Raw genomic sequence first — 72,089 nt, forward strand, 5'->3', positions numbered from 1 at the left:
TTATGTGAAGACATTGATTGAGTATACTTGGACACACAATAAAAATACATCCTGTTAAACCATTAACATCATTTTAAATCATCTAATTTCATTTATTTATTTATTCATTGTTAATATCTCTCTCTCTCTCTCTCACACACAAATATATATATTCATTAATCATATTATCATCATACAAAAAAAAAATCATGAAAATATAGGATCGTAATCAAAATGCTTATAGAACATGGTAGAGGTATCCACATAGGACATCATGCATCAATAAAATTTCATATCCATTCTATTTATAAGTTTATTTCATATGTATATTAAACCATTGTAATATTACCATCATCACATGAACATATAAGGAATCTAGTACACATAGGATTATTGCACATCATAAGCATCAAAGGAATGAATAAAATATAATCATAAACATGTAACCTTAGAAATAATGAACATCATCACACATCATAGATCATCATATAAATTTATATAAGCATGATAGAACAAAATTCATCATCTAGATCCTCTAAATAGTAATAATTTAACTCATACAATAAATCATATGCATAAATCAAATCAACTGATAACACATATGTAGAGTCCATCAAAGTTCATCTACATATCATAATAAAAGAATAAAATTTCCAGGTATACAGTGACATCAATATAAATATATCGAGTAAAAAATGGTACATTAAAGATGAAACAAATCAAGTCTCATCCTATGAGGAGCTGCCTCTAGAAGTCGCTAGTCTCTAATGACCTAGTCCACTTGCTCCTTCGACACTGGATGAACCTATTCCTAGATCTCCTCATGAAGAACATGGTGGCTCCATCACTCCTGCACTACCACTCCTTGTATGTAACCATCTAGATACTCATCATGAGGTTGGGACATAGATACCTACTCTCTAATTAGGAGGCATAACCTACTCATATAGAGCACACTAGTAAGAAACCTACTTGCCATCATGAATCATGGCCATCAGACTATCCCCATGTGGACCCTAGGATATAAACTATTGATCATTCTCCAGTAGACTCTCATCCCTACCATACTTCTTAATTGTTGTGTCTTACTCTAGAGTCAATGCTCGAATCTATGCCTATAACTATGCTATATGTGCTCTCAAGGCTGCAGTCTTTCCATCATCCTCCCTATGAGGTGCCTATTTCAGTGCCTACATCTGATTCATGACATATTCCTGGATGTCTTCTTGTCAATGTACTTGGGGTGGGGCTTTGGCTACCCTCCTTTTTTAGACCAACTATAGCCCCTCATCCTCATCCTCCTCCTCATCTCCTCCAATATCCTCAATGGATCCTCCAACATCCTCACCAACTCCTCTAGTTCCTCTACCTCAACCTCCATCTTTGCTTGCTTCTCAGCCTCCATCTCTACTTCCACCTCTGCCTCCACCCCTCCTCCCTCCATCTCTCCCTCTACCATCTCTCCCACCCCCATCACCTCCTCCATCCCCACCTCATGGCTATGCTACACTACGTCTCCTCCTCCTGTGTGGTTTATACTCATCATCATCATCAAATCTAAATGAAATCTCACCAGTACCTATAAGTTTTGGGAACAGATGCTCTGTAAAATACTGGGCATACTCTGGAATCATCCCTGGATCTAATATGTGGCTATAAATCCCATGTCTCATATGGTAAAGTAAAAAACTTGGCCTATGCTATCTCAAATGATGTAGAAGGACCCCAATCTGGTATGTCCTTATATGTTTAAGTATACTCTATTGTGTTAGGTCTCAGAGACAACTGAGAGGGGGGGGGGTGAATTAGTTGTCCAATAAATTCAAACCAGAATCAACTTAACCAAAACTTAATGGTTAATACCTATAAACCAAACTTTATGTTGGTAGACACTTTTATCAGTTAATTGCAGTACCGGTAAACATTAATGCATGAAATAGAAAGGCAATAACATCCACAACACATAACACAGATATTTGTACGTGGAAACCCTATAAGGGGAAAAACCACAGTGGGAAGCCTTACCCACAATTATATGATACCAGTGCAGATAGTATGTGTGTACAATATGGAGTTTGCACATGCAGAAAGGCCAGCTGCTTAGAGCTCATTGCTCAATCACAAAATGGGAGTCACACTGACTACAATTGGATGGTTAAATCCAATGATAATGTACTGCTCAAAATAGCATCTTCATATGCTAGATTTAGTATCGGTTTATCTTTGATATGCCTTCTTCAAACCTTCCTTCAATCTTGAATGATGTATGTGTGTATAGCTCTACTTATATTCGCATATACCTTATTACAATCCTTTTTCCAAACCCATATCAATCTCACAAATGAGATCTTACATTTATACCATAACCTAAGACCAATTGAGTAGGTCAGCTCACTAAAGATATTACAATAAAATCATTTACAAGTGAACCAATATCCGATGCATCATGTTGGCTCAATGCATTTACAATAATAACAAGTCATCTTCATAACATTTTGTGCTGATCTGGAATAGATATTCTTGCTAGTGCATATCCTAGACCTATTTGCCGGTAACAGCAAATATGCAAACTTGATTAGATCAATAACCAAATTGCCAAAACCAAGTGATCAAATAGTGTCTTTGACATAACCAAGTAGTCTCCAAGTCATTCCAAGTGCCAGTGAACAATATAACCTACCGGTGAACCAGATACCGATGACTATGCATAAGTCACTGAACATGCCAGTGAACATAACCAAAGATCTTCCAGTGCTGATAAGTGTTGACATCAATGACAAAACCAATGCAACACATCTAAAATACCAGCATGTTGTGCCTTATGGGATCCCTTGTGTCCAACCAAACTATTTATAATCTTGATAAATTAGATGTCTATATATATATATATATATATATGGTATCTCTATAACATCATCCATCCAAGGCTCACAATCTACATAAGGTCTCCATGTCACTATATCAATAGTATCTATGGCATACCTCCAATACTCAAGCTTTCCCAACTTTGGCTGGGAAACTAATCCATGATAAGCATAAATGTAAGGATGACCTAGACCCCTAACCTATTGGCAAACTAGTCATATCACAATGATGTACACCCATGACCAGATCTGTAGCAATGTGACCTTGGATAACAAACTGGTGGTTCCATCATATATGAACTAATGCAAGTCATGATACAAATTTTCTAACATATAGAGACCCCAAGCATATTGGGTCCCATCAATCACCATTCGCTCTAAACTGCATCCCCATCTAATAGGTAACATGTGTGACCTCCTCCTTGGACATACGAATCCACCAATCAATCCTGCTAATACTGATGGCAAGGCCTCATAGTATTCAACCATATCATCCCATATGACCTTTGGGTCATCTATATCATCATTCTCCAAAACTCTAGGTAAAGTTGTTGTCCCACCTTTCTCATGGGGATTGTATTGTACAAGCTCACTAGATATCAATATCCTTAAAATCCTATATACATCCTCCAATGTAACACTCATCTCACCAGTGGGAAAATGGAAGGTGTTATGATCGTTGTGCCATCTCTTAACAAGTGTTGTCAATAATCCCTTGTTTGTCCTAATCTCTGGCATATACAATAGATGTGTAAGTTTGCATGACCCAAGGCACTGTCTCGCTCCAAGATCTAGATCTGGTCACACACACATTGCATTTTGGAATAGCTCCTGAGACATCAAAATATCCAAATCCTCCTAAAGTCATTCAAATGCTACAAATGTTAATCATCAAAATAAGTTGCATCTATCCTAATCATTTTGTCTGGTACATAGTTACCTATCCTATCATCTCTTTGGAGATTAAATCCATCTCCCTGAGCACCTACTAGTTGGCCACCATTGATCACAATGTCAACTTATCAACTTCAACAATAAAACTATGCATCTATCTTAAATGCACTAATTAATCATGCAAAGGCATTAAAAAAATCTATATATGCACTAAAACAACATATGCACTAAACCCCCTAGCAAAAGAAAAAGTATATAGCAAAAACGTTAAAAAGTGGTTCAAAAGAGCTAAAACTCTAAAAGTGCCAAACAACATGACAAGAATGCTAAATCTCACTAAATACATTAAAACATCATTCAAGTGCACCAAAAACCAAATGTGTTAAAAGAAACCTTAAATGTGCTATTGTGCAACAAAAGCGCTAAAATAATTAACAAATGTGCTAAAAGACATTCTTGCACATTCACATCAAAAACTTTTGACCTAACAATAAGTGCATTAAATGTTCAACAAAGGCCAAAGTATTGATGTACATATCGAGGGACCATACTCCTTAGGCCACTCGAATCGATGGGCGCACTTCAACTGATTTTTGTGGTACAAAATCACCATCTTCGTTGACAACACTTTGCTCTACTCAATCTCCTCTCAACAAATCACTCTCCAAGCTCCACATGTATAAATGCCTTGGATGTGGACCCAAAATTGCTATATATAGCCATTTTGAACCTAATTGGAGGTGTAATGACCATGTGATGTTGGGGCAACATTTCACAACACTTCTTCATTTTATTTCTTCTATTTTCTCATTTGTGAGATTTCTCAACCTTTTCAAGCTTTATCCTAAATTATTCAAAATTTTCATTGACCAATCTCTCGAGGGGGCATACCATCAATATCATATTGACACCAAGGGTAAATTGAGACTTGATTTATTTTTCTTTGAAAAAAAATGATAAAACTCATTGTCTCAAAGAGGGGAAAAATATATAAACCTAAAAATGACTGGAGATAATTAAATAAATATTAATTAATTATTTAATGACTTAATTATTCTATTAATAAATAAATTGAATAATTTATTTTTCTAATTCATTTGCCTTATTCTTCTAAACCAATACATTTATTAAATATTAATTATTTAATTAAAATTCATCATAATACTTTTAAAGTCTATCCTAATTAAATAATCCTAAATTATTTAATTATTCATCTAGCCTAAGTCTTCAATTTTTAAATGTGCATCATTTCCTCCATCTCACCTCCTACATAATCATGCCACCTCATCACCATGTGGCTAAACAAATTAAATATTTTTAATATTTAATTCCTCAATTATCTTCAAACATCATCCTTAGTCAATAGGATGAGGAGACTTATGTGTCCTATTTCCTATATTCCCTCTCACATCCCTATATCTTTGTAGGTGGTTTTGTCCATGTCAACTTGGTCAAAGTGACTCATTGTCCACCTATCTAAGGAAACCTAAATCTTCTCCAACCTCCCTAGATTGGTGACTCCTTCATGCCTTAGGAAACCTTTATTCTCTTCATCCTTGGTAAAGGTGAGCATGTTTCCATTTGTGATTTCTTTCCACCTTATCCTCCATCTTTTCATTGAAGGAGGAACATCTTCCTCCTTTATCTCTCACATCTCAACCAATTTCTTCTCAACCATTCATGATCTCAAGATTCACTCTCAACCATTGATCTTTTTCACCTTGGATTTTAACCATGAAAAATCTATAAAAGGAATCCTTCATCAAGCATTTGGGGCTAGTTACTAGTAAGCATTCAAGTAATCAAGCATCCAAGTATCCAAGAAATTTAGCATTGAAACATCTTAGTCCATTATGGCATATCCATCTTAGAATTTCAATCATTTTCAATCATAGGATTATAATCCATTTTGCATTTCGTATTCCACATAGTTCATTCTTGTTTAGTCATCTTGAAACCGTAATTGCAATATTCTGAGAGCAACCATAACAATATCACACAAGATAGAGAAAAATGGGACTTCATGGGAGTATCTAATAATATGTAGGTATAAACTTTGTATTTATCAGTTCTTCTTTGATTCATTTTAGTGTGTTTAAAATTAGATAATTTTCTAGAGTAGATATGTGGCTATTTATGTATGAGCTGAATGGGTTGATATTTCTCAATCCAAAGTTTACCAAGAACCATGCTAAATAAATCAAATGTAGGAATGATGTGGAATTAATTGTGTCCCTATCTTTTTCTCAATTACTTTTTTATGATAATGCATCCTATTGTATTTTGCGCTATACAAATAGAACTTAAGTAAAATTATTCCTTATTTAGGTGATTATAAAATAAAAACTCTTTCATGCATATGTTAAAATGAGACCCTATGTAATGCCCCACTAGGAAACCCCGAAGGGATTAAGCAATAACACAAGAATAGAGTGCAATAATTTTTTATTTTTTATTTTTTAAGTTACACCACATTAAGATACAACAAGATATCAAAGATTCAGATTACATAGCGGAAGACATCAACTAACACCTAAAGAGTTTCCCAACGAGATTACTTAAATATCACAATTCACTTAACTCACACAATTAATCCAATAAGCTGATTATTTACTAACGAGATAATTCTTAATAAGGATAATTTCTTTCAAAAGATGGAAATATAAATCACAAGCAATGATTCATCTATTAAGATCTATTCATAAACTTCATTCAAGCTTTCCATTTAAAATTACAAGCCATACATCTAATATAGTAACATACTAGAGATCCATCATAAACATAAGAGATCCTTTTAAGCATACTAAATTTCCTTAACAACAACTGAATAGATTCCATTACTCTAAGATACATTCTTTCATATCCAATTTATTGCATTTTAAAAGACGATTACATACATGCATCTACGATAAATCTCATCTAAACCACTTATACATTCAATCAACATGACATCCACGAAAGGACTGCATATAAGCATTTAAAGTTAATTCCATTTATCCACTTACCCATTCTAACATAAGCTAATCATACATGATAAAGCTGAATAAAGGAAACATAAGAGAATAACATCACATAACACCATAATGATCTCGGAGTTCACCCCTAAAGGGCTACATCTCTGGGTCTGCTCAACTGGAAGACCCCTCTGATAATTAATAAAGTTAAGAATACAAGAGGTTACACTATTACAATCCGGCCATCAAGGTGAAATATAAACAATATACAAACGACCGCATCGGTCAATCAATACATAAACGATCCCTGAAAAGGAAAGGATCCAGCTGAACATAATCAAAGCTATTACAAAGGTCTAGAAGAGCATCCACAAGACTGAGCCATCAACACCCAAGGTCTAACATGAAACTGATACTCACAAGGGCAGAGACAAAGGGACGACCCACAAAGGTACTCTTAAAAGGACAAAACGACAACACACTAGCGAACGTAGGGACAAGTGTCATCACACAACCTGGTATGGTTACCATGGCAAGTCTTTATAGGTCCTGACCCCATACACTGGGTTCCCTGGCAACCTAATCCGAGCTTCCGGCCCATCCAAGCCTCATGTGGACCCACACATCCTCTCATGAAGACAAGGATGGTGGTTTGCCATTTCAGGCCTTCTCACAGCATGTCGAATCTATGATAGCACTCGTCCCATGTGTGAGGCACAATTATCTTATTTAGAGATTACATTCTAATCCATTGTTAGGTTATCACTTATTAGATTCACTTTCGACGGGTTACCCAGCAACCACTTTGGGCGCGGCCCCCAATTGAAAGCCACTTTCCCATACGACACTAGACTATACTCAGACGAACTCAAACCCAAGGAATACACATGGTCAGACGAATGGAGTTCAAGAAGGGAGGAACAACCATCTGGTCAGACACGACTCAAAGATGCACACTTACTAACGGTACTCTAACTAGAGACCTGAACAACAATGGTCAACCACAAATCATCATTCGACTCACACAAAGAGGATATGATCAAAACGACACTACCACAATACAACAGTCAACTCAGAATCGAGGACTGAAACAGGTACCTCAAATCATTTCAAACGACAGGGTCCTATCAAAACAAGCATGACTTGCCATTTCATAATCAAAAGCGAATACAGAAATTAAACTCGCATAGGCAATAAACAGAAAGGACAATATTCAACAGATGCAATCTTTCCAAATTGATCTAAACAATAAACGTCGATCAAGTTTTCTACAAGATCTATATCAGATAACAGTTATCTACCTCATCTAGGGATAGGTGGTTCTTGGTTTTCTAACTCTCTAAGGTTCAAAGCATCGAACAGACATATTAAGCCATAAAGAGTTTTTAAACCAATTCATATTAATAAAATTCAGACAACCATTAATCAATTAAATAAGATATTTAATCTCCAATTAAAACGTCATTGACATATTGGTTCAAAACCGACCTCTACAGTTTCATATTTTTCAATCCCAGATGCACTATACGGATCACAGAAAATATAAATATAAAAAGAGAATCTAATGAAGATAATCATTTCCAAAAGCACATCGTTTAAAATTCAAATATCCAATGATAAATATTTCACTTACTTCTCAATTACTCAAATGATATGTTCTGGAATAATATTTAACATCATCAATTAGTAATTATAACATATTTCAACAGTTTTCCAATAACATAATATTCTATTTCATTTTTAAACAATACTACCTCAATTAGCCAACTTCCCTAATCAGCTAGAAGGTAAGATATAAATTTATTAGTCCAAGATCAATCAGAATATAATCGATAATATTCAATTGCGAAATTACAGTTGTAGAACTTAATTAGAAGGAGTGCATAAGTCATGAAATGAAATTGAATAATGATTAACCTATAAATTCCATTATAAACTTAATCAATATCAAATTAACATTTATCAAGATTAATGCCACCTTAATCATAATTAAGAAACTAATTAAAACTTAACATTAAAATAATATTTAAAAATATTATATGCATTTTTTTTTTTGAATACTAAAAAAAAATACATTAAAAAAAAACATTTTTTAAAAACTAATTTAAAACAAAGCATTTTAAAAAGGGCGAAGGCGGGGCCCACCTCCCAATGGGGATGGCTGGGCGCCCAAACCCTAGCCGAGGGCAACTCCCACGCGGGTGGCGCCACTACGGTGCCCGCAGGTCCCGCGGCGCCCTGCGGCCACCGCAGTGAGCCGCGGCCACTGGAGAACGACGAGCAGGAGCGGGGGAAACAAGCGGGGGAGGGGAGGAGGAGTGGGTGGAGCTCCGCTTCCCGCCCTCCAACCCCAACCAACAGTTAAAAAAAACACACGCACAGCTCGGTAAAATATATATATTTTTTTTAAAAGAAACGCACAGTTCGATTAAAATACGTTTTACACAGCGCTATTTTATTTAAAACACGGTTCGTTTTTTTCATAAAAAAAAAAACGGAAAACATGAAATGCTTCGAAATCATATATTTCGATTCAATCATACACGAGGTCCATATTATTTTTTTTTAATAAGAAACATGGGTTTCAAACACTCCCACCCACAATAGCAAAACCCCATAATAACATAAAAAAAACAGTCTTAAAAAGAGACTTACAAGAGGATATTGCAAAACCCAAACCATTTCCATAACAACAAGGAGGAACAGTTAAGGTAAATCCTACCTTCACGCGCATTCCTGGAATAACTGAAGGAGAGCCCAATCCTGCCAGATCCAGAAGCACTTCCTTCCTCCCAAAAGCCCCAATTTCATCCAAAAAATATTTTCCAACCATCCATTTTCCAAAAATATCCATCCTCCAAAATCTCCCCAAAAATTAGGTTATATGGAAGAGTTGACCAAAATTCCATTTTTGGAATTAAAATTTTTATTTAAAAATAATTCTCAAAATTAATTCTTTTCTAACTATAACAACAAATTGACTTGCTTTTCAATTCAAAATCGATTTTCTCATTTAATTCAATTTAGCCTTTCTAATTTCAAAAGCCAACCGAATACAATTTAATCTATTGCAATTAAATACAGAACTTTCTTTCAACAGCATATACAAAATGCATTTAATATTCAAAATCAGCTATTTAATTGAACTTGCTCCCAAATTAAAACGAGCAATCCAATATCAACAAAAATCGCATAACGAAATCCCGATTAATCAAGTCCATTAATCTCTAATGCACAAATACATATTTAATCAAAATAATTACTAAGGATTAATTAATCAATTTAACCATGCACACTAAGCACGCAAACCGAGAAGCTCAACCAAAAAGACGACTCGCAAACCCAACCAAAAAGGGATTACCGATGATGACTAACGATGCTCACTTGAGCACGACTAAGGTCAACTAGGGTATTACGACCACCTAATCCAACTCTAAGGGTTAAAGAGGTACACTCAAACCTGCAAATCCAGGTGAAGACGAACCTCGCACTCATGCGGTGTTGTACCTGAAATTTCCTGCAACCAAGAGTCATACATGCATACATATATAAACTTTAATGAAAGCGTTAGCTTGATATTAATACCACGAAATAGGAACACTAAACAACTTGCATACAACTAGAGTGAGAACCACATCAACAGCTATGCGTTAAATCAACATCTGACTATAATCATAATATTAAGATAAACTAACCGAGATTAAACCAAGATTAGAGATTGATTAGGGTAGGGGTACTACATTCTCCCCCCTAGGTTCCGACTTACTCTTGGAAGTCGTAAGGCTAGATGGAGAACATATCGTACGCATCAGCCCTGAAACTCATTCAACAAAGATCAAATTGCACATAGAAATCTTTCCATAAATAAATGAAATATTTTTGCAAAAATCCTTTACAAACGCCATTATCCATTGGCAAGGTACATCTAAAACCATACATTTCTTAAAATATCCGAGGAATTATCCACAATCATAGCAGAGAAACAAGAATTTTCTTCCTTTCATTACACCAAACTAAAGCATTACAAAGAGGTAAACAACACTTACCATAATCATCTATCAAACATGACTAGAAAACATGCCATAATGATCAATTTCCTTTACCGATCCATCTTTATCATAAAATTTTATAACATAGAACTAGCTTAAAATATCAATTTCTACAACCAAATTAACTTTCATGTAATAAGAGCAACATAAATAACTCAATTGCTACACTTGCCAAGCATAAGAAAACCTTTCCAATGACTATGTCCCATAACATAGTGACAAGTTAACACAATTTACTCCATGATACAAATAATAACCATCCACATAACTGAAATGCATAATAGAAAAGGCCACATGTGAGCATGTCTAATGCTCGGTCAAAGATAACATGCATGATCAACATCTCTATGCCTGATCTCAGAACAACAATATGATCATAAATATCCAATATCTCACTCAAGGGCTCGATGGTGCTAGGCACACCATAGCGGTGCTACCTTCCATACAAGACCTTTGTGAATATCCCTTGTTGAGCAAGGTGGTTAGCCTCCAAGAGATAGTCACCACACAAAGGTAGGTAGTGGATACTAGCTGCATCACAGCCTCACATACCCCCATCCTCAAGGTTCCCTACAACAACTTCCTCGCACACACTCTACCAATTCCGTATCATACGTCCTTGGAGAGGAATTTCACATTTCGACACAAGACCAGCATCCGAAAACATTAAGGATAAACCAGTTTAGCCACCAAAGTACAGATGAATAAAGATAATAAATCATCAATTCCAACAGTAAGGTAAGAAAATAATCCGGAATTTCAACACCAAATCAAAAGTGCAAAAGATCAGAAGATCGTGGCTAAACCTTCAAAGTCAAGGTAAAATAAATTGCTGATCCCCAAAGAAATACAAATAATATCACAACTGCACATAACATCACTATGTGACTAACATCTAGCCACCAATGAGGAAGGAAGGAACAACTGACTAGCTATTGCAGTAGCTCATCATGTGGTGTGACATAGTCACACTACCCACATGGCATGGCGGTGTGCACCTCAACATCACCCCGCATCACGTCGTCACGTGGCATGGCAATACCCCAAGTGGAGAACACACGCAATGGACGTATCCCGCATGGTAGTGTACCTCGCGGAACAAGCACGCGCAGGTCACATCCCGCATAGCGACGTATCTAGAAGGATACTCGCCATAAGTCAGAGGTATACATGACTAAGGTCCACCCACATGCCCACCAACACATACTAACTGGCAGCACATGTGAATACACCTACCTTTCATGAAGACAAGGCAAAGGATCCTCCAAATTATACCATCACTATACACAAGAATCACCATCCATATGCTCAAATAAAGGAGGGAATAGGTTGACACACATAAACCTATAAATAGATTCATCAAAGGGAAAGTATTGAGTACACCTTGATACAGTTTAGTAGTACAACTATATCATTCCTCGAAGTAGAGAAGCTAAAGTCACTTTGCACCGACATTACTCGTACGCCAATCCATACTATTCAAAGAACGGTTACTTCAAATACTACCCCTTAACATACTGAGTTACCCACAACCCGAGGTTTGGTACTCAGCAGGGAAACAAATAAGCAACATCACATAGACAGTATGGTTTCCCATACTCATAAGCAACATATCCTCCATGGTTGATTACTTCACCAATCCATGGGCACACATAATAAGCACCGGTTTCTTACAATACACACAAATACATCAGTACTGGTTTAGTCACATATACGAGGAGTACTTTTCAGTACGCTAACATCTATTCAAGGAAGATTTCAATTATGCTTTCTATATAAATAACTGAATCAAGTTTACTCTAGATACAAGTACTGAAATTATTAACAATTCACAATTACATAAGGAAATAACATCATTCCTATGTCTTTCTTAAATTTCACTAAGCATCCGAACTCACATTACTAACTATTCAAATTCATTTCTAAAGCTTAAGACTTTCATCTATCACTCATGAAGCCAAAATGCAATAGTACAATTTCACATGTTTTATAAGCATTCTATTTGACTCAATGCATTCCTTAATACCATTTCTAAAAATCTTATGATTAGGCAAAGAGAAGGGAAAGAGAGTTTGATAATCAACTGTTTCTTACAAGGACACAAGATCAATCAAGGTCACACTACATAAAAGAATTTCTCACTATAAGCCTATCATTTTAATTACATGGTTTTCATTTCGCTACCATTTAGAAGGATTACAATCAGCCTAACAAAACATTTCCAATAATTATGGTTGCAATAGGAGGTTCTAGTTTTCCAACCAATAGAGATCAAGAGAGGCAATCTTTTCGATAATGCAAGACCTCTTAAGAACACTCACTTATAATAATACAATATAGACACATGTCATAATTTGCAACCTATTAGAAAAGATCACATTACGATCAAAGATAAGCAAAGAGCTATTACCCAATTAAAACATATTAATGCATACACATCAAACAAGCTTTTCATCCGCACTTTCTAAACACATTAAGGTAATACATATACCCAAAAGCGAGTTCAAAGGAGCATTTGCTAAAATAAATCTTCAATCAAACTAGTTTAATGAAACACATAAAACAATCTTTCGGAAAACACATAAAACAATCTTTCAGGGAACACATTAATACTCTCTCGAAGCTACAATAACATGCTCTATTTAATACTTCTTCTACAAACCAAGCAGTTTCACATAACTCAACTATTCGCATAGAAAGCACCTTACTAAGATAAAATTTAATCATGCTACTCCTACAAAACACATGGAGAATTCTTTAAACGTACACATACAGTTTTCTCCCAATAACCAAAATAAATTTTTAAACCCATAGCCCCTTTAATAATCTAAAAACATAAGCATGATAAGGCTCACACAAGGGTTCAAGAAGTCACACCCTTTTCTCTCTCACAAACAAGAAAACTCGAATCAAAGATAATTACACATATCCTAATCATTTTAATTTCCAGAAAGAGAGAGAGGAATGGTGATAATCATTTAATTTTCTACAAAATAAGCATTCAATAATTGTCATACTAGTCCCTCAAGTGGACAACACTAAGCTAGATCATAATCTTAAACAATCACAATACGCACTTTCAGATTCAAGACAAGCACGGACCAAACCAAATGGATTAGTCTAAAGAGTACAACACTCAATAAGGGAAGATACATACGACTCTCTTTCAGAATAAAAGTAATCGTAGACCCAGACATCAATAAGCACATAATGCACATATAAACACTCAAACACCAACATTAAGAAGGTGAAAACAAGGTGCGAACACACACACGTTACACACAAGCTAAGGTTTGCTCAATCACTCACATGCAAAAGGAGGACAAGCATACACATAAGGTCGATACACCTCACACCAATAGAGGGCACACGTGACACCAGAGATCCCAATGTTTGCAACATGGGCTCTGATACCAAATGTAATGCCCCATCAGGAAACCCCGAAGGGATTAAGCCATAACACAAGAATAGAGTGCAATAATTTTTATTTTTATTTTTTTTTAAGTTACACCACATTAAGATACAACAAGATATCAAAGATTCAGATTACATAGTGGAAGACATCAACTAACACCTAAAGAGTTTCCCAACAAGATTACTTAAATATCACAATTCACTTAACTCACATAATTAATCCAATAAGCTAATTATTTACTAACGAGATAATTCTTAATCAGGATAATTTCTTTCAAAAGATGGAAATATAAATCAAAAGCAATGATTCATCCATTAAGATCTATTCATAAACTTCATTCAAGCTTTCCATTTAAAATTACAAGCCATACATCTAATATCCTAACATACTAGAGTTCCATCATAAACATAAGAGATCTTTTTAAGCATACTAAATTTCCTTAACAACAACTGAATAGATTCCATTACTCTAAGATACATTCTTTCATATCCAATTTATTGCATTTTAAAAGACGATTACATACATGCATCTATGATAAATCTCATCTAAACCACTTATGCATTTGATCAACATGGCATCCACGAAAGGACTGCATATAAGCATTTAAAGTTAATTCCATTTATCCACTTACCCATTCTAACATAAGCTAATCATACATGATAAAGCTGAATAAAGGAAACATAAGAGAATAACATCACATAACACCATAATGATCTCGGAGTTCACCCCTAAAGGGCTACATCTCCGGGTCTGCTCAACTGCAAGACCCCTCTGATAATTAATAAAGTTAAGAATACAAGAGGTTACACTATTACAATCCAGCCATCAAGGCGAAATATAAACAATATACAAATGACCGCATCGGTCAATCGATACATAAACGATCCCTGAAAAGGAAAGGATCCAGCTGAACATAATCAAAGCTATTACAAAGGTCTAGAAGAGCATCCACAAGACTGAGCCATCACCACCCAAGGTCTAACATGAAACCAATACTCACAAGGGTAGAGACAAAGGGACGACCCACAAAGGTACTCTTAACAGGACAAAACGACAACACACTAGCGAACGTAGGGACAAGTGTCATCACACAACTTGGTATGGTTACCATGGCAAGTCTTCATAGGTCCCGACCCCATACACTGGGTTCCCTGGCAACCTAATCCGAGCTTCCGGCCCATCCAAGCCTCATGTGGACCCACACATCCTCTCGTGAAGACAAGGATGGTGGTTTGCCATTTCAGGCCTTCTCACAGCATGTCGAATCTATGATAGCACTCGTCCCATGTGTGAGGCACAATTATCTTATTTAGAGATTACATTCTAATCCACTGTTAGGTTATCACTTATTAGACTCACTTTCGATGGGTTACCCAGCAGCCACTTTGGGTGCGGCCCCCAATTGAAAGCCACTTTCCCATACGACACTAGACTATACTCAGACGAACTCAAACCCAAGGAATACACATGGTCAGATGAATGGAGTTCAAGAAGGGAGGAACAACCATCTGGTCAGACACTACTCAAAGATGCACACTTACTAACGGTACTCTAACTAGAGACCTGACCAACAATGGTCAACCACAAATCATCATTCAACTCACACAAAGAGGATATGATCAAAATGACACTACCACAATACAATAGTCAACTCGGAATAGAGGACTGAAACAGGTACCTCAAATCATTCCAAACGACAGGGTCCTATCAAAACAAGCACGACTTGCCATTTCATAATCAAAAGTGAATACAGAAATTAAACTCGCATAGGCAATTGTAGCGTCGTAAATTGTACGCACTTGCTAGGGTGGTACAATTTCACACCTAGTTTAGCACCCGCCTTGGCGCATTTTGCATTTTGCATTGCATTTCCCCTTTAGCACTTAATTAATTAAATTAATTAGGTCTAAGGTCCTATTTTATCATCTCCCATATCATAAAGTTGGGCCCTTTTCATTAAAGGGTGCCCCTTTCATTTTATTCCTCCAATACATCATTTAATCAAAAACCCTAATTAGGTCCTATTTTGAACTTGGGGGCTTGATTTCAGGGGTCAAAACATCTCGAAATCAGCTGTAACTTTGGGATTCTCTCTAAAATCATCATATCCGACGGCCCTGAAAATTTGGTGAAAAGTTGTCAGGACCATGGCGCCCAGAGTGCAACATGGTCGCGGACATTTTTCCCAAAATTTTAGGAGCGCGATCCAATCATAAAATAAAGCTTAACCCCAAGAAATTGGCAGGAGATTCAATCTCTAGGTCGGCCAAAAGTTGAAATTAAGACCTAGGGTTTCATATATAAGAGCTCTCTTTCTTCATGGGAAAGGATCGGATTTTTGTTTTCAGGAACCTCATATGCAGTGAAAGAGTAGATCTTTGAAGACTTCAACAACATTCAACATTCCTCTATCAAGCACTTATCAAATTCATTCATCCACTTAGGGCTTGGAAGACATTGAAGAACAATAGGAAATTACCGACTGAAGATTGGCTTGTACTCCTCCCTTGAGGGTTGGGTATGATTTCATGTTGTTTTCATGTCTTTGCATAAGCTTCAATATATCCTTTATTCATGCTTTAGATCACTTTGCATCTTGATTTAGAGCATTTACATTATCATTTACAAGCAATTAGGGTTTACTTTCTAGGTTGCTCTAGTTTGCTTTCTTGCATTTTAGGACCTTGCACACACACTAGGTCTGCACACACAATACATTTTACAATACAACTAGGCTATTCGTGGAGGTGGAAATCACCGAAGTGGGGGTTTGACTAAGGCAAAACCCTATATAGCTGCCCACACACCTTTTCAGATATAAGTGCAGGTTTCGGGACTCGGACGACGCCGCAGGTTGCAGATCTGGGAGAAGTAGACTGAGACCGACCTTCCCACCAAATTTCAGAGCAAAAGACCAGGACAGGGCCATGGGGCACCCTGGTCCTGCCAGGACAGGGGCGTTGGGCACCCTGGTCCCTGGGACAGGGGCGCTGGGCGCCCTGGTCCCCCTGACAGACAGCATTTTCAGCATTTTTTTGACAGCTTTTCCAAAGTGCAAAAATAGCAGTTTCAGGTGTAGTTTCAGGTGCAAAATCAGGACAGTGGCGCCTACACCCCCGTCCCGAACATTTTCACTCAGATTTTAACACCGGGTACGCATTTACATTCTTGTCTTATCCTTGTATTTACAGCTTTCCATTATTTAAGTTCAATTCTGCAAATCTTGTTATTAGTTCATACTTGCACTTTGGGGTTTGGGATTGAACTTGCATCATTTTATCTTTCAGTTACAACAAAGGAATAGAAATCCTAATAGGTAGCCCGTGGCTCTCTCTTCCACAAAAAGAAGTAGCCAATTGTGTGATACCTCTAGGCTCTTTCGTATTCCACAAGTGTGTGGTTGAAAGTGGGATTAGGGCATGTTTGCTTAGTGTCACTTTTTCTCCTACACATTTTGGTGAACCCGACGTGAACTCCAATCTTCTCTAATTCTGATTTATGTTTTCAAATTTGAGTGTTTATGCTAATTCAAATTTGTATTTACAAGTCTCAATTTCTTGCAAGATTCAAAAATTTAGAGGAAATTTTTGCTAAAACCCTAATTTTTCAATTCAACGTTGAACTTGTGGATAGCTTAATTGGGATCAATAATTTCAAATCTGATTTAGGAACTCATTTGAATCATAAATTTCATTTTCTAAATCTACATTCTAAGTGCTTAAAATTAAACATTTCCTTCTATTTTGCATGTGTTATCATTTGAAAGAGGAAAATTGTTGTCATGATGCATTCATTTCATAGATGTGATAATGGGTTAGCTTCCCTTGTTTCAATTTTTCCTTCTCCTAAAGAACCTCCCCTCATCTATAACAACATTTTAGTGCCTAAAAGAGTTTCTACCAATCCCTTTGAGACTCTCCCATGCTCTAAGGATGAAGACTTTAAGAGTGATCTTGACAATTCTCCTAAAATGTGCCCTTCCTATTTATCTATCCTAGAGGAAGAGAATGATATCATAAACACCTTTATTAATGTTACTTCACCTTCCCTACATGATGCCTCTCTAAGTGAAAAGGTATTGATGGACATTGAATTATTTTCTCCTAAAATTGGTCCTTCCAATGGGGGCATGTTAGTGCAACATGAGGTTATGAACACTTCTTTCAAAGATCTCCTTCCTAAGCATGAATCTTTGGAGAAATATGTTCATGTTCCTCCTAAAAAACACTCCCTTCATGAGGATCCTTTTGTGCAAGAAGATGACATTATCCCTACATTTCCTAGTGATGGCATTTCCTTTTCCAACAAAATTCCCACTAGAGATGATGAATTAATGATAAATGCTTACCCTTCTCCTAAAGTTGGTCTTACCCATAAGCATCCCTTAGAGAAAGAAGATGAAATAATAAGCAATTTCCTTAATTCTCTCTCCCCTAAAGATCATATTGAACATATTTTGAGGAAAGAGGATGAGTTTAACACATCTATTGATGCTCTCCCTCCTAAGGATGAGGAATTAATAAACAATGTTATCTCCTCTCCCGAAATTGACAATACTTCAAACATTCCTTTCAACAACCTCACTATTTGGGATGAACCATTAGAAGAAGGTATAGATTATTCTCTACCCCTAGCCAAAGGGGATGAAATCAAGATTGAAAACTCCCTTGATAGTTTCTCCCCTTCCTTGAATCTCAATTATTCTCCCTCTAAAAATAAAGCATCTCCCTCTCCTCAACTTGGTTCTACTCATAAGGAAACCCTAGTTCAAAGCAAGATGGTTAACATTTCTTTCAAAGATCTCCCTCTCAAAAGTGAGACTTTAGAGAGTAGTGTTGATCCTTCTCCTAGAGAGTTTATTCCCCATGTAGATCCTATGATGATAAAGGATGATATGACCTTTCCTAGTATTACTCTTCCTACTAGAACATCAATGCCTATCCCTTGTCTCTCTCCTAAAATTGATTTGATCCATGATAAGATTTTAGTGCAAGAGAAGACTATCAATAATTCTTCCAACACTTTTGTTCATTCCTCTAAACCATCCTCAATCAATTTGATACATGTGAATGAAACACCTAACAAACCTCTCTTCACTGTCCAAGGTGCTTGTCCTTCTCAAAATTCTCAACCTTTAAATAAGCCTATCTTAGTGGTTCAAGGTGGTTATGCTAATGATTCTTTTTGCACTCTTAAGAAACCTATTATTACTGTGCAAGGAGGTTATTCTTCTAAGAGCCCTTATGAGTATGCTAAGCAACTGACTAGAGAGAGTTATCATGCGGTTGCCCATACCTATAACACAAGAAACAATAGGCAACCTAATCCTTCTCCAGTTATCCCAACTTCACTTCCTCCTTCCCAACCTATTCTTCCTCAAGCTCCTCATATTTCACAAGTTCTTGGTAAGGAATATGATCTCATAGAACAACTTAAAGCTACCCCTGCTAAGATATCCCTTTGGGATTTGATTCAAACTTCTTCCGTTCATCATGGAATGTTACAAGATGCCTTGAAAGATTTGAATGTTCCTCCACCTAATACATCTAGTAATATAGCATCTTTAGTTAACTCTGTGATGAATCCTAAAGCTCAAATTGTGTTCACACAAGATGAGTTGCCTACTAGTGAAATTCAACATCAATATGATCCCTTGATGATTGTGGTTATCATAAATGACACTGCTATAAGACGAACACTAGTAGATAATGGCTCTAGCCTTAATGTGTGTAGCATCAATCTATTGCATAAGATGAATGTGGATACATCCCTTATTGAGCCTGACTCTCATCCCATTCGAGGCTTTGATAATGTGGCTAAGTCTTCATTAGGTATTATCACCTTACCCATCACAGTGGGACCTGTTACTTTGCCTACTCCTATCCATGTTATGTCGGGGAATCTAACATACAACTTGTTATTAGGGAGACCTTGGATTCACAGTATGCAAGCTGTCCCCTCTACATTGCATAGACAAGTTAAATTTATTTATAACAATAAGACATATACCTTGATAGGTGATACTAATTTTCAAGCTTGTTTGCAAACATCTACTTCCAAAGGGAGTTCTTCTAAATCTTCCTCTTCTAGTGATGACTCTTTACCTATGGACAAATCATCATCCTCTGATAATCAAAATTCTTTGGATGAGTCTGGAGCTCCTGAAGAAGATTCTTCTCGACTTGAATCTACACATGAAAAGGCTTTTGATCCTGAGAAGGTTCTCGCAGAAGACGATTGGGGATCTCTTGACTTTAATCCCACCTTTGTAGGTGAGTATAGGGTTCCTCCTAGAGTGCTTAAAGTTAAAGAGAAGGAAGAAACTAGAGATCAATCAGTCTTACCTGAACCTATGAGCAATAATTTTGTGGCCACCTCTCAAACTTCTTCTCCTCACACCTCTAATTATGAAGATTTTGATTCTTTGTCTTATGAAAAACCACCCTCTCTTCCTGAAATGGCTGATCGTTATGGTCGTGGTTTTCGCATTTTTGCTAAGCATGGGTATGATGGAAATGGTTGTGGTGCTCATGAACAAGGGATAAAAGTTCCTCTAGAGACTAATTTTCACAATTATTCCTTTGGACTTGGCTATAATCCCTGCAAACACACTAAAGCATCTAAAAGACCATCTCTTAATGTGAATGCTATATTTAGTAGTGATGATGATCTCACTTCAACTAAATCATCTTCTACTTCTATCAACTCTCATTCCCCTCATAAGGAAATCTTGGCAATGAACAAATCTCTTTATGAATCCCCTCAAATTTCTAAATCCACTTATGAATCTTTATCTCCTATTCATTATAAAGTCCTTTCCTCTAGGGATAAGGCTCTAATAAATTACACTCATTCCTCTTCTAAGATTTCATGTGACTTTTCTTCTTCAATTTTTATCATTTTATACATGTTTTTGATCTCACTTATAGTTGAGCATTTAACATGTCATATTCAAATACCTTATTCAATCTATCATGTCTTTAAATAACATTAATGGCTATTATGTTGCTTATCATTATGTGACATTGGTAGCTCATCTACTGGGGGCTCATTGTCATTCATGATGGTACAATTTCAAGTGCAATCATATTTTTTGAAGCAACATAATAGCCTAATTTTCTTGTTCCTATGGGGACAAGAGTGATTTCATACATCTCTTCTTTTGCTTATGTCCAAATCTCTCCCTAGAAGATTGTGTAAGTCCTTCTCATTGTCCTTATCCTTGGGAGGCAATGATCTTTCCTTATTTTTATCTAAGGATCCACTTTTTCCTATTTTGTGGATGGTGTGGACTTTAATACTTGATGTTATGCCTTGTATGCATTTGTTGTTGTTTGTTCAAGGATTCTCTCTTACAAGAGGTGTAAGTCCTTGACTACAACCTCTTTTGCACTTGGTAAAATACATCCATAATGAATTCACTCTCCCAATTGGGTTAAAAAGAGTGTCATCCTTCATTAAGAATCACTTTCACTTCGCAAAAGAAGGAAGTATTGCATTCTTATTCTCTTCTTTGTCTTATTCTAAAAGATGTTATATTTGTCTAAGACAATTCCTCTCAGGGATAGGTGTCTTTTGTACAAAGATCTCTTCTCCTCTAAAGATCTCCTTTACGCGTACTACAAGATATCCCTTTTCAACTATCTTATCCTTGCTTAAAGAGTGCAAAACTCTCTTGCTTGGATCTATGACATTGTTGCATTTTTTGGGGTATCTTCTTTTGTGATGAAGGTAGGTATCCTTGTTCTACTTTGCTTATGACATAAACATTACACTTTTTGAGCAATGGGTCATTCTCGGAACCAGAGCATAGACTCTTAGAGTGAGATGTCTCCATTTTTCTTTTATGCAAGGTGATTATTCTCGGAACCAGAGCACAGACTCTTAGAGCGAGATGTCACGCTTTTGTACTATACATATATAGGTTGTATCATACTCGGGCATAGACTCCTATGAGGTGCTTCTAACCTCCCTTACACACACATGCACGAGGTTGAGTGGAACTAGCAGCATAAGGCTAGACTTTCTCACTCTCCTCCCTTACATGGATCACCTAGACAGACTCTAGGGGCTAGTTTTCCATGTCCTTTTCCCATGGATCACCTAGACAGACTCTAGGGGCTAGTTTTCCATGTCCTTTTCCCATGGATCACCTAGACAAAATCTAGGGGTGAGAAGTCCATGTTTTCTCTCTCACTATTCTTCTCATGGATCACCAATGTGTGTATTCATGCTTTTTTCCTTTCTTTTCTTCTCTTTGCATGTTGTTTCCATTTACATCCTTCATCTTGTGTTAGAGAACTCTCAAATCATCACACTCTTTGTTGTGTTGGAATTGAGATTTATTCCTCTTTCTTACCAAATGATTCTCCATTAGACTTTGATCTCATATCAAATCTTCTTGTGAGTATTTGTCATCAATATTCTTTAACAATTCGAAGAGGTAAACATGATACCCTGTTTCAACTCACTAAAATTAGTAAGCCGAAACAGGGGGGGTATATAGCTACCCTCAAATTTTCATCACCTTCCTTAGTAAGCATTAGGTGATTTTGTGATCTAACATGTGGTTTTGTAGGTTGTGGTTCCTAACTGTGTACTGCAGATACCGCTGGGGGCTTCGTTCGACAGACTTATGGATATATCCTTTTTCAAATAATGTTTACTTTTCTGTACTTTAGCTTGCATATGCACGTAGTGTTCATATGACTGCTAAAGTGGGGGCTAAATGTAGCGTCGTAAATTGTACGCACTTGCTAGGGTGGTACAATTTCACACCTAGTTTAGCACCCGCCTTGGCGCATTTTGCATTTTGCATTGCATTTCCCCTTTAGCACTTAATTAATTAAATTAATTAGGTCTAAGGTCCTATTTTATCATCTCCCATATCATAAAGTTGGGCCCTTTTCATTAAAGTGTGCCCCTTTCATTTTATTCCTCCAATACATCATTTAATCAAAAACCCTAATTAGGTCCTATTTTGAACTTGGGGGCTTGATTTCGGGGGTCAAAACATCTCGAAATCAGCTGTAACTTTGGGATTCTCTCTAAAATCATCATATTCGACGGCCCTAAAAATTTGGTGAAAAGTTGTCAGGACCATGGCGCCCGGAGTGCAACATGGTCCCGAACATTTTTCCCGAAATTTTAGGAGCGCGATCCAATCATAAAATAAAGCTTAACCCCAAGAAATTGGCGGGAGATTCAATCTCTAGGTCAGCCAAAAGTTGAAATTAAGACCTAGGGTTTCATATATAAGAGCTCTCTTTCTTCATGGGAAAGGATCGGATTTTTGTTTTCAGGAACCTCATATGCAGCGAAAGAGCAGATCTTTGAAGACTTCAACAACATTCAACATTCCTCTATCAAGCACTTATCAAATTCATTCATCCACTTAGGGCTTGGAAGACATTGAAGAACAATAGGAAATTACCGACTGAAGATTGGCTTGTACTCCTCCCTTGAGGGTTGGGTATGATTTCATGTTGTTTTCAGGTCTTTGCATAAGCTTCAATATATCCTTTATTCATGCTTTAGATCACTTTGCATCTTGATTTAGAGCATTTACATTATCATTTACAAGCAATTAGGGTTTACTTTCTAGGTTGCTCTAGTTTGCTTTCTTGCATTTTAGGACCTTGCACACACACTAGGTCTACACACACAATACATTTTACAATACAACTTGGCTATTCGTGGAGGTGGAAATCACCGAAGTGGGGGTTTGACTAAGGCAAAACCCTATATAGCCGCCCAAACACCTTTTCAGATATAAGTGCAGGTTTCGGGACTCGGATGACGCTGCAGGTTGCAGATCCGGGAGAAGTAGATTGAAACCGACCTTCCCACCAAATTTCAGAGAAAAAGACCAGGACAGGGGCGTGGGGCGCCCTGGTCCTGCCAAGATAGGGGCGCTGGGTGCCCTGGTCCCTGGGACAGGGGCGCTAGGTGCCCTGGTCCCCCTGACAAACAACATTTTCAGCATTTTTTTGATAGCTTTTCCAAAGTGCAAAAACAGTAGTTTCAGGTGCAGTTTCAGGTGCAGAATCAGGACAGTGGTGCCTGCGCCCCCATCCCAAACATTTTCACTCAGATTTTAACACTGGGTACGCATTTACATTCTTGTCTTATCCTTGTATTTACAGCTTTCGATTATTTAAGTTCAATTCTGTAAATCTTGTTATTAGTTCATACTTGCACTTTGGGGTTTGGGATTGAACTTGCATCATTTTATCTTTCAGTTACAACAAAGGAATAGAAATCCTAATAGGTAGCCCGTGGCTCTCTCTTCCACAAAAAGAAGTAGCCAATTGTGTGATACCTCTAGGCTCTTTCGTATTCCACAAGTGTGTGGTTGAAAGTGGGATTAGGGCATGTTTGCTTAGTGTCACTTTTTCTCCTACACAGCAATAAACAGAAAGGACAATATTCAACAGATGCAATCTTTCCAAATTGATCTAAACAATAAATGTCGATCAAGTTTCCTACAAGATCTATATCAGATAACAGTTATCTACCTCATCTAGGGATAGGTGGTTCTTGGTTTTCTAACTCTCTAAGGTTCAAAGCATCGAACAGACATATTAAGCCATAAAGAGTTTTTAAACCAATTCATATTAATAAAATTCAGACAACCATTAATCAATTAAATAAGATATTTAATCTCCAATTAAAATGTCATTGACATATTGGTTCAAAACCGACCTCTACAGTTTCATATTTTTCAATCCCAGATGCACTATACGGATCACATAAAATATAAATATAAAAAGAGAATCTAATGAAGATAATCATTTCCAAAAGCACATTGTTTAAAATTCAAATATCCAATGATAAATATTTCACTTACTTCTCAATTACTCAAATGATATGTTCTGGAATAATATTTAACATCATCAATTAGTAATTATAACATATTTCAACAGTTTTCCAATAACATAATATTCTATTTCGTTTTTAAACAATACTACCTCAATTAGCCAACTTCCCTAATCAGCTAGAAGGTAAGATATAAATTTATTAGTCCAAGATCAATCAGAATATAATCGATAATATTCAATTGCGAAATTACAGTTGTAGAACTTAATTAGAAGGAGTGCATAAGTCATGAAATGAAATTGAATAATGATTAACCTATAAATTCCATTATAAACTTAATCAATATCAAATTAACATTTATCAAGATTAATGCCACCTTAATCATAATTAAGAAACTAATTAAAACTTAACATTAAAATAATATTTAAAAATATTATATGCATTTTTTTTTTTGAATACTAAAAAAAAATACATTAAAAAAAAACATTTTTTAAAAACTAATTTAAAACAAAGCATTTTAAAAAGGGCGAAGGCGGGGCCCACCTCCCAATGGGGACGGCTGGGCGCCCAAACCCTAGCCGAGGGCAACTCCCACGCGGGTGGCGCCACTACGGTGCCCGCAGGTCCCGCGGCGCCCTGCGGCCACCGCAGTGAGCCGCGGCCGCTGGAGAACGGCGAGCAGGAGCGGGGGAAACAAGCGGGGGAGGGGAGGAGGAGCGGGTGGAGCTCCGCTCCTCGCCCTCCAACCCCAACCAACAGTTAAAAAAAACACACGCACAGCTCGGTAAAATATATATATTTTTTTAAAAAGAAACGCACAGTTCGATTAAAATACGTTTTCCACAGCGCTATTTTATTTAAAACACAGTTCGTGTTCTTCATTAAAAAAAAAACGGAAAACACGAAATGCTTCGAAATCATATATTTTGATTCAATCATACATGAGGTCCATATTATTTTTTTTTTAATAAGAAACGTGGGTTTCAAACACTCCCACCCACAATAGCAAAACCCCATAATAACATAAAAAAAACAGTCTTAAAAAGAGACTTACAAGAGGATATTGCAAAACCCAAACCATTTCCATAACAACAAGGAAGAACAGTTAAGGTAAATCCTACCTTCACGCGCATTCCTAGAATAACTGAAGGAGAGCCCAATCCTGCCAGATCCAGAAGCACTTCCTTCCTCCCAAAAGCCCCAATTTCATCCAAAAAATATTTTCCAACCAACCATTTTCCAAAAATATCTATCCTCCAAAATCTCCCCAAAAATTAGGTTATATGGAAGAGTTGACCAAAATTCCATTTTTGGAATTAAAATTTTTATTTAAAAATAATTCTCAAAATTAATTCTTTTCTAACTATAACAACAAATTGACTTGCTTTTCAATTCAAAATCAATTTTCTCATTTAATTCAATTTAGCCTTTCTAATTTCAAAAGCCAACCGAATACAATTTAATCTATTGCAATTAAATACAGAACTTTCTTTCAACAGCATATACAAAATGCATTTAATATTCAAAATCAGCTATTTAATTGAACTTGCTCCCAAATTAAAACGAGCAATCCAATATCAACAAAAATCGCATAACGAAATCCCGATTAATCAAGTCCATTAATCTCTAATGCACAAATACATATTTAATCAAAATAATTACTAAGGATTAATTAATCAATTTAACCATGCACACTAAGCACGCAAACCGAGAAGGTCAACCAAACAGACGACTCGCAAACCCAACCAAAAAGGGATTACCGACGATGACTAACGATGCTCACTTGAGCACAACTAAGGTCAACTAGGGTCTTACGACCACCTAATCCAACTCTAAGGGTTAAAGAGGTACACTCAAACCTGCAAATCCAGGTGAAGACGAACCTCGCACTCATGTGGCGTTGTACCTAAAATTTCCTGCAACCAAGAGTCATACATGCATACATATATAAACTTTAATGAAAGCGTTAGCTCGATATCAATACCACGAAATAGGAACACTAAACAACTTGCATACAACTAGAGTGAGAACCACATCAACAGCTATGCGTTAAATCAACATCTGACTATAATCATAATATTAAGATAAACTAACCGAGATTAAACCAAGATTAGAGATTGATTAGGGTAGGGATACTACACCCTAGATATATTATGACTCCATAAATGAACATGTATTGGATATAATGTTAGGTACCTATGGATATGATATTATAATTTATATAGATAGATGGAGATGTTGTTGAACACTTAGCATGACTAAGAGGGGGGGTGAATCGGTATGGAACTTCAAAACAAATTATTAATATGAAACATTGACTTACTTAAAAATAACACATTAATCACTAACACATAAGCATCAACCAATAACACATGAACACCAGATTTATGCAGAAAACCCAAATAGGGAAAAACCATAAGGAGAATCAAACATAATATAAATAAAAATTATTACAACATTTTAGGCTTACTACCAAGGAGCACCCACACTTAGTGGACTTGCAAAGATAAGGCACATAACCTTATGTAAAATACAAAGAGGACTTGCTCAACTGAAGATCACTCCTTCAAGACAAGATACAAACTACTACCAAAGGACTCACTGTCAATCAACAATAAATGAAATAGCTGAATTGAAATTGAGAAGGATTCTCTTGGACATGAAATTGTCCTTGAAAAACATCATGGAAAACATCTCTAATAATCTTCACTATCATAGCACACTGACTTGTAGAATATATCACCTTCAAAGCTCTTCTCAAACTGATTTTCACACAACTACAAACTCAAATCTGATTGCAAATAATTTGCATACACTTTTCCCATAATCCACTTTTCATTTCACAACAATTCATCCATTGACACATCTTAAATATGAGATACAACATTAAAATCATAATTAAGGGTCAGCCAAAACAAAATAAGCAATATTTCACAAAATAAGCCACCCAAACCTGAAATACTCAAATCGGTCCACTCCAAGAGAAGAGGGAACCAAAACATATTGCAATATATCCTTTCATGATTGATACAATGATCTACACAAGCTAACACATTCTCTAAATCTGCTACAAAATATAACATGTAGAAATAACAACCTGTCGGCCACATAACCTCTTCTGATGCAAAATACTCAATGCAAATATCTACATGCCACAATGAGATCCAAAACAACATCTCAACACATATCCAGAGGGCACCAAAATCTTTCAAAAGGATCCTAAATATAAGATGCCACTACCAGCACCAAAAACATTAGCTGCAACACAACACAATTTATAACAACCAAGAGTGTATTTGAACCAACATCCATCCAGATAACCAAGTTTGACATAAATGACAACTATATAAGATCACGCTTCCAATAGATGCCAATATGTGGCACACATTCATTAAGTTAGTTATATTAGGTCATGTGGACAACTTATTAGAAGGTCTATATGAAGGATGTGCTTATCATTATAAGGAAATGTGTTGAGTGTGATATTTTATTTCAGATAGATATTGGAGATATAGTGTGGAACAACTTCTTTCTTAATGAGTATTGTATAGTGTCACCCAATTGCAAGGGTTTATTCTATTTCTACAAATTTTGGATATTAGGGCATCTTGACCCACAAACATGTCTTGTATGGTGTGTGATCTTTTTTCTACAATATATTATTGCAATAATTATTTGCTTAGATCTTAATATATCACCTCTAATATAAAGTATGTGATATCAATTATTGGGGTTTTTATCATTATCGCATCCTAAATTATCACCGAGCCAATTTACACCTCATATATTTAACCCTACTTTAGTCTCTCTCTCTCTCATCTCCTATCTAGGTTTGTTTAGTGTCTTAACTCTAGTTCTAATGCCATAGACACCTACCAAATGATTCTCTGGAGGAGTGTCCTCCTCTCTAGGACTAAATCATGGTCCTTGATTGAGGAGGACCAAGGTGCTAGAACCCTAGCCCCCCTCAATGGGACCTATCTCTCCAACAAGAAATGAAATTGGTGGCTCTATATGACCATTGGAGGTCAGCCTAATCAGTAAATTAACCTAGGATCTCATATATAAAGACATTAATCAATTCATTTTAATTATAAGTCTCCATATACATTTAAGCTATCAATTAAGTGTTCATGCATTCATCATCAAGAATTTTCAAAGGTCTTTAAGGCTGCATATTATTCATTAAACCATTGTGGAGAAAAATTACATCATTCATATGCAAGCATGTGTGTGTGATTAGGGTTTTGTCATGTTCTTTCCATTTCATACAACATATGTGATTACATTCAAAAAGCAAAGCATCATTATCATCAATTGCAGATCAAAGGTATACCTTTCCATTATTTATTTCAATATTTGCAATATTCATTCAAGGTTAATTCCTAAACTAGGGTTTGACTTAGGCAAACCCCTATTCCTAACCTATTTGAACCCTTCTATAGTGTGTGTAGGAATAGGTATGGAACTATGATATTCAGAATTGGCTTTATTTATAGAGATGAACAGGTTCCCCTTTGGATGGTGAAAAGTATGGAGGACCAGAGAGATGCACATTTTAGTACTGACAAATTAGGAGCTCCTTCTAGAAATAGGTTAGATACTCTTATATTACTTAGATCCAGATCCGTGGCTAGATCTGACAACTGTAGTTCACTATTTGTGGATAATTACTTCAATTTTCAGCCCATTTTCCCTAATTTTAGCATTTCAACAATTCAACTTAAAAGAGGGTATCAATCTCCAATCTAGTGAACCTAAGAATTTATTAGCCCTAGCCTTGTTGATTTGTGGCTAGATCCCTTGGGTTCACCCTCTTTAATGTAGTGGTGCCTAAGCCTAAAATTAGCGGTTTTTACCTTAATTGGGTGAAAACCTTAATTTTTCACCGTTACAATCATGTGAAAATGTAATGGATGAAGATGAATGTGTGTTAGATTTCCCATCAATAAATCTAACACATTATCCATATTAATCTAATAACATTTTTTATTGTTTGTCTTTTATTTTTCCTCTTTCACAATTATCTCTATGTTATTATATTGATGATGTGGGGGGAAATAATTGATGTACATTTTAACTTTTGATCAAGAGCAATAAATTTGATTCGCTCTTAATTGACCCTTTCCATGTAAGTCATGTTATTATTTATCATTGTGAATGAGGGAAAATGTGTGAGATCTTATGGAATTAAGATCCAGATTTAACCCGACATTCTCAAAAGAGTACTTGCAAAATGCACACACATGAAAAGCCAAAATCTAAAATAATTAAAACACATATGCATTTTGTAAACTACTCCATTGCACTTCTATCAACCAAGATCTTGTGTTAAAAAATTATGCTCTCAGAAGAACATGCACAAGAAGCTATGGTGAATGAAGTTTTGAAATGATGAATGCAAAATAAGAATGCTAGAATGCAAATATACGCCTAGACACTAGATTGGCAGATTTCTAAATTGCCTATTAGGATTGATAAAGATGAAATAATCATCTTAAATAGAAGACCTTTGAAAATGGAGGGATAAGATTAAGAGGTGAAAATATAAATGGTCGGCTAGGATTAAAGGGTAGGTATAGAAAATGATAAAATAATGAAGGGGTAGGTAGAGGAAAATTAAGAGATAAATGACATGTGTCATATAGTGAAAAAGATAATGAATTAATTAAATAAATAAATATTTATTTAATTAATAGAGGAAGTGGGACCGATTAAATAAATAAAATATTTATTTAATTTAGGGAAAAGATAAATTTAAATAAATAAAAATATTTATTTAAATAGGGAAAAGCTAGAAAAAAAAAATGAATTAATTAAATTTATTTAATTATAGAAGACTCGGGATAAAATAATTAAATAGTTATTTAATTAGCCTGGACAATTTTAGGTGTCTATAATCACATCTTGTATATTGTTTTTTAGGGACATGAATCATTGAGTAATAAAATGCTTCACCTCATGACACTCGTGAAAATAATTTGAATCAAATTGTTTAGGAGCATATTTAGAAGTATCTAATGTTTGAATTAGTGGCAAAATGACCATATTAACCCTAAAAATTATTCACGATACTACATCAAGGGTATCATTGAATCTTGTTAAATATCTTTTAATTATAGGTTTAATGGTGTTTATGTTTGAATCCTCTTGACTATTCTTGACATGATCCACATTAGACTTAGATTATCAATTTTTAAAGGACACTTCACAACCATTATTAAAGGTGTTTTTCAATTAAAATTCATAAGAATAGTAATGTGGAGGTGTATAAAAGATCAATGGATTGTATTTCAAAAACATTGGAATCTAATAACTTAATTTCATAAACTTTATACTAGCATGAATAATTTCAAAAGGATGCATAATTGTTAAATTTAACCTTGTCTTCGATAACTAAAACCAAGATATCAAATAACAACCCTTATAATTCAACATCAAGGGGAAAATAATTCATTTTAGCAAGAGAAATTAAAATATTAATATATAATCATTAGCTCTCTCATTTTTGCATTTATCACATTGCATTAATTTGAAAAAAGTTACCTTAAGATCAATATTAACTTTAAAATATAGGATGGATGAGTTACCTAACTCAACATTTAAATTACTTGAATAGTTTAGAAGTTATAAAATCCATTCAACCTTTGATTTCCTATAATGGATTAATTAATTATTAATGTTAAAATTAATTATAGTTTTCCTATGTAATTAAATTTCATGTGCATTCGATTATCCCATTTGTAGAAATAACACTTTGAGTTTTCATCTTACATGTGAAGTGGCATGGGTGACATGGTTCCTACTTTTTAGGAAATAATCATCCCAATTTGTATGTGTTGATTGAAGTCATTATTTAGTTAACTCATGTTAGATTGTTAGTTATCAGCAATAGGAACTATGACAAAGGAGTCAAGTTTGGAAATTTTTCAAAACAAATAGATTTATGCATGTAGGCACATTTCATGAAAAGTATGATTTTTCATGTAAGAATGTTCCTTGCATGTTAAGTGGATTCCTTGCACACATTTTTTTCAATTAGGAGGTTTCAACTTGCATGTGCATGATAAGATAGTCGCCTTGCATGGATGTAGTGAAAAGGATGATGACGTGGAATTTCTAGGCATCCAGTTTTTTTAGATTGTAGGAATCAAGTAGCACCTATAAATTGTAGTGTGTCAGGTAAACTTTTTAACATTACCGATGACATTGGCATACACACCCTTCTGTACCACGTGGGTTGGGGTGAGACAAGATGTAGTGACCTTGTGCCTACCACAAGAAGCTCTCACCAATTGAGATAGGCCCCAGCCAACCATCCATCTTGTAACTCTATAAATATGGGTGTTTTCTTAAATAGTGTGTGAATAGAATTACATTGTAGGGTTGTGTTGTTAGGTTTTCTCTTGAAGAGAAAGATGTAAATATACATGTTAAGGTTTAGAGCCTATAATTTTATTGTAACAATATTTGTTACAAATTAATACATTGGTTCAATGCTTTGAAGAGTGGTGTTTTTTACACAAAAGGGTTTTTCCCATGTATATTGGTTTTTTTTCTCTTCTTTCTATCTTTCTTTTATTCTTCTTCTTTCATGATCTTAAAATGTTAATTTACACGTTATTATGTTACCTAAATTTACTTAGATTTGCAAACTAGATTATCTTTCCTCTAAGGGTTAATGTGATAGGAAATAAACTATGTTTTTGCTTTAAAAGCATAGTATTATGTGCTTGTATCAATTTATTGAATAAGTGGTTAAGAAAGAGAAACAAATGATATTGTAAGGTTATATTGGTGGACCTTACGAGATGTTCTTTTCCTTTTCAATTCCTTGGTAAGTTTAAAGTTACTCAAGTTCTTGTCTACCTAATATTCATAAGAATAACCTAGTTAAACACTTGCCATCAAAAAAAAAAAATTTGGGTAACTGTAGACACCTAAAAATGGTCAACGCTTGCGGAGTCATACTTTAACATTTGCGCATTGCCTCATTTTAGGTTTTTGCATCGCATTAACATTTCTCCTATGTCACACAATTGGTTTTTATCATTTGCGAGCATCGAGTCATTCCTCTACATTCTTCATTTGTCTCGCTTTCGAATTTGGTCTTGTCGACAACACTATCCAGTCATGATTTTGATCGATTTTATCCTATCGCATCAATGTGCGTCCTAATTTGTCATCATTTTGGACATCGTCAATCCTAATTAGGGTTTTGTCCTCTTATCAATCTTGTCAATTTGTCATCAATCCTTATCATTTTCAATCTTGTCATTTTGCGATTGATTTGTCATCGATCGTTGTCATGTTCGATCTTGTCATTTTGCGATCAATTTGTCATCGATCGTGGTCATTTTTAATCTTGTCGTCTTGCAATCTATTTTGTCATCAATCGTTGTCTGTCTCAATTATGTAAATTTGGATCAATTTGTCATTGTTCCTCGTCAATTGGCACATTTATCAATCAAATCATTTATCACATTGGCCCTTTGTTAATCAGAATCATGACCGAGTCAATTATCTTTCATCAAGACCTAATTCATCTTCTAGGGTTTTGTGATTTAATCATTTAACCTTGTTTGTCATTTCTCTCTCTATGATTAAATAATTTATTTATTTATCCTAAGTCTTCTTGTCAAAATTAAATGTTCATTTAATTGGCTAATTATTCTTCTTTTTGTGAATTAATTAATAAATGAAAAATTATTAATTAATTTACCTAAATTTCTAATTTTCATCAATTTGTAAATTCCTAATTTCTTAATTCCTCTTTTTCTAATTTTCTAATTTTCTAAATTCTTAATTTCAATTCTCTCCTATTTCTCTCCTAAATTCATGGGAATGACATAGAAATTTGTCATAATTTGTCATAATTGACAATCAATCAATTCTTGACATAGAAGTTTGTCATAATTTGTCATAAATCATCAATCAACAAATTTTACATAGAAAGTGCATAATTTGTCATAATTTGTCATAATTGACATAATTGATTTGCAATTTCCATTTGAATTGAATCATGCTAATTTGATCATCTCTCCAATTCTTCTATAAACTGGATGAATTTCTTCAATCAAATCCCCTAATCAGATTATCGAATTTCTAATCAATCACACTTCGAGTACTTTTGAGCAATTTTCTTACCTACTTGCTTTCAATCATGTATGTGCACTTGTAGGTGAGATCCACAACCAAACTATTTGAAGAGGAAAGAAGAACAATGGAGCCACATGAAGGAAGCATTCATACTCACATATGGTTTGCATAATATTTACTTTTGAATGTTTTATCTTTATGTCTTTATTGAGTGTGTCTTAGGATAGATCATTACATTTGTGCTTTCGTGATTGGGCTATGATTAGTATTTTGATTTGTTTGTGATGATTCCTAATTTCCTACCTCACATTAATTGGTGAACCCGACGTGAACACTAACCATCTAATCCCTTTATTGTGTTTTTGAGTGCTTTTCAGTTGATTTGCAGGCCAAAAACCCAAAAATAGGGTCGTGCAGGGTTTTCTGGAGACTTCTGCGCCTGTGTGAAGCAACTTGCGCTTGTGTGAAGAAACTTGCACCTATGTTGAAGACAACCTGTGCCTGTGTCATGAATTATGCACCTATGTCATGAGTTCTGCGCCTATGTAAAGTCCAGAACAGAGGTAAAAATGCAGTGTTTTACTTGAAAATTGTCTTGTTTTTGTATTCTGTTTTCTGCTTTTTGGTTTTTGGTACTAATTATCTGTGTAGAATCTTGGCATATGCATGGAAAAGACAACAAATCAAACTACTAACATGTTTATGCAGAATCGATAGTCAAAGAATAAACACCTCAAACTTCTCACTTGGGTTTTACAGGTTGCCTTGGACTACAACTAAACTTTGTGTTTGCAATTAATGTTTAGGCACCTAGTGATTTCTAAATAGGATGGAATGAATCTATGTTTGATTTTATTTTTGAGTTTGACATTGGAGTAGGAGAGTATGCTCTCATCCTTCTTAGGGTGATTAGAAATCCAAATCTTTGATACCATGCTCATGTCTTTGATTGTGTGTCACCTTTAGAGGGCGTGCCTTCCCGACCATTTTGCTTTTGCAAGCAAGTGATAATCGTGATAAGGGAATGACCCAAAGTGAGTATGCCTATAATACCTTGTCATTCTAACTCACTATATAAAAATACTTGATGAGCGAAAGCTTTGAAGGAAGGGTTACGTGGGAATTGCAGTTACTTGGGAAGTAATGACCCTTGAACTCTTTCTCATATCAACATCTAAGTAGGGCCTCACGGTCTAAATCATGCTTGTACAACTAAATTTTTTTGGTATCTTGATGGGCTTAATGTCTCAATCACACTTGCATGACACCAAGGAGTAACGCTTAACAGAAATCCCGACTAAACACCTTGTATTTAGAAGCCAAAAACCCTTCTAGTTGCTTGAGAAGGACAAGTTCGGATACTTGGAAGAGATACTAAGTTCGCCATGGGGAGATTTCCATGGGGACTAATGCTTGGCTGCCCTAAGAAGTGAGTGCCGTGGAGGGGAGCCCCTGGGGTCAAGCATCTATGTATTCTCCTTGAATCCCATAACAAGTCTACCTCTCAAGTACCTAATGTCCTTACCTACCATAAGAAATGTGTGAATGAGCATGATTGTCTTGAGTCTATGTTAAAATATCTTGTCTTCTTTACTTGTCAAAAGTTGAATTGTATATTATTTCAATAACAAGACAAATTGATTCAAAACAAGGTAAAAACACAAGAAAATTTCATCCAACAAAGTTAAAAACACCTTCAAACATGGCTATCAAACATTGTTCAAAATCTTGTCTCAACATTCATGTCACTTAGATTTAGGTTCATCCTAGGTTTGCATTTTGCAAAGTCATTTGTCAAGTACCAAGGTTAGGTTCCGCCTAGGTCATACTCCTTTGCATATAAATAAGGGTCATCCATTTGCATGTGTCCTCTTGCATTAGAGTAATACCATTTCATAATTCAAACTTAGGTTGACATTGTCATACATTCATATTTGCATACCCTAAGTCTCTTCATTAAGTTTAGGTCATTATCATATCATATTAGGGTCACTTGCATAATAATTGTCCCTTAGCATATAGTGTCAAAACTAGGTTTTGTCATACTTGAGTAATCCAAATCTTTGATAAACCCTAAGTCATTGTTAAGAAGTCTAGACCTTATCAAACCTTTTATTTTTATGTCATTATTGTCATTTGGTCAAACCTAGCTTAGTATCCAAGCATATAGGGGAGACTTTGTCATTTGTCCTTTTGTCACTTGGTCCTTTTGTCCTTTGAGGTCTAGACATCATTTCAATTTCCTAAGGGTCTCTCTTTTAGATTTGCATTCAAAAGTTTGTCAAAATCTTGAAAAACAACAAAAACATTAAGTTGCATTGTCATCCTTTAGGTTGCATTTGTCAATCCCATTAGTTGCATTTGCATAGTGACATGTTTGTTGAAATGAGATCTCAACCTTCTTACGAAGCCATGTCATCACAATTGAGCAATCAATCATGTCAATCCAATCTCTACATGTCTCAGAACTTGGATCAAACTTATCATGATGATGTAAATGTCCAAATACAAAAACTAGAGGAGAAACTAGCTCAAGAAGAGGAGATATTGGAACAAAGAGTGAAAAACATTGAGAAGAATAGATCACAAATGTCCAAAGTGTTTCAAAAATTTATAGGTCAAAATCCAAATATTGAGCCAATTGATGTAAGATCTCTTATTGAACGATCAGACATACCAGCTCTCCTCTCCCAAATAGAGATGATGAAACAATTTCAAGAAAAGAGACTACATCAATTTCAACATTATGTGCCTCCACAACAAGAACAAGAAGGTGTTTACTATCAATCAGATTTTCAACCAATACAACCAATGGTTTAACCAATTGTTCAACATATACAACCAATACAACCAATGGTCCAATTTCAACAATATGTCCAACCAGCTATACAATGTCCACAAATAGTTCAACCAATGGTGGAATATCAACAAGTTCAATCAACATATCAATGTCAACAACCACAATCAAACATTCAAAAACAAAACTTGCAACATGCACCAACCCAAGTTTCAAACATGTCAGAACAATTGAACCAAGTTCAAAATCAAATTATGACATCAGATCAAAACCAAATCCTTGCCAAACAAGAACAAATTCCAGATACAACCATGTCAAAACCTCGAAAGAAAGGTGGCTTTATTGCAATGCTCTTAAGGAAATTACCAAGTGAGTTCTTTGAGGAAGATCAAAATAATACACTTATGTCTAGCAATGCCTCATCCCCTCGCAAACAAATTGACTCTCCAGTGGCATCTATCCCTACACCTTTAGAAGTTTCACAAGAACCTTCTATATTGTCCTCATCAAACAATACACCCAAGGATGCAATTATCCCAGAGCTATCCATAATTGATTGCCAAGATAATCCAATTCATGATGCACATCCTTGTCATTTTTCAGAAATACAAGACCCAATGCCACCATGCACTTTATTGCCATTACCTATTTTAGAGGACCCCATTCGAAGTCCCTCTTCCTCATGTTCAAGCATTGATTCCGAGCTAGAATCCATCACAAATGTTCAAAGTGCATTTCCTTCATGCCAAACCATTGATCCCTTGCCAAAATCCCCCATGCATATCCAAAGTCTAACCCCATGTCAAGAGGATAATTTAGAGCATGAAGAAATGTGTCCTAAAGAAAATCAAGATCAAGATCCTGAAACCTTATCATCCCATCCAATTGTTGACCAGGATCTCATCTTCCCAGAAACTCATGATGATTCCCCTATTCTTGTCCATCCTATCCAAAGTCCTATTGACACTCCATTCCTCGGGCAAGATCAAGATATCCTAGTTCATCCAATCCCAAATGATCTCCTTCCATTCCAAGAACACAATATCCTTTCAAATCCCATTGACATTCCACTTTCTAAGAAAAATCAAGATATTCCTCCCATCCTTTCCGATGATCCCATTAAAAGTCAAGAGCAAAGCACCTTTAAAGAGGATTCCAATGATCTTCCTCCTTGTCAAGATCAAATTATTCCTTTAAATCCTCCACAAGATCCTTTTGTTCTTCCATCTCCTTGTTCTAATGCTCCATATACACTCCAAGATCGCATTTCTTTTGATGATCCCATTATTTCTCCCATTCCATCTCTTGAAGAGCCTGTCATTGAACCATGTCCACTACATGATCCTAATTGCCCTCATGATCCTAATCCTCCTCATGATTCTAACATGTCAATACAAGATGTTCATGAACCCTCGACATGGATAATGGGTTCTTCCACTTTGGTGCAATCTGATCCACTTCAAGATCTCATTATTTCTCTCATATCATATCCACCTCATAATGGACTCGCGTCTTCTTCCTAAAGAAAAGAGTATCCTACAAGTCAAGATATTCATAAAGGAAAAGGAGTAGATCTTCATAAGCAAGAATCCCTCCATATCAAAGAAGATCTTAAGGGTCATGTCTACACAACTCACTCTCAAGACGTTGGTATCCCTCCATCAAAATCAAAACATACACCTTCCCCATCATACCTTCCATCCATCTTAGGTCCTTATATTCCTTCATCCTCTATGCAAGGTCAGAAAAGGCACACATCCTTGAGTAAATTTCATCAATCCAAAATAACTCCACTTCATTCCTCTCCATCCATGCATTCATTTCCCCCTCCAAGCAATTTGGATGCCAAGTGTAAAAGTCATAAGTCTAGAAATCCACATGTATTCAAGGATCAACATGTCCAATCTAATCGACATGTCAAAACAAAGAACAAATTGATCTATAAAGAAAAGGAAAAATCCAAAAGGCCAAAAAGGCCCACTGAGCAAAATAAAGCAAAGTCAAAATCTATATGGGTTCCTAAATCCCTTGTGCAAGCAATGCACTCCAAGGAACCACAAAAGCACGAAAAGTCAAAAACCATGTGGATCCCCAAGAAGCTCCTTGAAGCACAAAAAGAACAACCTAGATTGGCATCTAAAATTGTTGTTCCTCCATCCAAAATTTCCAAGTCTATTCCTCCATCACCTTCTTCATCCATTTTGGGTTCTTATGTCCCAAAATCACTATCCTTTCCTCCATCCAAATCTCACAATCTGAAACCCACTCTTCCTCCATCAGTCCATCACCCCTCAAGGTGTGTGCCAATGTCAATCTTGCCAACATTTCCATCCACTAAAGCCCAATTCTTCCAATACCCTATCCATTATCCAATGCATATTTTCCATCCTTCCATCCCTCTGGTCCAATCCTTTGCATAAATCCTTGCCTTAGTTTCATCTCATTTTCCATGTCCTTATCCTACCAACGTCTTTGAGCATACTTTTAAAGGTCATGGTCCATTTTTTTTTTCAAGGCTACTATCCAAACAAAAAGATGCTTGAGTCCTTCTTTCATCCCCTATCATGTGTCCATCTTCTATTGAAAAAGTCAAAATCAAAAAAAAAAAAAAAGTGAACAATTGAAAAAAAAAAAAAAAGAAAAAGAAAAAAATAAATAAAGCAAAAATAATTCGTCCACTATTGAAAACCTGGCAAACAGGCACCTTGGGCAAGTACCATGATGAAAACCTGGAAAACAGGCATCATGCGTAATCTATGAACTTCTTGCACACCACACTTGGGGGCAGGTTTCCTCCTTCATATCCTATTGCCCTTCATTATCCTATCGAACCCCTGTCATTACCCTTCATATCCTATTGTCCCTCATGTCCATTTCCTCTTTCCACCTTTGATCTTGACAAGGCTGAAGATCATCATGAGAATCATGCATCTTGTTTGTAGCTTTCCGTCTATCATAGCTTTTGGTCATTTATCCATTTGCTTATTATAACTTTTCATCCATATTCCCTGTCTTATTGCAACTTTCTGCCACTATCTCGTATCCTATCCCGACCTTCAGTCCATGTCCCTTATCCATTCTTGGTCTTTCTTATCCTATCCATATCTTATCACTATCCATACACTCTTTCTATTCCTTGATCTTGATCTGACATAAGGATGCAAAATTTAAACATGGTTTCAAAAACCTCTTGACATATCCCTCATGCCATGTTCCTGCTTTACATTGTCATATCCAGTCGCTTAACCCCTTATCTCTATAATGAAAAGCCTTTGTCTTCTCTCTATCCACCATCATTTCAAAAAGCCTATTTATTCACCTGTCATATTCCTTGCCTTGCTAGACACTGGGGAGCAAAAAATCATAAAAAATTGGAAAATGTCCTGAAATTTTTTTAAAAAAATATCAAAAAATGTCCTAAAAAAAAAAATCTCATAAAAAATTTGAATAATGTCCTGAAAAAATCATAAAAATTGAATAATGTCCTGAAAATAATTCAAAAAAAAATTGAAAATGTCCTGAAATAATTCATAAACAAATTGAAAAATGTCCTGAAATAATCCAAAAAAAGTCATATAAAGTCCTGAAAAAATGAACAAAAAAATTGTAAAAATCTCGAAAAAGCAAAACAAAAAAATAAATATCCCCTTTGTGCATCGACAGCTCACTGAGTATACATCCAACGACTCGCAATCCAACGTTGTGCTTTACTGAAATCATGCATTAACAGATGAACTGCTCCAACCAGATATTCAACCTAATCAAAATTGTCATATCAATCAACCTCAAAATCATTTGTCCTTGTCTCTACTATCATGGGTCTTATACAGGGTGTGGTATACTCGAAACCAGACTGTGTCCTGTCTTAGATGGGGTACCGCATGTCCTGAAACTAGACAACATGATCGTCCTATCAGCACTTTCAACTTTTGACAATGATGATCAAGATGTTTGTTTGATTTGTTGGAATTTGTGCATCTTATCTTTTTATTGATTTATCTTTGGCTTCGATCATGTTCCTATGTTGCTCGATGATGTCACTGAGTGATTTAGAGTGACCGGGATGGATCATGGTCCTTTTCCTTTTTGTTGTGATTGTTGTTTGTCTGTTATGTGTCTGTCTTTTGCAAAAAGGGTTGCATTTCAGCTCTGGCCTTCCATGCCATGATGCTACGCATCCGTTTTGCTACATAAAAATAAAGGTTCTCACCTACAAAGTGCATTACTGAAAGCAAGTTTTTCTTCGTCTCTTACTATCCTTTGTCTCATTTTCTTCTTACTAACATTTCTTCTGTCCGTTCAGATAGTCAGTTCGGTCTCGTGCTCCGATCTCCAAAAAACATACATGTTGCATCCTGCATCCATTTGGTTAGTACATTTGCATTACATCAAGCATCACATCAAGCATTTTATCCATTTCATATTATAACTGCATCAAAAACACATAAAAAAAATACATCCATACATGTTCCACAATCTTACATCATACTCTGATGCCATGGTCTCCATAATGAAATTGGGTAGGACATGGATTCCCTATTGGATGGGGAAGAGTGCTAGAGTGGATTTCAATGGTCTAAGCTTAGCTATATAATGTAATGTTTAAACGATTGATGGTATATGTGGGGGACATTTCAATGGTCTAAGCTTAGCTAAAAAGTTGATTCATGTTGGGTATTATTGGCCCACTCTGGAAAAAGATGTTCATGATTTTGTTAAGAAGTGCTACAAATGCCAAATTCATGGAAACTATATTCATGCACTGGCTCAAGAGCTTCACTCTGTCATATCTCTATGGCCCTTTTCTCAATGGGGATTGGATCTTATTGGCAAGATTCACCCAACATCTGCAAATGGACACAAGTTCATCATTACAACCACAGAGTATTTTACAAAATGGATCGAGGCTATCCCCATGACCTATATCACTGGTGTCCAAATTTCAAAATTCTTGCTGAATTATATCATATGCCAGTATGGGATTCCCTTTGCCATAGTCATGGATAATGGTCATCCTTTCAAGAATAAAGATGTTAAAGAACTCTGTGAAAAATTTCATATCCAGCACCATTTCTCCAGTCCATACTATCCACAGGGGAATGGTCAAGCCAAAGACCAAAATAAAACCATTATCAAGATCCTGAAGAAGGTTGTCAATGATGCTGGTTGAGATTGGCATGTACAGTTGAATCCAGCACTATGGGCCTATCGCACTTCTATCCGCACACCTACTGGCGCAACACCTTATTCCTTGGTGTATGGTGTGGAAGCCATTTTACCTTTGGAGGTGGAGATTCCTTCCTTGCGAGTTTCCTTGCAACATTTGATTGATGATGAGACACACAGAGTCTCTCGGTTGCATCAGCTTGAGATGTTAGATGAGAAACATCAGACAGCTCTGACACATTTGCAAGCATATCAAAACTGTCTCCGTTGCTCTTATAATAAGAAGGTCAAAGGGTGACACTTCGAAGTGGGAGACCTGGTTTTAAAGGAAAACCCTAAGAATGCATAGTCTACTGACATCATCAAAGGTAAGTTTGAACCTAATTGGGTTGGGCCTTTCATAGTCACTGCAGCCTATGGCTCAGGGGCATATCAGCTTGCCACTCCAGAAGGTGAACCTTTGTCTAATCCTATCAATAGCATGCATCTTCACAAGTATTGGGCATAATTTTCTATCAGCATTTCTTCAAGTATGATCCTAAAAAAATACAAAAAAATTGAAAAAAGCAAAAAATACAAAAAAAAGCAAAAAAGCAAAAATACAAAAAAAACAAAAAAATTGAAAAAAGCAAAAAAATACAAAAAAAGCAAAAGAGAAAAAGAACAAAAAAGTAAAGAAAAAAATGATTCGCCCTCTAGTGAAAACCTAGCAAATAGGCGCTTTAGGAAAGTACCTTGGTGAAAACCTGGCAAACAGGCGCCATGTGTAAAACATGACTATTGCTCCGTCATCTGTCATGACCTCTAGCTATGCTTTCTCTCAGCCGGTTTATCATGTCTATCTTAGTCTTGACCCAATGTCCTATTCCAGGCCTGCTATTGGTCAACATCATTGTCTTATGTTTTGGTCCTAGTCTATGTATGTCTTTCAGATGCACATTAGGTGTGTTCCCCTTGTCATGATCGATCATTGGAACTTTAACATTCAAAAATGTCCTGAAAAAAGATCATAAAAATCACAAAATGTCCTGAAAAAAGATCATAAAAATTGCAAAATGTTCTGAAAAAAAGATCATAAAAATCAAATAATGTCCTAATAAAATCTCTAAAAAAATTGAAAAATGTCTTGAAATAATTCAAACAAATTGAAAAATGTCTTGAAATAATCCAAAAAAAGTCATATAAAGTCCTGAAAAAATGAACAAAAAAATTGTAAAAATCTCAAAAAAGCAAAACAAAAAAATAAATATCCCCTTTGTGCATCGATAGTTCACTGAGTATACATCCAACGACTCGCAATCCAACGCTGTGCTTTACTGAAATCATGCATTAACAGATGAACTGCTCCAACCAGACATTTAACCTAATCAAAATTGTCATATCAGTCAACCTCAAAATCATTTGTCCTTGTCTCTACTATCATGGGTCTTATACAGGGTGTGGTATACTCGAAACCAGACTGTGTCCTATCTTAGATGGGGTACCGCATGTCCTGAAACCAGACAACATGATCGTCCTATTAGCACTTTCAACTTTTGACAATGATGATCAAGATGTTTGTTTGATTTGTTGGAATTTGTGCATCTTATCTTTTTATTGATTTATCTTTGGCTTCGATCATGTTCCTATGTTGTTCGATGATGTCACTGAGTGATTTAGAGTGACTGGGATGGATCATGGTCCTTTTCCTTTTTGTTGTGATTGTTGTTTGTCTGTTATGTGTCTTTCTTTTGCAAAAAGGGTTGCATTTCAGCTCTGGCCTTCCATGCCATGATGCTACGCATCCGTTTTGCTACATAAAAATAAAGGTTCTCACCTACAAAGTGCATTACTGAAAGCAAGTTTTTCTTTGTCTCTAACTATCCTTTGTCTCATTTTCTTCTTACTAACATTTCTTCTGTCCGTTCAGATAGTCAGTTCGGTCTCATGCTTCGATCTCCAAAAAACATACATGCTGCATCCTGCATTCATTTGGTTAGTACATTTGCATTACATCAAGCATCACATCAAGCATTTTATCCATTTCATATTATAAATGCATCAAAAACACATAAAAAAAAAATACATCCATACATGTTCCACAATCTTACATCATACTCTGATGCCATGGTCTCCATAATGAAATTGGGTAGGACATGGATTCCCTATTGGATGGGGAAGAGTGCTAGAGCGGATTTCAATGGTCTAAGCTTAGCTATATAATGTAATGTTTAAACGATTGATGGTATATGTGGGGGCCATTTCAATGGTCTAAGCTTAGCTAAAAATTTGATTCGTGCTGGGTATTATTGGCCCACTCTGGAAAAAGATGTTCATGATTTTGTTAAGAAGTGCTACAAATGCCAAATTCATGGAAACTATATTCATGCACCAGCTCAAGAGCTTCACTCTGTCATATCTCCGTGGCCCTTTTCTCAATGGGGATTGGATCTTATTGGCAAGATTCACCCAACATCTGCAAATGGACACAAGTTCATCATTACAACCACAGAGTATTTTACAAAATGGATCGAGGCTATCCCCATGACCTATATCACTGGTGTCCAAATTTCAAAATTCTTGCTGAATTATATCATATGCCGGTATGGGGTTCCCCTTGCCATAGTCACGGATAATGGTCATCCTTTCAAGAATAAAGATGTTAAAGAACTCTGTGAAAAATTTCATATCCAGCACCATTTCTCCAGTCCATACTATCCACAGGGGAATGGTCAAGTCAAAGCATCAAATAAAACCATTATCAAGATCCTGAAGAAGGTTGTCAATGATGCTGGTCGAGATTGGCATGTACAGTTGAATCCAGCACTATGGGCCTATCGCACTTCTATCCGCACACCTATTGGCGCAACACCTTATTCCTTGGTGTATGGTGTGGAAGCCATTTTACCTTTGGAGGTGGAGATTCCTTCCTTGTGAGTTTCCTTGCAACATCTGATTGATGATGAGACACACAGAGTCTCTTGGTTGCATCAGCTTGAGATGTTAGATGAGAAACGTCAGACAGCTCTGACACATTTGCAAGCATATCAAAACCGTCTCCGTCGCTCTTATAATAAGAAGGTCAAAGGGTGACACTTCGAAGTGGGAGACCTGGTTTTAAAGGAAAACCCTAAGAATGCATAGTCTACTAACATCATCAAAGGTAAGTTTGAACCTAATTGGGTTGGACCTTTCATAGTCACTGCAGCCTATGGCTCGGGGGCATATCAGCTTGCCACTCCAGAAGGTGAACCTTTGTCTAATCTTGTCAATAGCATGCATCTTCGCAAGTACTGGGCATAATTTTCTATCAGCATTTCTTCAAGTATGATCCTGAAAAAATACAAAAAAATTGAAAAAAGCAAAAAATACAAAAAAAAGCAAAAAAGCAAAAATACAAAAAAACAAAAAAATTGAAAAAAGAAAAAAAATACAAAAAAAGCAAAAGAGAAAAAGAACAAAAAGGTAAAGAAAAAAATGATTCGCCCTCTAGTGAAAACCTGGCAAACAGGTGCTTTGGGAAAGTACCTTGGTGAAAACCTGGCAAACAGGTGCCATGTGTAAAACACGACTATTGCTCCGTCATCTGTCATGACCTCTAGCTATGCTTTCTCTCGACCGGTTTATCATGTCTATCTTAGTCTTGACCCAATGTCCTATTCCAGGCCTGCTATTGGTCAACATCATTGTCTTATGTTTTGGTCCTGGTCTATGTATGTCTTTCAAATGCGCATTAGGTGTGTTCCCCTTGTCATGATCGATCATTGGAACTTTAACATTCAAAAATGTCCTGAAAAAAGATCATAAAAATCACAAAATGTCCTGAAAAAAGATCATAAAAATTGCAAAATGTTCTGAAAAAAAAATCATAAAAATCAAATAATGTCCTAAAAAAATCTCTAAAAAAATTGAAAAATGTCTTGAAATAATTCAAACAAATTGAAAAATGTCTTGAAATAATCCAAAAAAAGTCATAAAAAGTCCTGAAAAAATGAACAAAAAAATTGTAAAAATCTTGAAAAAGCAAAACAAAAAAATAAATATCCCCTTTGTGCATCGACAGCTCACTGAGTATACATCCAACAACTCGCAATCCAATGCTGTGCTTTACTGAAATCATGCATTAACAGATGAACTGCTCCAACCAGACATTCAACCTAATCAAAATTGTCATATCAATCAACTTCAAAATCATTTGTCCTTGTCTCTACTGTCATGGGTCTTATACAGGGTGTGGTATACTCGAAACCAGACTGTGTCCTAGCTTAGACGGGGTACCGCATGTCCTAAAACCAGACAACATGATCGTCCTATCAGCACTTTCAACTTTTGACAATGATGATCAAGATGTTTGTTTGATTTGTTGGAATTTGTGCATCTTATCTTTTTATTGATTTATCTTTGGCTTCGATCATGTTCCTATGTTGCTCGATGATGTCACTGAGTGATTTAGAGTGACCGAGATGGATCATGGTCCTTTTCCTTTTTGTTGTGATTGTTGTTTGTCTGTTATGTGTCTGTCTTTTGCAAAAAGGGTTGCATTTCAGCTCTGGCCTTCCATGCCATGATGCTACAAATACATCAATTGTTTAAACATTACTTTGCTTGTGATGATTCCTAATTTCCTAGCTACATTAATTGGTGAACACACTCAATAAACCTTAAATGTAATGATCAATTTAGTTTTTGAATATGCTTGGATACTAAGCTAGGTTAGTGTTCACGTCGGGTTCACCAATTAATGGATTTGGTGATGATTCCTAATTTCCTACCTCACATTAATTGGTGAACCCGACATGAACACTAACCATCTAATCCCTTTATTGTGTTTTTGAGTGCTTTTGAGTTGATTTGCAGGCCAAAAACCCAAAAACAGGGTCGTGCAAGGTTTTCTGGAGACTTCTGCACCTGTGTGAAGCAACTTGCACCTGTGTGAAGCAACTTGCGCCTATGTTGAAGACAACCTATGCCTGTGTCATGAATTTTGCACCTATGTCATGAGTTTTGCACCTGTGTAAAGTCCAGAACAGAGGTAAAAATGCAGTGTTTTACTTGAAAATTGTCTTGTTTTTGCATTCTGTTTTCTGCTTTTTGGTTTTTGGTACTAATTATCTGTGCAGAATCTTGGCATATGCATGGCACAGACAACAAATCAAAATACTAACATGTTTATGCAGAATCAATAGTCAAAGAATAAACACCTCAAACTTCTAACTTGGGTTTTGCAGGTTGCCTTGGACTACAACTAAACTTTGTGTTTGCAATTAATGTTTAGGCACCTATTGATTTCTAAATAGGATGGAATGAATCTATGTTTGATTTGATTGTTGAGTTTTACATTGGAGTAGGAGAGTATGCTCTCATCCTTCTTAGGGTGATCAGAAATCCAGATCTTCGATACCATGCTCATGTCTTTGATTGTGTGTCACCTTTAGAGGGCCTGCCTTCCCGACCATTTTGCTTTTGCAAGCAAGTGATAATCGTGAGAAGGGAATGACCCAAAGTGAGTACGGCTAGAATACCTTGGCATTCTAACTCACTATAAACAAATACCTGATGGGCGAAAGCTTTGAAGGAAGGGTTACGTGGGAATTGCAGTTACTTGGGAAGTGATGACCCTTGAACTCTTTCTCATATCAACATCTAAGTAGGACCTCATAGTCTAAATCGTGCCTCTGTAGCTACATTTTTTTGGTAGCTTGATGGGCTTAATGTCTCAATCACGCTTGCATGACATCAAGGAGTAACGCTTAACAGAAATCCTTACTAAACACCTTGTATTTAGAGGCCAAAAATCCTTCTAGTTGCTTGAGAAGGACAAGTTTGGATTCTTGGAAGAGATACTAAGTTCGCCATGGGGAGATTTCCATGGGGACTAATGCTTGGCTGCCCTAAGAAGTGAGTGCCGTGGAGGGGAGCCCCTGGGGTCAAGCATCTATGTATTCTCCTTGAATCCCATAACAAGTCTACCTCTCAAGTACCTAATGTCCTTGCCTACCATAAGAAATGTGTGAATGAGCATGATTGTCTTGAGTCTATGTTAAAATATCTTGTCTTCTTTACTTGTCAAAATTTGAATTGTATATTATTTCAAGAGCAAGACAAATTGATTCAAAACAAGGTAAAAACACAAGAAAATTTCATCCAACAAAGTTAAAAACACCTTCAAACATGGCTATCAAACATTGTTCAAAATCTTGTCTCAACATTCATGTCACTTAGATTTAGGTTCATCCTAGGTTTGCATTTTGCAAAGTCATTTGTCAAGTACCAAGGTTAGGTTCCGCCTAGGTCATACTCCTTTGCATATCAATAAGGGTCATCCATTTGCATGTGTCCTCTTGCATTAGAGTAATACCATTTCATAATTCAAACTTAGGTTGACATTGTCATACATTCATATTTGCATACCCTAATTCTCTTCACTAAGTTTAGGTCATTATCATATCATATTAGGGTCACTTGCATAGTAATTGTCCCTTAGCATATAGTGTCAAAACTAGGTTTTGTCATACTTGAGTAATCCAAATCTTTGATAAACCCTAAGTCATTGTTAAGAAGTCTAGACCTTATCAAACCTTTTCGTTTTATGTCATTATTGTCATTTGGTCAAACCTAGCTTAGTATCCAAGCATATAGGGGAGACTTTGTCATTTGTCCTTTTGTCACTTGGTCCTTTTGTCCTTTGAGGTCTAGACATCATTTCAATTTCCTAAGGGTCTCTCTTTTAGATTTGCATTCAAAAGTTTGTCAAAATCTTGAAAAACAACAAAAACATTAAGTTGCATTGTCATCCTTTAGGTTGCATTTGTCAATCCCATTAGTTGCATTTGCATAGTGACATGTTTGTTGAAATGAGATCTCAACCTTCTTACGAAGCCATGTCATCACAATTGAGCAATCAATCATGTCAATCCAATCTCTACATGTCTCAGAACTTGGATCAAACTTATCATGATGATGTAAATGTCCAAATACAAAAACTAGAGGAGAATCTAGCTCAAGAAGAGGAGGTATTGGAACAAAGAGTGAAAAACATTGAGAAGAATAGATCACAAATGTCCAAAGTGTTTCGAAAATTTCTAGTTCGAAATCTAAAGATTGAGCCAATTGATGTAAGATCTCTTCTTGAACGATCAAACGTACTAGCTCTCCTCTCCCAAATAGAGATGATGAAACAATTTCAAGAAAAGAGACAACATCAATTTCAACATTATGTGCCTCCACAACAAGAACAAGAAGGTGTTTACTATCAATCAGATTTTCAACCAATACAACCAATGGTTCAACCAATTGTTCAACATATACAACCAATACAACCAATGGTCCAATTTCAACAATATGTCCAACCAGCTATACAATGTCCACAAATAGTTCAACCAATGGTGGAATATCAACAAGTTCAATCAACATATCAATGTCAACAACCACAATCAAACATTCAAAAACAAAGGTTGCAGCACACACCAACCCAAGTTTCAAACATGTTTGAACAATTGAACCAAGTCCAATATCAAAACATGTCATTAGACCAGAACCAACTCCTTTCCAAACAAGTTTAAATTCTAGATACAACTATGTCAAAACCTTGAAAGAAAGGTGGCTTTATTGCAATGATCTTAAGGAAAGTACCAAGTGAGTTCTTTGAGGAAGATCAAGATAATACAATTATGTCTAGCAATGCCTCATCCCCCCACAAGCAAATTGACTCTCCAGTGGCATATCCCTACACCCTTGGAAGTTTCACAAGAACCTTCTATATTGTCCTCATCAAACAATATGTGAGGCCCTACCCCGACTCAGTTTGATATTTTCAGTTATTTGCATATTGAGACTATTATGGATGCTTTATTTTATGCTTTATGGATTTAGAACTTACATGATTCCATCCTTTCCGATGATCCCATTAAAAGTCAAGAGAAAAGAACCTTTAAGAGGATTCCAATGATCTTCCTCCTTGTCAAGATCAAATTATTTATTTAAGTCCACCACAAGATCCTTTTGTTCCTCCATCACCTTGTCTTAATGCTCCATATACACTCCAAGATCTCATTTCTTGTGATGATCCCATTATTTCTCCCATTCCATCTCTTGAAGAGCCTATCATTGAACCATGTCCACCACACAATCCTAGTCCCCCTCATGATTCTAACGTGTCAGTGCAAGATGTTCATGAACCCTTGACATGCATAATGGGTTCTTCCACTTTGGTGCAATCCCATTATTTCAGGACATTTTTCAATTTGTTTGAATTATTTCAAGACATTTTCAATTTTTTTTTGAATTATTTTTAGGACATTATTCAATTTTTATGATTTTTTCAAGACATTTATCCATTTGCTTATTAATTGGTGAACCCAACATGAACACTAACCATCTAATCCCTTTATTGTGTTTTTGAGTGCTTTTGAGTTGATTTCCGAATTCCTAAGCTACATTAATTGGTGAACCCGACGTGAACACTAACCATCTAATCCCTTTATTGTGTTTTTGAGTGCTTTTGAGTTGATTTGCAGGCCAAAAACCCCAAAACAGGGTCATGTAGGGTTTTCTGGAGACTTTTGTGCCTGTGTGAAGCAACTTGCACCTGTGTGAAGCAACTTGCGCCTATGTTGAAGATAGCCTATGCCTGTGTCATGAATTTTGCGCCTGTGTCATGAGTTTTGTGCCTGTGTAAAGTCCAGAACAGAGGTAAAAATGCAGTGTTTTACTTGAAAATTATCTTGTTTTTGCATTCTATTTTCTGCTTTTTGGTTTTTGGTACTAATTATCTGTGCAGAATCTTGGCATATGCATGGCAAAGACAACAAATCAAACTACTAACATGTTTATGCAGAATCAATAGTCAAAGAATAAACACCTCAAACTTCTAACTTGGGTTTTGCAAGTTGCCTTGGACTACAACTAAACTTTGTGTTTGCAATTAATGTTTAGGCACCTAGTGATTTCTAAATAGGATGGAATGAATCAAGTATCATCGATGTATTTTTAGGTTGATTTCCTATCATTTTTATTGATCAATTGGCCGCTTTTCTGCATGTTTCCGGCCAATTCCTCGAGGGGGCATGCATATGTCATTATTATTGTCTGGGGAATTTTCATTATTGTTCTTTGAAACAACGCTTAAAATCGCATTGTCTCAAAGAGGGGCAAAATGTAGACACCTAAAAATGGTCAACGCTTGTGGAGTCATACTTTAACATTTGTGCATTGCCTCATTTTAGGTTTTTGCATCACATTAACATTTCTCCTATGTCACGCACTTGGTTTTTATCATTTGCAAGCATCGAGTCATTCCTCTACATTCTTCATTTGTCTCTCTTTCGAATTTGGTCTTGTCGACAACACTATCCAGTCATGATTTTGATCGATTTTATCCTGTCGCATCAATGTGCATGCTAATTTGTCATCATTTTGGACATCGTCAATCCTAATTAGGGTTTTGTCCTCTTATCAATATTGTCAATTTTTCATCAATCCTTATCATTTTCAATCTTGTCATTTTGCGATCGATTTGTCATCGATCGTTGTCATGTTCGATCTTGTCATTTTGCGATCGATTTGTCATCGATCGTGGTCATTTTAAATCTTGTCGTCTTGCAATCTATTTTGTCATCGATCGTTGTCTGTCTCAATTATGTCAATTTGGATCAATTTGTCATTGTTCCTCATCAATTGGCACATTTATCAATTAAATCATTTATCACATTGGTCCTTTGTTAATCAGAATCATGACCGAGTCAATTATCTTTCATCAAGACCTAATTCATCTTCTAGGGTTTTGTGATTTAATCATTTAACCTTGTTTGTCATTTCTCTCTCTAGGATTAAATAATTTATTTATTTATCCTAAGTCTTCTTGTCACAATTAAATGTTCATTTAATTGGCTAATTATTCTTCTTTTTGTGAATTAATTAATAAATGAAAAATTATTAATTAATTTACCTAAATTTCTAATTTTCATCAATTTCTAAATTCCTAATTTCTTAATTCCTCTTTTTCTAATTTTCTAATTTTCTAAATTCTTAATTTCAATTCTCTCCTATTTCTCTCCTAAATTCATGGGAATGACATAGAAATTTGTCATAATTTGTCATAATTGACAATCAATCAATTCTTGACTTAGAAGTTTGTCATAATTTGTCATAAATCATCAATCAACAAATTTTGCATAGAAAGTGCATAATTTATCTTAATTTGTCATAATTGACATAATTGATTTTCAATTTCCATTTGAATTGAATCATGCTAATTTGATCATCTCTCCAATTCTTCTATAAATTGGATGAATTTCTTCAATCAAATCCCCTAATCAGATTATCGAATTTCTAATCAATCACGCTTCGAGTACTTTTGAGCAATTTTCTTACCTACTTGCTTTCAATCATGTATGTGCACTTGTAGGTGAGATCCACAACCAAACTATTTGAAGAGGAAAGAAGAACAATGGAGCCGCATGAAGGAAGCATTCATACTCACATATGGTTTGCATAATATTTACTTTTGAATGTTTTATCTTTATGTCTTTATTGAGTGTGTCTTAGGATAGATCATTACATTTGTGCTTTCGTGATTTGGCTATGATTAGTATTTTGATTTGTTTGTGATGATTCCTAATTTCCTACCTCACAGTAACCATGTAAAATTATTTAACATTCTCTTATGGACTTCCTTTTCCTTTATATTCATCAAATTTTGAAATCTCAAAAATTTGAGGGAATGCAATTTTTGTTATGGACCCTATCAAAATGGGCGAGGATATAATTCTTTAAATATGTACCCCTTGCATTTCTTTTAGTTTCCCTCTTGTAAAAATCCTCTTGTGTCTTTCATTTCTCATAATTATTTATTAAATGAAGAATTAGGAGGTGATGTTTGGTTGTTTCAATTGTTTTCATTATGTGCATACCATAGTTATGTTGGATTCTTGAGATCCAATTGATAATTTAGATTGGATTGATTTCATAAGTTCCTTTGTTTGGTTGAATTATATTGGTTATTTTAATCGTCTTGTTGGTTTTTTTATTGAATTGATTCTATTAAATATGTTTATTCATTGGCTTAAATTGGTATAATGGATTGATTTTCCATATAAATGTGAGCGATGAGTTTTTTTTGTGATTTTTAGGATCACAACATGATTTTTTCTTTATGTTGAGGCTAGGAAATTTTGGATTAGCATTGTGAAGTGGTTAACATGAGTTTGATTAACATCAATATTGGTGGGATTTTAGTTGGATGGCTCTTTGTTTATGATGCTATAAAGGTTATCAAAGTTAAGAGGTAATTTTTTTGATGATTCCATGATACTTCTATCTATACCACCCTATTTTGATGTACAAATCAAACTATTGAGGTATGTCCCTATTTAAAGTTAAGTAAATCATGATAGTCATGGAAATAATCACTTTTATTAGGGATATTATCATTATCATTATCACTAGCTTGTTGGTTTTCATGTGAAAATTCATAGGAGGTTTATCCAACTTGGTACAAAATTTAGATGCATAGGTTTTATATGAGAAAAGTATTTTCTTCAAGGAACTCCATTTTTTATTTTACTTAACGTCTATTGGTAGGTGACATATAAAATCTCATTGTAGAGACTTTGGTTTTGGACTCTTAAATTTTATATAGTTTATAATTTTTTGAGAGATATTTGGAATTTAAACATTGGTTTCACACAAAGAGAAAGACAAAGCAAAAATAATAACCTATAATGTTCAATTATATTCATGGTATGCTTTACTCATTGATTCACAATTGTTTGATTGTAACTCTAAATACAATCATAAATTATTCTAACACTATTGTGAATATTTAGGCTTTGGTCTAAGTTATTCTACAATAACTTAGACCAGTACTAAACCTGGCATAGCAGATGCTAAACCTAACTTAATAGAAAATCCTTTAACTCATGATGGAATAGAAAGGATTTTCAATGGCAGCCTTTAAGGAGGGCGACTAAACCTAGCATAGCAGATGCTAAACCTATCATGATTCTAAACATAGTGGTCATATAATAACTTAGACCGGTACTGAACCTGACATATAAATACTTCATATAACTTAGAATATTAAAAATTCATCGAAATATATCTACTTGAAAATTTTTCTTTGAAAAAATTAGACAAATTGACTCCCAATCCTATAGAATCTCTTCCATTTGCCCAAGTCATTGCTTTAAAAGAAAAGGTAAAGATGCAAACATCAAATTATAGAAAATATGTAGAAATAAAGTTGAGATCACACAACACAAACAATAGCATGGCACAATATTACTTAAGTATTCAATATATTCAAAACAAAAGAAGACCCTTGAGGTACGGCTACACCATAAATTCTCAAGTAAGAATAATTCTAAAGCGTATCACTCTAAAGGCTCAAACCATATGTAATACCTTTACATGTTGCCCTTATGATACAATAGCCTCACCTCTAATTACACTAAAGCTACCATAAACCCTTAACCCACAAGTTACACATCTAGATAGCTAATTCCCAAATATATATACAACATCATAGCTTAATTCCTAAATATATATATGGCATCATACATTATATGAAGCCCAATAATGTTCTTATGTAGAATTAATAATAATATTAATATGGACTGCAATATGTATGACAGACATACTTAATTTCATATATATTCATAATACATAATACTTTGTAAAGGGTATATTCTACACATCCATAATAAACACATTTACACATCAAAATTAACTTTCAAGCATAGAAAAATTTATACTCAAAATCTAATGTTCAAGTAAGAGTGTTCAATTTGTAAGCCCATAAACATACCTAGACTTGGTCATGAATGACATGTAACTCATTTTATTAGGGAACTAACCACTTTTGACCCTTAAGATAACCTTAAAATGCAAGAGAAGAGAATACAAGGCCTATTATCCAAATTCCAATTGTATGGTGTGAGTAACTATTGGAATCGTTTGTCATTGTGTCAAAACCTTGAACTATCAACACTCGATACAAACATCACTAGATTTATCTCGACCCACGAGAGGTGGTTAAGTCATATCATGAGTCCCCAAGGAGGTGCTAACCACCAAGTCAACAACCTCCCCCTCAACACTAATTGATCCTTTAGCACCGAATGAAGGGAGACTTGAACCCATAACCTAAGACTTTGATACCAATTATTGGAATTGTTTATCGTTTCCCCAAAAGCTTGAACTATCGATGCCCGATACAAATACTAGATTTAACCTGACCCATGGGAGGCGATTAATCCATGTCATGAGTCCCTAAAGAGGTGTTGACTATCAATTCAATAGTAAATTCCTAAGACTAACCACTTACTTGTGCATCACAAAAGTCAAATGGATAAAAATGTTCATAAACTAGGTTTGTACAATTTCAACTAAGGTACTCCTCTATATACCTAAATAGATGTTAGGCTCAATTATATGAAATTAAGAATCTTGTATGATGCGTGAATCCATCCTCACTTCACTTTGTCCTTTACAATAAAGTTACACCAAAAATGATAATTTATAGCTTATAAGGAGAGTCTTTTGATTCTTAATCTTCAAAATTATATACACTACTAAAACATGTGGGTTCGGGTTGACACTTGGTGATGAAATCCAATCCAAGCCCATTAAAATAATGTAAAAAAGAAGAGATGATTTCTTTTGATCCCCAACATTATGGACTTATTTGAGGGAAGGGAAGAGAATGCACACTAAATATTTAGGTCACACAAGTGAGATAAACAAATTTTGATATCCAAGGTAACCTAAAGGTGTGAGAGAAGATAAATGGTTTAAATCATGAAAACAGGATAGACAAGATGAACAAAAAAATTAAATCCTATAGAAAATAAAATGTTATATATGTATTATTTTCAATCTTTTTAAATCAAACTTGCATGCAAAGTGTTATCATTTTAAGATTTTGGTTTGAGACACATGATTCCTAGAAAGATAGATTTTTTTTAACAAAAATTGAACAAATACCTAAATACAAAATTAGAAAAAAAATCTACTAGAAGTTGTAAACCATATTCTTGCATGAAATCAATGAGGAATTTGTAGTCAATTAACAAGTATACACCCTTCAACGTGTGCTATAACTTCTTGAATAAAAGTCATGTCACTATGATGATAATAATTTTCTATTTTTCTAGAGGCGTATTTTTTTTTTCCTCATCATTTCATAGGTGGCATATATTCCAGTACTGGAGACAAAATTCTCCTTGCTAGAGTAATAGATCTTGTAAGTGATTACCATAGATACAAATCTGATGCCATTGATAGGCATCACCTATTTGTCAAATTTTAATCTAGTTGCATTTGTGACAATATCATTTTTCATAACCTTCAAAGATGGCAGCTCTCTAGATGCAAACAACACTGTCACATCTTCAATAATAGTCTTCATGATCTTGTGAGGCTTATTCAACCACATAAATTTGTCATGCACTCTCAATGATATCAACAACAAGAGGGGTAGAAACACAAGATGTAGTTGTTGGTTTATTGGGGAGATTGTTGGATTTGGCTGTTCATTGCTACTGATAGGATATGTTGTTGTCATTGATGTCAACATATTCCTGTGAGTTATTCCAATGAGTTTGGAAAGGGTTTTTGGTCTGGTTTTGTAGTTTGGTTTTGCTAATCACTATTTTGTAGAATCCGGTATTCCCTCTAGTATATTCTAGTGTGATCAGATATTGTGCTTAGATTTTGGATTATTGTTTGGGATGATCTTGTGTATCTTCATTTTAGATGGTTCATGATTTGGTGCTCTACAATTTATCTTTCCTCGTGATAGTTGCTGATTGGGTGTATTCTTGAGCCTTGAGATGTTGACCGATGAAGATTCGAAAAGAAGTGTTGGTGCAACTATTCTGGATGATTCTAACGTACTTGATAGTATTTCCTAGTCATGTTTTTTTTTGTGTTAGTGATCCGCATTGATTGTTGTGCAAATTTTTGGTGATTTCTTTGAACCAGTGATGATTTGTGTGTTATGCAGTATTTTTGGCGGTGTAGTGTGTTGCAGTTGATTTTTGGTGGATGTAATCATTTGGGAATTTAAATTAGATCCATGATATGTAATTTAAATAATAATATTGGTTTGGTGGTCGATCTTTGTATCGTGTAATATAATTTTTATAATTATGAGTTGAGGGTTTAGCCGACCTTGTTATCAGGGTTGATGATTTGGATGTATAGGTGGTATACTTATGTAATTTACGTGTCGATATTGTGTCTACAATATCAGAAACAGGTAAATGTGTGAACAAGGATATATCATTTAGTGAAGTGTTGTGATGAGATTGGTGTTGGAGAGAAGACAATTGTGCTAAACCAGAACTATCATCAGGCATTTGTAGATGCTATTATTGATGTTCATTCCTTCCAGATTGTAGTCCAAATCATATTGTAAGTGAGACTTTCATGAGGGTTGTAGACTTCCAAGCATAAATGTTTTGAGTAGTGAGGTCTAGGCAGTGTGGCTGAATGCATGTGCATTCCCCATTGTAATATTTTCATACACTACTACAGAGTATCATCTTATTGTGAATTGGTTCCCACTGTGGTTTTTCCCTTAACCGAGTTTTCCACATCAAATCTTGGTGTTGTGTGTTGTGGTGTTAATCTTCTTATCTATTATTGTTGTATTTTATTAGTTTATGTTTTGGAGTCTAATTTTCTTTGATCCGGTGAAGACTGATTCACCCCCCCTCTCAGTCTTCTTTCTTGATTGCTGCTAACAATTGGTATCAGAGCTAGATCTTCTGGTAGAAGCTTAATCACTTGAGGAGATCCAGGATGGAAAATTAGGGTATTCTTTTTAAGAAGGACAATATGAGGTTTGATGGAAGCAACTGCATTGTATGGAAGAAATGGATGGAGGTGCATTTGAAATGTTTTGGATAAGATTATTGGAAGATTACTAAGAATTCTTATGTTGTTCGTCAGAATGGACCATCCACTCCTGATGAGGTTAAGAAAGTTGAATATAACATCAAAGTGAAGGAAGCATTACTCAGTGCCTTGACTTATTCTGAAATGACAAATGTTATTGAACTTCAGACCGCACATGAGATCTAGGGGAAGCTTGAGATCCTGCATGAAGGTGATAGTAAAGTGAAAGTTGATAAGTTGCAAAGTTTAAAGGGAAAGTATGAGACATTAAAGATGTGAGATGATGAGAACATACATCATACATGGCTAAGGTGAATGATCTTTTCCTTGGTATTAGATCTACTGGTGGAAAGATTGAAGAAGATGAGATTGTTGCTAAGGTTCTAAGATCTTTGCCTCCTACCTATAAACATAAGGTTGCCACTATTGATGAGATCCAGAGTGTAACTACAGTAACAAGAGATGTATTGGTTGGAAAACTTGTTGCATTTGAGTTGAGTGAATTTGGAGAATCACATGGAAATTCTGAGACAACATTCAAAGCATCAACATCTGTGTCTGGTAAGAAGAAATATGATCCTGATGAGTGCAGGATATCCAAATATGAAAGAGAAAGGAAAGAGATAGCAAAGAAAGAAAGAGAGCTTGATGAGCTTAAAGAATTGATTGCCTAGAGATTGCCTAAAGGTGTTGGTAATTATGATGGAAAGTTGTCCTTGAAATATTTTTCTTGTAATAAGATAGGAAATTTTGCTTCTAGATGTCCAGAGAGAATGGTTAAGTATGGCAGACATGATAAGTTTGATAGAAATGATAGATATGAGAAGCATGAAAACTATGATAAGCCTTATAAGTCTAAATGGAAATTTAGGAACCATAAGAACTGTTATTATGCTGCAGATGAAGGTGTTACATATGAAGAATCAGAAGGAGATGAACTTGTGTTTATTGCCAATAAAGAAGATAGACCCGTGCCTATTGATTCCACTAGTTTCTCTATTGAGAAGAAAGCCTTGGCTACTACGGTAGAAGAAAAAGGTGAATGGGTGATTGACAGCAGTTGTTCACATCATATGAGTGGTGATAAAAGAAAATTCGTAAGCATGGAAATGTATGATGGTGGAATAGTTATATTTGGAGATGACAAAGCCTATGTAATCTATGGGAGAGGTTCTATTTCTTTTGATGGTAAGCATAACACTGATTATGTCTTGTATGTTGAAGATTTGAAGCATAATCTCTTGAGTGTTGCATAGATGGTTGATAAGGGTTATGATCTACAATTCAAAAATGTTAAATGCAAGATCTTGAATGCCTCTAGTATAGAGATTACATCTAGAACTAAGGCTGAAGGTAACATTTTTCATGAATGCTAGTCAAATAAGTTGTTTGATTTCTAAGATAGATGAAAGTTGGTTATGGAATAGAAGAATGTGTCATGTAAACTTTGACTCATTGATCAAGATCAGTTTTACACAAATTGTTAGGGATCTGCCTAAGATTGTTAAACCTGTTAATCTAGTATGTAAGGAATGTCAGTTGGGTAAGAAAACAAGAATTTCTTTCAAGAGTAAGTGGTATACATCAAATGGATTGTTAGATCGTGTGCATACTGATCTGTGTGGACCTACAAATGTTAGAAGTGTGCAAGGTGATAGATACTTTATGTTGCTAATTGATGATTATTCTGGAATGATGTGGTTTGTCTTTTTGAAGGTAAAATCATAAGGATTTGAGAAATTCAAGATATTCAAAGCTAAAGTTGAAACTAAGTCCGGATTGAAGTTGAAGTGTCTGAGATCTGATAGAGGTGGATAATTATGTTTCAATGAGTTCAATTCTTTCTATGAGATGCATGAAATCAAAAGACAACTATCTGCTCCTAGGACACCTCAGCGGAATGGGATTTTTGAAAGGAAAAACCATACTATTTTAGATGCTACAAGAACCATATTGATTAAAGAAAATGTTTTGAAGGTCTACTGGAGAGAAGCTATTAGCACTATAGTCTATACATTCAATAAAGTTCATATCAAAGGTGATACCAATAAGACCCCTTATGAGATTTGGTTTGGTCATGTTCCTACTATGAAATATTTCAAAGTTTTTGGTAGCAAATGTTATATCAAGAGAGATGAGGATATTGTAAAGTTTGACAATAGAAGTGATGAAGGTATCTTTTTGGGATATTATACAAATAGCAGAGCCTACCGATGCTATAACAAGAGACTAAGAAAGATAGTTGAGAGTGCAAATGTGAAGGTGGATGAAAACCTTGGGAAGGAGATCAGAGCTTATGATGTAGGTCAACATGTTGTTTTCGCTCCTATTTAGCCTGAAGAGCCTAAGTGGAATGATCTGGTAGAGATAAAGACTGTTTCTTCTATTGATGAAGATCTTCAGGATCCTAAGTCTGAGAATCAAAACAATCAGAAGACTCCAAGATATGTAAGATTGAATCAGTCTGAGAATCAGATTATTGGTGATAAGAATAAAGGAGTAATGAATAGAAGAAGGTTAGTTGCAGAAGAAATATGTTTGATTTCTAAAGTCGAACCTAAAGATGTTGTTGAATCCTGTAAAGATGAGAACTGGATTAGAGTCACGGAAGAAGAGTTAGATTAGATTCAAAAGAACAACACTTGACAACTTGTGCCTAGACCTAAGGATAAAAATGTTATTGGTACTAAATGGGTTTTTAAGAACAAATTAAATGAAGCTGGTGAAGTAGTTAGAAATAAATCCAAAGTGGTCTGCAAAGGATATTCACAACAAGAAGGGATTGATTATGAAGAAACTTTTTCTCCAGTTGCCAGAATTGAAGTTGTTAGATTGTTTCTTGCTTATTCTTCTCATAAAGATTTTAAGTATATCAAATGGATGTCAAATATGCATTTTTGAATGGTGATCTAGAAGAAGAAGTTTACATTGAACAACCTAATGGATTTTTGCCATCAGATGATGGAGACATGGTATGTAAGTTGAAGAAAGAACTTTATGGATTGAAACAAGCTCCTACAGCATGATATGCTAGATTAGACAGATACTTGCTAAAATTGGGATTTGTCAAAGGTGTTGTTTATAGTAATCTGTATTTTAAGATTGAAAATGATAACATTTTGATTGTTGAAGTATTTATTGATGATATTATTTTTGGAGGTGATGATGATATGAGTATGAAATTTTATGGTGATATGCAAAAAGAATTTGAGATGTCTATGATTGGTGAGATGAAATTATTCTTAGGTTTGCAGATTGCACAAACAGAGAAAGGTATCTTTATATCTCAAACTAAGTATGTGAAAAAACTATTGATGAAGTTTGGATTAGATGATTCCAAACCGGTTGGAACTCCTATGGTGACTGGTTGTAAACTGTCTAAAAATGATGAATATCCTAAAGCTAATTAGAGTTTGTATAGATCCATGGTTGGTGGACTATTATATCTTATTTAGACTAGGCCTGTCATTATGCATGTTGTGTGTATGGTATCTAGATATCAAGTTGATCCGATGGAGATTCATTTCACTACTGTTAAAACAACATTTAGATATCTAAAGGGAACTGAAGATTATGGTTTATGGTATCCAAAGATTGATGATTTCATGTTATGTGCTTACATTGATGCAGATTGGACAGGTCATGTTGATGATCGAAAGAGTACTACCGGTGGAGAGTTCGTTTTAGGTAAGAAGTTGGTTTTATGGGCTAGCAAGAAACAAGATTCAATATCTTTATCTACTGCTAAATATGAGTACATTTCTTCTGATAGTAATTGCACTCAGATAGTATGGATGAAGCAAATGTTGAAAGATATCAGAGTTATTTATGATGAGCCTACTATTATATACTATGGTAATTCCTCTACTATAAATGTGTCTAAGAATATGGTGCAACATGCAAAGACTAAGCATATATCAATCAAATATAATTACTTAAGAGAGCAAGTTGGTGAATAGAAGGTGAAGCTAGAATATGTATCTACAAAGGAACAAATTGCTGATATTTTCACTAAGCCCCTACCTATAGATACATTTGTCTATCTAAGAGATAAGTTAGGGGTCTCCACCCCTCCTAATGAAAACTAGATGCATTGAGTTGCATCAATCCGATGGAATTCAAAGCCTTATTCTTTTATCTGGATTGATGAGTTGGTGTTTCTCCTCTATTGGAGTAGTCTATTGATTTGATTGTGTGTCCCAGGGGGAGAAAGATTCATGATTTTATTTTGGGAGAGAGTTTGATTTTCTATTTTGGTGATCTTTGTCATTTCTATCAAATTGGGAGAGAGATCATGTGAAAAACTACCTTATCTATCTTGATCTTAAGGGAAGTTTGTAGGTGATATCTTCTTCTTTGCATTGACTGTTTTTCACATTCATATGTTGTCATCAATGCCAAAGGGGGAGATTGTTGGTTTATTGGGGAGATTGTTTGATTTGGTTGTTCATTATTGCTACTAGGATATGTTGTTGTCACTGAGTTATTCCAGTGAGTTTTGAAAGGATTTTTGGTCCGGTTTTGTAGTTTGGTTTTGTTGATCATTGTTTTGTAGAATCTAGTATCCCCTCTAGCATATTCCAGTGTGATTAGATCTTGTGCTGAGATTTTGGATTATTTTTTGGGATGATCTTGTGTATCTTTATTTTAGATGGTTCATAATTTGGTGCTCCACAAGTTATCTTTCCTCATGATAGTTGTTGATTGGGTGTGTTCTTGAGCCTTGAGACGTTGATCGATGAAGATTTGAAAAGAAGTGTTAGTGTAACTATTTTGGATGATTATAACATACTTGATGGTGTTTCCTAGTCATGTTCTAATTTTTTTTGTGATCCGCATTGATCGTTGTGTGATTTTTTGGTGATTTCTTTGAACTGGTGATAATTTGTGTATTATGCAGTATTTCTAGTGGTGTAGCTTGTTGTAGTTGACTTTTGGTGGATGTAATCATTTGGGAATTTGAATTAGGTCCATGATATGTAATTTAAATCATAATATTGGTCTAGTGGTTGAACATTGTATCGTGTAATGTAACTTTAATAATTATGAGTTGAGGGTTGAGGGTTTAGCCGACCTTGTTATCAAGGTTGATGATTTATATATATAGGTGATATACTTATGTAATTTAGGTGTCGGTATTGTGTCTGCATTATCAGAGAAATATAAATATGTGAACAAGGATATATCATTCAACGAACTGTTGTGGTAAGATGGGTGTTGTAGAGACGACAACTGTTCTTAACTAGAATTGTCATTAGGCATTTGTAGATGCTATTATTGTAGTTCATTCCTTCTAGATTATAGTCTGAATCATATTGTAAGTCAGTGAGACTTCCCTAAGGGTTGTAGCCTTTCAGGCATAAATCTTTTGAGCGATGAACTCTAGGCAGTGTGCTTGAATGCATGTGCATTCCCCATTGTAATATTTTTACATACTATTGCAGAGTATAATCTTATTGTGGGTTGGTTCCCACCGTGGTTTTTCTCTTAATCCAGGTTTTCCATGTCAAATCTTGTTGTTGTGTGTTGTGGTGTTAATTTTCTTATCTATTATTGATGTAATTTATTAGTTTATGTTTTAGAGTCTAATTTTCTTTGATCCGGTGAAGATTGATTCTCCCTACCTCCCCTCCCTCTTAGTATTCTTTCTTAATTGCTACTAATAGTAGCCATTTTGGAAATCACAAATTTCAAACTTGAAAATTTCTACCAATAAATACCTTGATCACCAGATTAGGGTTTCTTGCCAAATTGCTTGAGAGATCTCTTCACGCTTCGGTCGTTGACAATTCTACTTTCAGAGCTCCCCAAACTTCTTCTCTTCAAATGAAAAGTGAGAAATGAAGTGGTCATATCACTTTTTATCTCCCACAAACCTAACTTTTCATTGTAATATTTATGCACTTTTCCCTAATACTTCCAAATACTCTGCATTTCACAAAATTTTTTTGCATACCTTCAAATCTACTTTAACTAGAATCTATATATAAATAAACAACCATAGGTACATATATATGTTTACAGAGATTATATAATTATTTGTGTGATTTCATAGAGATAGATTTCATAGTGTGAAATATCATTGGAATACATATTTAGACCACGGAGATAAATATTTATTCTCAGAGTCAATTAAATAAATTGAATATGTTGTATACACATATTTGAGAAAAGGATTTTCGTAGAGCTAATTTTCTCACAGAGATATACACATGCAATTCATAGAGAGAAATATTTACATAGAGAAAGATAACCACATGGGTGCATATAATCACAATATGGATATATTCTATGTTAAATGAATGAGAGATATGCACTTACAACGAATTGAATTTTGCACAATATACGTATATTTTTTTTTCGAGATACAATTTTCACAAATTCATTCTTAGAGACAAAATATCACAAAGAGAGGTAAATATTTTCTGTGATATTTATTCAAAAAAGATAAATATGTTTTTGAGAAAAGATCTTTCACAAAGATAATCAAAACACAAGGAATTGCATGTGTTTTTTTTTTCTCTTGTTCTCTCCTGATTGTTTCAAAAAAAAAACTCTAAAAGAAGTGTTTATTTATATTATTCTATTCTAAAAATCTGATTTTTTTTCTTGATTTACTTCAGCAAAGGAGAATAATTTGTTCCTAATATATTTCATTTTTTTTCTTTGAAATCTAAATTTTTGGAAATAAATAAAATAAATGTGAATGAATAAAAGAGTCGTGCTTAAAACGATTCATTGGTGAAGCGGCCACCAAGGTTCAAACCCCTGTTGGGCCATTGTGCTCGCAGGCCTTGTGTCTTTGTTGGGTGTTGTGCTCACGGGTTTGAACAAGTGAAGTGAGGGGATGAGTTCCCCCAATTGTGGCCTCACCGGTTCATAGCTCCATGTCAAAAGTAATTCACGTGGAGCCAGAGGGTGTGTCATGCCAATGTCACCGGTCATGTTAAAAAGTTTACCAGGCATTTAAAAAGAAAAAAAGAGAGAGCTTAAATGATATTCTCATTTGCATTTTGAAAATAAGTCTACTAATTATTGGTAATCATTCAAATTTTTAATTCCTATTTGCATATAAAACTTCTCTATCAAAATCTACACAATTTACAACAGGAAAAACATACAAGTGAATAAAATTCTATTTTTCTTCAACTACATAAAATCTATTTCAAAATAAGAGACTAGACAAGGAGGGAACCTAGATTGAACAAATCACTTATTTTTGAATTGCCTCCAATTCTCCCAGCTACCCTTCTTCAATCCTTCCTTGTAGCTTGATAATATCTCTTCAAAAGATTGAAAATCCTACCATACATTGTGACTATAAAATCCTACTACTACTAACAAGAATTTGCAAGAACTCTATAAATTACTTTTTTTTCATCAAAACAAATTGAAATCACTTTTCAAAAGTTTAGCATACATTATATAGAAAAGGTGCACCATTTCCACTATCAAAAGAATTAATTGAAAATAGAGATTCTTTTCCAAAATTGACTTCATGCAAAATTGATTGTTCACATAGTGGGGGAGTTACATGCAAGAATTTGAAATCCACTTCTAGAAGTTTCTCATTTTCTCCTACAACATGTTCTCAATTGATATTTTGAGTAAATAACCGATTTGCCAATTAGATTTATAATCTCAAGTGTGTGTCTCCACTATTTAATCCTTTTATTAAAAATAATTTCAACCTTATTCAACAAAACATTTCTAACTAACAATAATCACAAAATGATATGAATAATAACAATAATAATAGTAGCATTTTTTTATCAAGGTAGAGAAAGAGGGTTATGACAAGGTTTTTTTCTCAAACATAGGTAAACAACCAATACCTACTATGGATCTATAATAGGGATAGTAACCAGTCTATGGGAAAATAGAATGATTTATTTTCTATTCAATTGTGCAGTTGCACTCATGTGACCAATCTTTGCAAGCAGAACATTAGACTCATCTTCATAATCAATTTTTGCAACTTCAATGATTATTGGTGAGCCTTGATTCAAAATTGTAATTATCAGTGTTGATCGCAAGAGTAAAGATATAGTATATACATGTAGCATTTTTTATGATAGCATGAGAAGTCCTTTCTATGGTCATATCATACTGCAGCATATACAAATCCTTAGCACTCATCCCAAATAATTTTGTCCCAACTTGATCAAATCCAATAGCCCATAGTCACTTGTATAGTCCTACAACTTTATCGGCAACAAGTATATATAATTGCATTTTGCAACATGTGTTTGGCATCTAAGATAGTACCAACCACCTTCCTTTTGTTCTATACATTTCTTTTTATATTCTTTTCCATTGATTTACAAAGGGAATGCTAGATAGAAAAAGGATTAGGTTTAATAATTCTCACTAAAGCTCTTATTGTGGTCTGCACAATTTATGAGTGAACACTGACACATTCAAGAATAGATTCAATTGTCATTCTATTATACTGTGAAGTAAATTGGGAAGGGTCCAAAGAAGGGGGGAGGAGTTCTGACGGTATTTGTCCTCTTGTTATTAGTGCCTCTGCCTCAAGGATAGCAGGATTGATATTTAGGGTGGTTGCGGTCGATGTGTTAATCACCTTTCCATTGAAATAACCATCGTGGCCACCTATAATGATGAGGACCACAAGTCTTTTAGAGGCATGCATATTTTTGAAATCCTCGCCTAACCCTTCCCATGTTACACCCCACAAGTTAACATCAATGCTCATAGGCTACATATTATTTATTTTCATTATTCTCTTTTTCACCTCACTTCCATCTTTTCTACAAATTGTTAACATGTCTCCAACTCCGATCACAACACCACTAACATTAATCAGGTTATTGTCACTATAATTTTTGAATTCATCAATGGGCATGAACCAAAAAGCATTGTCTGCTGCAGGACCATGAGGGTCACAACGCTTCAATATTGAAGCTCCATCCAAAATAATTTCAAGATGGTTGTTCAGTTTGTTATATTGTGTGTCATCTTCCCTAACAGAACCTTTGGAAACATAGTAATATGCTCCAACTTCAACCCTACCATAATGTAACTCTGCTATATCAATGAAACATGTGATTCTAATTTCAGTCCCTTCATCATCTATAATGTCAACATTGAAAACTTGTCTAGAAGATTTTACTAAACTATATTGATGCATTTTCCTCATTCTTGTAACCCACCCTTTTATTACAATTTACTCTGATATCGGTTCAACCCTTTAATAGTTATAATACTAGGAGAGGTGTTTTTATCAATAGGTGGAAAATGTAACCCAAAGTTAAGGGCATGTTTAGATGGGGGAGGTGTTTCTGACCCCAACATTTGTTGTTACTTATCTCTAAAGAGGTACCTAGGTTTTCCAATCAACACACAATCTATAATTTTGACATCTAAGTTGAATATAATTATAGTCTTGTAATAGGAACAAAAGAAGCTATTCAATAATCCACATGTTGTTTAAATAAGAAAACCCAAAAAACTTAAACAACAAGTAGTAGAATATATTGTATACTCCACCTTGACCTCCAAACATTTCTACATGTGTAACTTCTCAAAAAGATGATAGACCCTATCTTCATTGTCTTTGTATGCAAGAGATCATTGTACTTAGGTTGCAGCATGGCCAATTGCATGTGCATTCCATTAGAGAGGATGATCCTATATCGATCAATTTCATTTTCTTCTTCTTTCAGTTTCTGAAAAGACAAAAGTTGAAGCATTGGACATGTAACATCATCACCACCATAAAGCAACTAGTGAGATTTTGAAACCAATATGCAAACTTCCATATAGTTGCAGAAGTACAAAAACCAATTAGAAAAGAAGCTGATAATTATGAGGTAAAGAAAAACCATCCATAAACTTACCAATGACTCTGCATGAGGTTGTTACAAGGCATCGGTGGATGATGTTGTAGATGACATAGTGCCACCTATTCTTTATAGTTGAGGGTTCAGGTTTTAGCTGACAGAGAATGAGGTCTATACAATAATAAAAAACACTAATAATCAAATTTATAAGTTATATACTCTCCAAATAGTGTACCCCAAAAATGTACAAACATGCAGAATAGTACAAAATATAAATAGATGTACACACACAATAGAATTCACAGATGTTACATATACATTTCAAAGTATCTAGTTAAACCTCAATTCAATTTCACTCACTTTTGAAACCTTGTTTAGTATTGGTTTGTGCAAACATGTCAAAGGCTATAGCATCCAATTAAAATTTGTAATTGTTCAAGATGTTATCCATGTTTTGCCATATTCACATGTAAATGACTGCATACATTTACAACATGAGCATATAAATATATGTATGTCCATATCTACATATGTATATACATACATACATACATACATACATACATACATACATGCATGCATACATACATACATACATACATACATATGTGCATACATACATACATACATACATATTGTTGGCAATCGACACTCATCCAGTGGTCTCTGGTGACTTCTGGTGGTTTTCGATGGATGATTGTTGGTTAAGGGTTTTCATTGATGGCAACTCTTCTTGGAGACCTGATCCGACAATCATAATTTGTCTTATTCAAAAGTAGCTATTAACCTATAGTGTGCTAACCTGTATTTTAGGAAGAATAGAGTATTTTTGGGTCCAGATGCTTTCCGGTGATTGTGGTGCATTGAATTGTGTTCTTGTTGATTGGGCCAACTTAGATACATTATTTTATTATAATTTTGGTGATCCACACTTATCTTTTTGGATCTGGTCAAGACAACATGTAATTACATGTTACACATTCAAGCCAACATGATGTATGATCTATTTTATGGTTACTAGTATATAATTTTGGTGTGGGTAATCTTTTTGATGGACAGTGTGAATTTATGCAAACAAGAGGTGATCAAGAATCTATTTTGGTGCAATTTCACATGCGCATTCTTGATCCGATAGCTGACTGAGACAATGTATAGGGCAGAACAGGGTAGAACAGAGAAGGTGATCTAGTCAATGTTTTTACACATAACTAGAACTCATCCATGCATAGTAGATTCTATTTAAAAGTTCATACATTGTAATTCATCATTGTAACTATTGTCTAAGTCAGTGAGACTTCCTTGAGGGTTGTAGCCTTCTGGGTTATTGTAATTGAGCAGTGAGCTCTAGAAAGTATGTTTGAATGCCTGTGCATTGCTATTCTGTAATATTGTTTTTCTACTGGCCATAGTGAAATAATATTGTGGGTTCTAATCCAACCATGTTTTTTCCCATTTTGGTTTCCATGCAAAAAATCTAGTGTTATGATCTTGTGGTTGTTTATTTTATGTTTTTGCATTTCAGTTTTAAATGTTTGCTTCCGGTGGCTGAAAGTTAAGTTTGAAAATCAGTCAACTGATAGATCATTGATTCACCCCCCCGCTCTTAGTGATCCTTGAATCAAACAATTAGTATCAGAGCCTAGTTCCTTTAAGGAAGCTTAACCAATTGATGAAAGATCTGGGAGATTGATTCAATGGATTCTGGTTTTCAGAGACAACTCAGTGTGGCACTTGGGGATATTGATGCAACTAGAAATAAGATCTATACCCTAAAGAAGAACCTAAATGTTGCTAATGATTTCATTAATGACCTAAAGGATCAAGAAAACATCTCTAAAGAGGAGAAAGGAACTGATGGAAAAGTTGAAGGAGAAAGAAGATCAGATCATGGAATACCAGGATAAAGCTGATGAAGTTAACAAGCTTGAAAGAGAGAATGTTTCTCTGAAGAATGAGATGTAATCCATTGTGATGAGGTTGACTAAGGAGATTGAGGACCAAAAGAAGAATGAAGAGAATCTGGCACAATAATTGAAGGAAAGAGTTGATGATTGCTTCAGGCTTACCTATGAGAATGATCACATTGATCAGTTGAAGCTTGGGTTGACACATTAAAGAAATAATGGTCAAGAACTTGAAAGACATATTATTACCTTGAGCGATAAACTTACTACTGCTAATGAGTACAAAGACAAATTCAAAGCTATCTCGACAAGGGTTGATGAGATGCAAGAAAGTCAGAGACATGTAAAGGACATGCGAGGACCTGGATTTGAGAAAGGTGAATCCTCCAGATTTGGACAAGGCAATGCAAATCCTGCTCAAAAGAAGAGCAAGAATCATCTGGTAAGGCAACCTAATGCTTATAAATTCAATGGTAGATGTTTTACTTGTAATAAGTTTGGTCATATGGTGAATCGATGTAGAATTAGGATGAGAAATGGAATGAACAACATGAATAATGTTCCTACCTTTACCAGTTAGTGTTTCATATGCAATAATTTTGGTCACAAGTCAAATGTGTGTAGAGAAGTAATGAATAATTTTTCAGAACAAAAGATGCTATGCTTGTGGAATGTTTGGACATATCTCTAATTAGTGTAGGACAAGACCAATTCAGATGAACTTCGGACTTATGCAAAATAATGTTGTTTTCCAAACATGAAACAAAACCGTCACATTGCAAAATACTGCAGAAGCAAGAACAGTGTTCTGGTAGACAAGAGTAGCTCAGATTAGAAAGGAAAATCTAAAGTAGAAGAGATCAAGGAGAAGCATGAGAAGATGTGGGTAAGAAAAGATGAATCTAGAGCTGACAATGGGTTTGCACCCAAATCCGATGCAAGATCTTCATTTGGAAACTAGGGCTTTATGCCTTAGGGGGATCTTTTTCAAGCAGATTCTAAGAACCCCCTCTTTGGTGGTTTGTAATCATTTCCAAAAAGTTGCAGAATGATTGAATCACATATACAAATAATATCCAGAAGTTTTAGAAGGATCTAGTGCTCCGGTATGCAATCTCAAGAAAATCATGGTAACCAATTGTTGCATTTATTATAGTAGAAAATTAGGTTTTCTAAGGATAAAGTTGCATTTCGAAACTTCAATTGTCACAATGTGATCAAGCAAGTAGAGAAGAGAAAAGAGTAAATCAATTTGGCAATTTTTACAATGATTTCAATGACTCCAAAGTGAACTTAAGTGCCCGATTGTGAAGCAAGGTATTTATCTATTCAAACTTTCAGTTTTCTACAAACTCTATCATTTGAAATGGATTCAATTTCTGGTTTTGTGACCCCTCTAGTGGTTGAGATTAAGGATAGGGCCTGACCAGTCTTCAAGAAACACCCTTTCAGTTGAGGATGATATGGAAAGTGCATTTCATCTATGCCCTACAACATGCTGCATAATGAATATATCAGGACCTACATTCATTGTGACCTTGAAGAGATTGGAGATGCAAACATGCTGGATCTTTACAAAAAGCATTTGGTGACGGTTTGGGAAAGATTTAACCTGAGTATAAGGTGCTTCAAGAAAAGGGTTTCTAACAGCTCATGCATTTTTTTATTTGATGAGGTAGAATGGATCTCATATATTCTTAGCCAAGTGCATGATGAGTTCATTTGGTTTGATAGACCACACAAAATCACCAATTAGACGATCTGTGCCATTACAGGTTTAGTCGAAACCGGTGATGTGCCTAGTTTGAGGAAAGTGTCAAATGACATGGTCATAGTGATGTAGAGCCCTACCCACAACTCTAAGGATAAGCCCAAAAAAGGTTAGACTTCTGACCCATCAAATGATCACAAGGGTCCTACAAGGAAGAACTCAACACCTTGGGTGAAACTACTCACAAATTCACTAGGCTTGGGCCTACTCAAGATGAGTAAATGCCTCAATTTCTCTAACATACCTCACCGATGACTCCTAATCCTAGGGATTTTTTGTATTGGTTCATTTATGGCCATTAGAGACTATTCCAAGCATTGGTTTTGGGTTTAGACTCCAATTCCCTATACCTCCTTTAGAAACCTACCCCCTAGGCTAGTAGCCCTATTTGGAAATAGAATTAACCTTAACTCCAAAATCTTCCACACACCCTGACAAGCTACACCATTCCAGATAGCCTTTTGGGAGTTACACTCATCCCCAAAATGGGTTGGCAAGATCTACAACCTAAGGGTTTGAACCCCTTAGAAGTCTAGAGACCTCATTAGGGCGATTAGGCCTAAATTACAAAGCAACCCCCATTATTAGTATCCCAAATAAAAAACCAACTTTATGAGAATGTAGGGGATGGTGAGTAACCTATAATTCTAGGGTTGCATGCCTAGAATCCACCACTATAATGTTTTGTGATGAC

The sequence above is a fragment of the Cryptomeria japonica genome, chromosome 11, assembly GCF_030272615.1.
Source record: "Cryptomeria japonica chromosome 11, Sugi_1.0, whole genome shotgun sequence".
NCBI classification, from domain to species: domain Eukaryota; kingdom Viridiplantae; phylum Streptophyta; class Pinopsida; order Cupressales; family Cupressaceae; genus Cryptomeria; species Cryptomeria japonica.